Source organism: Bombina bombina, chromosome 5, assembly GCF_027579735.1.
Source record: "Bombina bombina isolate aBomBom1 chromosome 5, aBomBom1.pri, whole genome shotgun sequence".
NCBI lineage: Eukaryota > Metazoa > Chordata > Amphibia > Anura > Bombinatoridae > Bombina > Bombina bombina.
This window is the reverse complement of record NC_069503.1, coordinates 285,325,255-285,397,343: the sequence shown is the minus strand read 5'-3', so window position 1 is coordinate 285,397,343 and position 72,089 is coordinate 285,325,255. Positions and strand designations below refer to the sequence as shown.

Below are 72,089 nucleotides of genomic sequence, written 5' to 3'. Positions count from 1 at the left end.
TAATAATAATATATATTATTAATGCAAATTAGGATATCACTTCAGCAATTGCTGAACGTATGGTTACTAAGGTTGTCATATACAATGATATTTATAAATAATGGGGGGGTGCTCACTGTCCAGTAAGTAACTGAAAAATGTAAGGAGAGAAAATCGGACAGAAGCAGAGCAGTCAGAAAGAAAAGCAAAGAGGGCTGTACAAAGTTGGTATGTGTATTAAAACTTAACATTTAATAATAAAAGTAAAAAGGGGGGACTACTAGTGTAGTAATGAATAATACTTAGATTAAAAGCAGAGTATAAGGAGAGCTAATATATCCTAAAAGAGGAATGACCTCCACACAAATTAAATCTCTCAGTGCAATGCTGGAGCGGTATAAGTCTCTCAAAGTCATGCTAAACACATCATAATAAATCATCCATTTACTAATTCTTTTCCTGATAGTGTCACCTTTATTATGATGTGTTTAGCATGACTTTGACGGACTTATACCGCTCCAGCATTGCACTGAGATAGATTTAATTGGTGTGGAGGTCAATCCTCTTTTATAGTCAGCCTATTGTACAATCCGTGAGCATTTTTTGGTATACTTCTGCCTAAGCCTAGTCTTATTGGTTATTGTGATAAGTTTCTTTGACATTATCGACATTGGGTACATTACATGGATATATTAGCTCTCCTTATACTCTGCTTTTAATCTAAGTATTATTCATTACTACACTAGTAGTCCCCCTGTTTTACTGTTATTATTAAATGTTAAGTTTTAATACACATACCAACTTTGTACAGCCCTCTTTGCTTTTCTTTCTGGGTGCTCTGCTTCTGTCTGATTTTCTCTCCTTACATTTTTTTTTTTTTTGAGGAAACATAACAGATTATTACATACATGGCAAATAAAGGTACAAACAGTATCTCAAAAATTGACAACCAGATAAACACAATACCATACCAATACAATGTACAGTTGTCTTGGCAGCCAATCTTTCCTGTTCCCCATTTTAATTTTTAAAGGTTTGTTGTGCCATCAAGGAATGCTAGCTCCACTGGTGGGAGCAGACTCTTTGAAAACGTGGATGACACCAGAGTCCATCTGTGGTAGTGTCAGTTAACAGCACAGAAAGTAATCTGGTTCAAATGCTATGTCCAGGTAGTCCTCAGAAAACAATGCAAATATAATAGGACAGTAACTCCAAACATTTAATAACAAAAATTACTTAAAATTTTCAGTTCTGGTCAGGTACCCGGAATCAGGATACACTTAGTAAACTTAAAGGGACACTGTACCCAAATTTTTTCTTTTGTAATTCAGAAAGAGCATGCAATTTTAAGCAACTTTCTAATTTACTCCTATTATCAATTTTTCTTTGTTCTCTTGCTATCATTATTTGAAAAAGAAGGCATCTAAACTTTTTTTGGTTTTAGTACTCTGGACAGCACTTTTTTATTGGTGGATGAATTTATCCACCAATCAGCAAGGACAACCCAGGTTGTTCACCAAAAATGGGCCGGCATCTAAACTTACATTCTTGCATTTCAAATAAAGAAACCAAGAGAATGAAGAAAATTTGATAATAGGAGTAAATTAGAAAGTTGCTTAAAATTTCATGCTCAATCTGAAACACAAAATAATTTTTTTGGGTACAGTGTCCCTTTAAGTAGACATCTTGACTATAAATAATAAGGTACAGAAGTATAGACACTTTTTCTGTTGTATTTAGGGCCCGAAGAGTCTTTTATTACATATATAGGAGCAAGTTTTAAACAGGTTCTTCGAACTGAGCAGAGGCTACGAAACTCTGCCAGAGTATAAATGTGGAGGAAAAATTACTCATCCCTTACCGCATAGAAGGGGGGAGGGGGGCGGAGTGGTGAGTAACAAACTAGTGATATTATTCTCCACAACTGCTGACCTGCGCCATGGACAAAACTATTATAGTTATGATGGGCATTAGGCAATATCAAACATAAATACATTTTACCCAGTGAAGTCCAGATGAACATAAATATTCATGTTAATGGCTGCTTTAAAACTACTCAGAAAAATGTATACAAACTTTAGCACATTTGTGCGAGAAGTAATCAATACATACAAGATAAGTAACTTTCTAAGGATTAGTTTATCTAAATAATAAACACTTATAGCACAGGCTAGCAACTGGCACACAGTTAATATGTAAGAACTCCTGGTCTCTAGATCCTTATTCTTATTCTAGAATATAAATAATTAAATAGAACTTCTCAAAGCCCATTGGATTACTAGGGGTATACGATTTACAGTAGATATGCTCGAGTATAAAGGGATTTTACCTTAAAATCACTATTATTTATCTCTAACATATAAGAAAACCTAACAGACTAGTATACCAACAAGGCATAGTCTAAGTGTTAAATATTATAAGTTGCATGAATTTGTACAACCCTGTTCTGTTGAAAAAAAAAGGATTTTAAACATAAACATTTCTTAAGCTAATAAAAACAGTAAAATGTTAAGTTATAACCAGGATACATATGGGAAATATTTCTAGGCAACTAAATAATTACAGTCATTGTCGTTAGGTCTCTATGAGATCCACACATAATATCAACAGCAGGAGGAGTTAATTACACAGTCTGCATAATCACCGATTTTATTCTTCATGAATGCAGATTTAATGTTTTTAACTTTTAATACAGTTGTTTGTCGAGCCTAAACCTTAAACTCGATTAGGAGCACTTAGGGTAGGCAGAACTGAGCAGCAGTCCAAAACATTTGGCATCCATTGCCTCTATCAGATTTTCACCCGACACCGACTTTTATGGTGGCCCAACCAAACCCTCCGGAACCTCGAGAAGGCATCATCCACATAAGGGTAGCAGAGCGGCTGCATTGTAAGACCAGACAGCGGAGAAAGAGAGCCCACGCGGCAAGGCAGAATGTCTCTGTAGTTGTGACCTCTTGGTCGGACATATCCATAGACCCTCGCACAGATATCTCGAGGACCCCGCCTTTAGCATTCCCCACAGCCGCTCCCTCCTGAAGGTACAGAAAGATTCTATGCGAATCGCAAGCACTGACCGCATCTCCCAGGGGAAAGGGATATGGTGAGTGGCCATTGCTCTTGCGGGTTGAGGCAGGTTCTAGAGGATAAGCTGTCTCCGGTAAAGGATGTTGGGTAGAAGACCCCTTGGAAACAATCACGGGTTTACCCGGAGCCACAGCCACTCCTACACAAAATTCAGCGCTACTTTCTTCCTCATCTTGAAGTGTAACGGTTGCAATAAACCGGTCAAATCTGCACCTGAGGTTGCGGTCATACTCTTTAAAAAGTGCTAGAATAGCCATGTGGGGATCTTCCATGTTAGTTCCTCTTCGTGGCTAGGCCGCAATGAGTCTCTCCTCCAGTGGGCTATGAAAAATCTCCTGAGTCTTCTCAAATCTTTTTTGCAAGCTCTTTGGCAGGGCTCAGAGTATATCTGCCATTTGATATGGGTTATCAGGACAAAAAGAACCCCTTAATTATCAATTGAAGCCGGGAGCTACTTGTATGTGCGTCTAGTTGCTTTGGTGGCTAGCTCCGCCCCCTCCTTACATTTTTCAGTTATATATAAGCATACTCTAACAGCACCATGATGACATATTTTTACAAATATCTTCTGTTTTGCATTGCGATCAATATGTGTTGTGTCCTAAAACAGATTACTGTACATTACACAAATGGATCGATGTGCCACATGGCTTAGGTTCAATTTGTCACCAGTTGTTATTCCAAGTGCTGTGTGTGTGTATTATTTTAAAAACATGGATCAATAGTTATATAGTTTATATTTATGTCTAATATAGTAAGAAATCAAACATATGTGAAAGACATCATTTTCTTTACAATCACCTTGATTAACTCATAAATGTATTGTTCATATTAGTGCTCTATTCTTCACATTTCTAAGTATATTATTTGGAATATTCTATACTAATGTGATTTAGTGATGTCCAAACTGTGTTCACTAATATATTTTAATATAATTAATAGATGTAGTTGTTGTGGCGAGCACAGAGGGATAAAGAAGCAATGGTGACCTGCCTTTGCAGGATTCTGGAAGTCCATTGACTCATTCATATGTCATTGAAGGTGTATTTTTAATAAATATTATGATCATGATTCTGATGAAGCATTCCATTTGAATAAAACATATAATTTACTCCTCTGATTATATATATATTTTTATTTTTTAAGATTAAGATCTCAAAGCTTCTTAGTCTACACCTTTGTGCTTCAGAACATGGCTAGCATATGTTGTTTTTTTAGTATAAATTTAGACAACAATCATCAAGTGATACACACATGAAAACTCTTAAATGTTCTATGTACTCAGCTTTTAAGAATATTTTAAAAATGCAGACACTAAAATGTAATTTTTACTTATCAATAATAACAAATCGTATTTCATTTGTATGCTCCATCAAAATGATGTAATTCCTAACTTTGGTTCAGTATCTCTTTAATGCAACATTGATGTGTGTCCTTGAGCAACAGTAACATATGTTAGAATATAGGATTTTAACGTGTACACAACATATTATGTTTTACAGAGATTGATGTAACATGTGAGATGGAGGAGGACGTGGCTCCCTTGGAGTCTGATGGTATGTCAAATATATATAACATGTATCGAACATGTATTATTGTTTAAAAAACATTCTCTTGAAGAAAAAGAAAGTCTACAGCTTTGGCACTTTAAAATGTATTACTCCATTATTTTTACAATACACTACTGCTCCCCTTTCTATATCATGCAGCATGAACATATGTTTGCATTTTAAGTAAATTTATGTATGATTCGTCATTAATGACATCATGATGTCACATGCATATTCCATGCAAAACCACAATAATCATCTTCTGATTGTACAGCTAGTCATTGCTATTCATCTGAGTGCCTAGATGCAGACCATATCCTTATGTCATCATTGTTTATAAATTGTAAACCACTTCTAAGTATACATAAAACATAATCATGTTGAAATTCCTTGATTTCATTTCAAGATGTATGAGATGTAAATATATTTAAAATATATTTATGTGTAGACTGTCCATTTCAATCCAGCAAACATTAATATTCCACAAAATTAAAGCATGCATTGATGAATGTGTCTATTAATATTGGGATGACATACATTTAATCCTAATGTAAAAGAGAGATTTACAACATTAATCGGAAAATTGAATCAGATAGAGATTATATTATTAATCAATAATATGAATGGTAGTATCTACTGTGTATATATTTTCTGAAGAGTAATTGATTGAAGCATCAAGCTTAAAATTAGACCATTAAAGATTACAAAGGCAATCACCAAAATATATATGTAAATCAGTGTTTACCTGGTTTAAAGGCTAGGTGGAGTGGCCATTTCAATTTCATAATATTACACACTCCCATATTATTCAATTGTTGAATATTCTGAAATTAATCCACGGGCATGTGTCTAAAAGAACTCTATTGCATTTCAATCTCAAATACATACATGCATACCGAAATATTATACAAAATATAAATATATTATCAATTCATAAATATTAGCACAATGTTGCCTTTGATAAATTTGTAATCTATTTATGAAATGTTACATGAAAAATAACAGTGAACATTCAGAGTGTAAAGAATCTATTAAATCCTCTAAGTAATTATATTTGATTCCAATCAATCAATAATTTAAAACATAGTCATTATTGTGACTTTGTATCAATATTTTAAAAGAACAAGAATCAAGACATTAACTAGTGTATAATCTTTATTTCTTTCAAGATAATAATATTTATTGATATCATATATGTCTATTTTCTTTATATATTTCAGATGAACTTTCCACTTATGGGCATCAGCCTCCTGCCCCTCTCCAGCAGGGCCGCCATCAGGGGGTGACAGGGGTGACTCCTGTTAGCGGCCCAATGGGTACTACAGCAGAGTGCTAACTTAGCATGGGATATGTTAGTACAAGGAGTAAAGTATTAGCATTTGAGAGGATTGCTGAGTGTGCACTAAAACACTATGCACAGTGTGAGACAGACTTGGCACTTTGTTTGTACAGTGTGTGCGTACCACAGCTTATGGTTCCACCAAGACCATATAGAGTACAGCATTTTCAAAATCCATAAGTACAGCTGACAGATGGGAACATTTGTACACTATATTTGAAGTGGTGCTCTTGGTTGGGGAAAATGGGGAAAAATCAAACAAACATATGTCAACCTTTTAAAAGTACTTTTCTTCATCTAACCAGATCATTAATGTACAATTTTGAATTCACAGAATTATTTTTGTTTGCACATTTACAAATATGATTATTTAAAAAGTGATCTCTTAATTTCTGCAATTTTTTTTATCATACATGTCACACACTGTTGATTTAGGGGATGCACTGTGCATAAATGTTTCCTCCTGTGAGTGTTTCTGTGGGTGTCTGTGTTTATGTCTTTGTGTTTTGGTTTGTGTCTCTATGAGTGTGTATGTATTTTTTTTCTGTGGGTTTCTCTGTGAGGGTGGGTGTGTATGTCTTTGTGCATTTTCTGTGGATGTCTGTGAGGGTGTGTGCATGCATATGTCTTTGAGCTTTTTCTATGGGTGTCTCTGTGAGGGTGTGTGTATGTTTGTCTTTGTGTATTTTCTCTGGATGCCTCTGTGAGGGTGGGTGTATATGCCTGTGTTTTCTGTAGATGTCTCTGTGAGGGTGTGTGTTTTCTGTGGGTGTCTCTGTGAGGGAGTGTGTATGTCTTTGTGTGTTTTCTGTGGATGTCTCAGTGAGGGTGTGTGTATATATGTCTTTATGTGTTTTATGTGGTTGTCTCTCTGTGTGTATATGTCTTTGTGTGTTTTCTGTGGGTGTCTCTGTGTGTGAGTATGTCTTTGTGTGTTTTCTGAGGCTGTCTCTGTCAGTGTTTCCTTGGGTGTATGTGCAAGTTTGAGTTTGTGTGTGTGTGTGTGTCCATTGTCTGTTCCTTTTTAGGACATTTTGACCTTACTACTGATTATTCACATCTTTCTACAGACTTTAAGACTAATTAGACCTTTCTGGAAGTTACCAATATACCATTTAACCTTTAAATTATTGTTTAGGCAGTTCAGGGCCCTTCCTTTCAGCCACTGCATGCTGTTGTCATCATTTAGTTGGCATATTCCTTTACAAAAAGATAATCAGAACTCCATATTTTGTTTTCTAAATCTCCTTTTTTTACAAAATTGTAGTTTACCTCATTACTTGTCAGGTCAATGTAAACAAGTGCTGAGTGTCTGTTTGGGTGTCTGAGTGTGTTTTTTTGCGTGTCTGCTAGAGTGTCTATATGTGAATCCTTATGTATGAGTGTGTGTTTCAGTGTATGAGTGTGTCTGTGTGTTTGTATGTTACTACCTTTACAACATTTCCAAATTTAAAAATACACTTAAGAATAAAGTGCATATACTTTTTAGTCACTTGGTCAAAAATTGCACGTCAACGGAGGGGGTGGGGGGGGCCTGATCAATGGTTAAGTCAGGGGCCCCAAAATTTCTAGTGGCGTCCCTGCTCTCCAGTAAGAAGCCCCTCCCCAGTCAGAAGCCCCACCCCAGCCCGAAACTACTCCTGACCCTTCCCATTCCTCCTGTCCCTCCCAAAAAACTTCCTTTTGCCCCCCCTTGCCGCTCTCCCCATATTGCCACCCGTACAGCTCCCCCACCTGCCCAGCCCCCAACTCACCAGGCCCCTGACTCCCCAGCTGTACGGGCTACTCCAGAGCAGTTGGTTGTTTTACAAAACCCTGTGGGTGGTACTAATGTGTAAAAATGTGTATTTAAGAACAATAAACACATACAATACTCTCAGACACTCCCACACAAAATCATCCCCTCTGCCTGGGATACAATTACCTTACACAATGGTAGATACAATTACCTTACACAATGGTAGATACAATTACCTTACACAATGGATGATACAATTACCTTACACAATGGTTGATGTAATTATCATAGGCAGAGAAATACAGTTTTCCCACATTATTCATAACTTTAAAAGTATACATCACACATAAAACTTATATCATTTTAACCAGTATAACTTGGGGACAAACATATCCAAAATTCACTTGAATAGGTTCAGGGGTTTAAAAGTTAGGTTGAAGTCCTTTGTTACAAAATGAAGCATGGCTGTTCTGCCCAAAACCAGTTCCACAGAGTCTTCTATCCAGGAGATAATTTGGGTGTTTCAACATGGGGCCATAGTCTAAAGGCAGCAGGCCAGCAACCAGGCTCCTCCAATGCAATGTGGCGAGATTGGTCTCGTCACATCTCTCCCCTTTTCCAAACAGACTAACAGGGTATCTGACCTCCTGCCAGTCAGTGCCCTGGTTAGTCCAGCAGTCCACCCACAAAACACAATCAGCAGTACAGCCCACTCACAATAAATGGTTACTACACCTGGGTAGAGGAGAAACTTGTCCATGTCCATTGTCCCACGGCTGTGCGGGGGACTGGCAGGCTGCCTTGGTGGGTTGCTGAGTGGGCAGAGACCAGTGGTACTCTGCCCTGGTGCCAGCGCTACCACAGAAGTAGCCTGGTTGGATCCTGGTTGTGGAAGGGGGAGACCGACTGTCTCCCCTTTAGATACACAGCTCTGTTGCTGGAGGGGAATACCGACTGTCTCCCCTTTGGCTAAACAGCCCTGTTGCTGGAGGACAGGACTGACCTTCCCTACCCCCTGTGCTGTGAGTGCAGAGACCACGGTCCCATCTGCACGGTTGTGGGGCTTACTGTCTCCCATGGGTATGTCAAGCTGCCACTGGGGAATGGAGCCTGGGCTCCTAATTCCCTGTACATTGCTCTGCTGCTGGGGGACAGAACTGACTGTCTCTACCCCCTGTAACTCAGCCTGCCACCGGGGAATGGAGTCTGGGCTCCCAATTCCCTGCAACTCACTCTGCTGCTGGGGGACAGGACCAACTGTCTCTGCCCCCTCTAACTCAGCCTGCCACTGGGGAATGGAGTCTGGGCTCCCAATTCCCTGAAGGACCGGTGGAGAGACCTCGGTCCCATCTCCACCGGCAACCTGGGGTTCTTCCCAGTAAATCGCCACAATATCTTCCCAGCTGAATGGGTCTGGATCTGGGTCTATCACTTTGCTGTCCTGCTGAGCCTTCCCAATGGAGTGGAAGAGATCTCAGTAGTCCTGCTCCAGTTCCCACTCCAGGATAGCTAGGTGAGCCAGGTCTGGCTCTACCTCATGGGGGTCATCCCAGTCATGCCTAGCCTCCCTTTCGTAGAAAATGTCCTGAAGTCTGGTCTGCGCAGGGCTCCCGAAGTCAGGCTCTACAAAGGACTCCCATAACAAGCCATGACCATCAAACTCCTCTCCCTCTGGCTTGTCATGCTCGGCTGTCCAGGGTATATACTGTGCCATATACCACCAGAGCACCTGGTAGGCATCCTCCAGACATAGCTCCTCCCATACCCGGTGCTCTAGTTCCTTCACCCATTCCTCCAGGGGCTGCTCTCCCAGGAAGGGCATCTGCAGGGCGACTTGCTTCTGCAACCGCTGCTCTTCACTGGGGAGACTCTTACCCTGCTGGTATTGTACATTATCCAGGGCCTGGTACCAGATGCCTTTCCTTAATGCATCCCGGCCATCCAGGTTCTCCTCCTCATATAACAGTGCTGGTTCCATTCTGTTGCTTTTAGGGTCACTGTACTGGGACATGCGTTGCCCCCAACTTGTAAATCCACGGAATGGTGTCTCCTGTAGCTGTCCTTCTGGCTGTGGGAATGATCCCGCCGCTTGCCACCAATTGTTACGGTATAACCCGGATATCAAGGGTTAATACCAGATGAAAGATGCCCTTAATACGGGAATAGTAACACACGAACCCAGTTAATACACTGAATGGGGAAAATACACTAAATCCTTCTCTGCTGGAACAGGCAAAAGAATAATCCAAAGTCGCAATTCCCCCCAAACATGAGACCAAGCTCCATCTTGAGGGTAAAACAGGAATCAACAAGAGCTGTGTGTTTATTGTTCTTAAATACACATTTTTACACATTAGTACCACCCACAGGGTTTTGTAAAACAACCAATAAACACATACAATACTCTCAGACACTCCCACACAAAATCATCCCCTCTGCCTGGGATACAATTACCTTACACAATGGTAGATACAATTACCTTACACAATGGATGATACAATTTACACAATGGTAGATACAGTTACCTTACACAATGGTTGATGTAATTATCATAGGCAGAGAAATACAGTTTTCCCACATTATTCATAACTTTAAAATTGGTCTTGTCACACACATTATAACATACTTTCTTAAAGGGACATTATAGTGATATAATTAGACATAAATTGATTTTTTAATTCAAAAAAGTTTTGATAAACCTTTTCTTTATTTGATTAATCTAAATGTTTCCAATCTTTAGTTTTGTGAAATCAACATCCACATTTTCGAATATCTAAATGATATTGCCTAGATGTTGTATATCTATTCTGTATATATGACAATATTTTGTATTTGTTATCACTGCCCTTTTCACAGTGTGTCATAAACCAAAGAAATATATTTTTCAAGATTGAGAGGGTTTTGATTTGTGTTAAGATCTTAAAGGGAAAGTATACTATAAAATAGTTTTTCCCTTAATGTGTTTACAATTAGTTTTTGTACCAGCTGCAGAGTATAAAATGTATGCGATTTGCTTTATAAGGCTTCTTTGTGTATATGAATTAGCTGATTTTGTGTTTTCAAGCCACAACCTAATAAAATGGTTTGAACTTGTAGGTATTATCAGATCTTATTACTTTATCCCATTATGAAAATATACATGCTTCTTTATCTCATATCACTCCATATACCAATCACCAATACTTGGATAGAACAATTGAAAATTAACTTTTTATTACCTTATCTCTTCTATAACCCACTGGGAGTGTAATTTCTTCTGCTTGCTGTGTTTACACAGCTTGGCCTCGAGGCCAAAAGGTTTAAGGATAGGTGTCTATACCACAGGCTAAATAAACTATTTTAGATGCCAATGTAAGGACAATGGAAATACTTATAAACAATTTAATACACTCCAGCAGGTAAAGTGGATCATTGTGAACCAATTAAAGGAGAGAACATTTTTGAGTAAACTGTCCCTTTAATGGTTTACCTATGAAAAACATATTTAATGTGTAAATCTTCTATATAGAATATTTCATTATAATAATGATTTGTCTTTTTATTATTACAATGTCTCGTTGCTCTCTTTTTATTATGTGCTGGAATTAACAATAATTTTCATACTTTATTTTTGTTTAGGTTGTGATTCAGCATGGTTAACGCTAGAGGCTCTAGCACGTATAGAGCAGACCATGCTGAGGAACATTCTGTTGCTGGGAATGATGCACAACACCATACATAAGACAGTGCCTCATAGTGCAGATAACTCCCATACATGATATACACTAATGTTAAAACCAAATTATCTTTTTCTCCCCAATCAGGATGTAACCAATACATTGAAATCTTCCAGAACTTAGTACTGGAAGATTTTGACAAAATGAAAATAAAAAATTCCAAAAAAGAAATTTTACAAGGATTGGAAAAACAAGCCATTTTTAAACGTGATGCTGATAAGGGAGGAGGGATAATTATCCAAAACATCTCGGATTATCTTACAGAAGCAGACAGAATTTTAAAAGACACCAATTACTATAGGGTATTGTCACAAAACCCTACAAACCAATTCCTTAGCACATATCACACTTTGATCAAAAAGGGAGCAGATAATAAATTATTGAATAAGAACGAAAATAATTTTTTTAAAAGTCAGCAACACCAGTATAGCACATTACTACCACTTACCAAAAATCCACAAAAACTTAATAAACCCTCCCGGCCGTCCTATCATCGCTGAAATTGATAATTTGATTTATAATTTATCATATTATGTTGACTTACATCTACAGAAATACGTTCTAGGTCTGCCATCATACATTAAGGATAGCACGGATTTACTAAACAAAATTAAAAATATTAATAATACAGGGGATATGATTTGGATCACGTGCGATGTCAGTGCACTATATTCAAACATCGCACACCATCTTGGAATACAAGCAATATCTATTATTCTTAATCGGGATCACTTCATGCCAGCTATTCAAAAAGATTTTGTTCTGGAGTGTATAGAATATATTCTTAAGCACAATTATTTTATGTACCAGGATGTATATTATTTACAAACAAAGGGAACGGCCATGGGCACCAGATTCACCCATAGCTTTGCCAATTTGTTTATGGGCATTTTTGAGGAAACCTACATCTACAATTCCTCAGCTGGAGCGAATCTGGTGTTCTATGGCAGTTAAAGATGATCTTATCTTTATATGGAAAGGTGATCACACATCAGCTCTCACCTTCGTGAATTATATTAATCAGAATGAAATGGGTCTTACATTTACAGCAAATATACAAGAAAAAAACAATAGATTTTTTGGATCTCACTCTAAGTTGGGATAATGATGGGAACTTCTGTTCCAAAACATTCTTCAAAAAGGTCGACAGTAACAGTTACCTTGACTTCACTAGTAATCATCACAAAAGTTGGCTATCAAATATACCTTATAGCCAATTTGAAAGAATCAGACGTAATTGTACTAATCTGGAAACTTTTGAGAAATGTCTCATAATATACGAGAGATTTTTAGAAAAGGGCTACCCTAAGAGTCTCTTAGACAATTGTCTCAATAAGGTAAGACGTCTTGACCAGAATACACTTCTGGAAAGAAAAAAACAAAATAAAAATCCTGATCAAGAAGAATTTACTGACCCAATGTTCATAACAATTACAGATTTGCTAAATTATTAACAAGCACTGGCATATTGTCCGCAGAGATCCCATTTTAAAACACCTCTTAGGTGAACATCCAAAAATAGTGTACACCAGAGCCCCTACCCTCAGAGGGAAATTAGCACCTAGCAATAGAGTCAAACACCTCAACTCCAATACCAAGTCTAGAATTAAAACAACTATAAAAAAATCAAACACATTTCTAGGACAAATAGGAATTTTTAAATGTGGACAGAAAAGATGTAATACATGCAAATTTATCATGAGGAAACAGTCTGAGACTGAGAAACGTGTCGCAATTATCTTATTTTATTAAAGTGATTTTAATTTTTACTAAAACACTTGCTGCCTGAGAATTGGTTATTCTTTGAGGACCTTACTGACCTATAGATAAGCTAAGAAGACTGCTGTATCCTGTATGCCATAGTACTAAGTCTGTTGGGTGACTGAATTGATCCCATCTTGCCTCTATAGCATCACTGGAGATGCTTCACCAAATGTGAGTTTACACTTTATATCTTATTGGTGTGCTAATACCCTAGGCATACAATACTAGGCCATATAGGCTTTTTGTGCTTCCTATCTCCTATACAGGCTCTGTATCAATTCGGGAGGTCGGTCTGCTGGGTGACTGTTATAGATCCCAGACTGTGTCATTAGCACCAACTGAGGTGCTTTAATACATGTGAGTGTAACAACATATCATATATATCATCTTCTGGAACCAGCAATATTGGGCCATGTGGCGCATCTGTTTTTGTTTGTTGTTCTAGATTGCTGTTTTTGGATCCTGGCCTGGACCATCACAGATTGCTGCCTTTGTATACTACCATCAAGATTATTTACTAAAGGACATTTTTCCTTATCTGTACCTTCAATTGATATCCATCTTCAATGGGTGATATTTAAGTAGTCCTATGACTACTGTTGTTAACTAATAATTTGTACCAACAGGTTCATTCTATAGTGTGACATTATTATTTACATATTTGTATCTATCTTTACACTTAGTATAAGTGGACTGTATACTTAGCTTAAGTAATTTTAACTATAATATTCACTTTGTGTGTTCTCAAGGGCGCCCCCTACTATTCTTTTGGATGCAAATTTATCAGATCAGGTAAAAAAAACTTTCAATCCTTTTCCAGTGGAGAGATTTTTGATATGCCAAAATTTTTTAACTGCAATTCTGCCTTTGTGGTCTACATCCTGGAGTGCATTTGTGGGGTCCAGTATATTGGCTGCACCTCCAGAAAAGCAAAGATACGCTGGGGTGAACACTGGCGCAATTGCAAAAATTGCAAAAAGAGAAAAATAAAACACAGCATTCCAGAACACTGTTTGGCCAAACATGATGGTAACCCAGACATTTTTAAATTCTACCCAATAGATTATATTCCCCCCTCTACTGATTATAACAGACTCATTCAACTTAGACAACGTGAGACCTTCTGGATACATAAACTTAACACCTTGTATCCAGCGGGTCTCAACTCAAACTTAGATCTGGCGGCCTTCAACTAAAATAATAAAAAATTATTTCCCCATTAGGGAATATTTCTTTAATACCATCTATTCCACAATATTATCTAATATTATATTTAGTGTTATTTCATTGTTTCTAAACATTAGTTCCCATTGTTCATTGTCTCATATATACTTTTTTATTTCAACCAACTCTCCCATATATAAAATGGTTTCCGAATATTATCCAGTCCTCATACCATTCACTTCTAGATTTAGCTTCACCACTACTCACTATACTGCGCCAAATATACAGGAGGAAACAATAGATTTGTTTTTTCTTGTATATAAGCACATTATATTATACTAGTCCTAAAGCCCGTTCACACGGGCCATTTTTTGCAGTACAGTGGTCCCACCCCTTGCGTTCTCTCCCTCCCACTCTCTTTTGCTTTCTCTCTCTCCCCCTTTCTTTTGCGCTCTATCTCCCCCTCTCTTTTGAGCTCTCTCTCTCCCCCCTCTCTTTTGCGCTCTCTCTTTCCCCCTCTCTTTTGCACTCTCTCTCCCCCCCTCTTTTGCGCTCTCTCTCTCCCCTCTCTCTCTATCTCCCCTCTCTCTTTCTCTCTCTCCCCTCTCCCTCTCTCTCCCCCCTCTCTCTCTCCCCTCTCTCTCTCTCTCTTCTCTCTCTCTCCCCTCTCTCTCTCTCCCTTCTCTCTCTCTCCCCTCTCTCTCTCCCCTCTCTCTTTCTCTCGACCCTCTCTCTTTCTCTCTCTCCCTCTCTCTTTTTCTTTCTCTCTCCCTCTCTCTTTCTCTCCCCCCCTCTCTCTCCCCTCTCTCTCTCTTTCCCCCCTCTCTCTCCCTTCTCTCAACCTCTCTCTCTCCTCTCTCTCTCTCCCCCCTCTCTCTCTCTCCTCTCTCTATCTCCCCCCTCTGTCTCTCTCTCTCCCCTCTCTCTCTCTCTCCCCTCTCTCTATCTCCCCCTCTGTCTCTCTCTCCCCTCTCTCTCTCCCCCCTCTCTCTCCTCTCTCTCTCTCCCCTCTCTCTCTCCCCTCTCTCTCTCTCCTCTCGCTCTCTCTCCCCTCTCTCTCTCTCTCCCCTCTCTCTCTCCCCTCTCTCTCTCTCTCTCTCTCTCCCCTCTCTCTCTCCCCTCTCTCTCTCCCCTCTCCCTTCTCTCTCTCCCCTCTCTCTCCCTTCTCTCTCCCCTCTCTCTCTTCCCTCTCTATTTCTCTCGACCCTCTCTCTTTCTCTCTCCCTCTCTCTTTCTCTCTCCCTCTCTCTTTCTCTCCCCTCTCTTCCCCCTCTCTCTCTCTTTCCCCCTCTCTCCCTCCCTTCTCTTAACCTCTCTCTCTCCTCTCTCTCCCCCCTCTCTCTCTCCTCTCTCTATCTCCCCCCTCTGTCTCTCTCTCTCTCTCTCTCCCCTCTCTCTATCTCCCCCCTCTGTCTCTCTCCCCTCTCTCTCTCTCTCTCTCTCTCTCTCCCCTTTCTCTCCTCTCTCCCCTCTGTCTCTCTCCCCCCTCTGTCTCTCTCTCTCCCCCTCTCTCTCTTCCCCTCTTTCTCTCTCTCTCCCCACATCTCCCCTCTCTCTCTCTCCCCTCTCTCTCTCTCCCCCCTCTCTCTCTCCACATCTCCCCTCTTTTTCTCTCTATCTCCCCTCTCTCTTTCTCCCCTCTTGATCTCTCTCTCCCCCCTCTCCCCTCTTTTGAGCTGTTTGAGCTCTCTCCACGGCCTTTCACGGCCCTGCCCCCGGCCCCGCCCCCTTCAGGGCCTTCATGCTAGGCCACGCCCCCTTCGCGGGTCTTCAAGCTAGGTCACGCCCTCTTCATGATCGGTCACGCCCCACACATGCTCGGCCACGCCCACTTCTCGCGGCAGTCGGCAGATCAGGTAGGGAATCCAAGGCCAGGTGTGTTTGTCCTCGTGCTGTCTCTACTGCGCATGACAGCTTCGGGCAAACACACTTGGCCTTTTATAATATAGGATTATTTTATTTTATTATATTATTTCACATAATGTCATTCAATTTTTCAAGAATACATTTGCAGCACATCTTCCCTAAGATATCTCAATCATTTAGGTTAGACTTCCACATTCACACACATACACAATGTGTTATACATATTCCGGACATGTACTTTTCTCATTCAACATGCACCAATCACCAGACTCTCTTTCAGAATGATTTGCCGGAATTCTGATTTACACCATTTATAGAGGTCCGTTCAGTGCGGCCTTTATTAAGAAAGAACAGCCATATAGTTGTCCGATCCACGTAGTGATACATTTTTAGTTTTATTTTTAATTTTTATCTTTACCAAATCAAACACTTCTTACAGATATATACATATATGTCTCCCATTAAATCGAGGATACAATTTCATCCATCCGTATTCACTTACCAAAATATTTAAATTTCTTCTATTTGGCGAGAATATTTTAATAACCAGACATTGACATTAAATTCACTAGTTTATCTATCAAAAATAATTACAGTGCATATTGTCATGATACCAAACAGTTCTAAATTATGCTTGTTTCAGGCTCGTCTAATACTTGGGAGTCGGCATCTCATCTGTTTACAATATAACAAACTTAGATAAAATAATATTAGAATAAGTATAACGTTCTCAGTCTGAATTCTCGATCAATAAATATTGGTCTGTATTTTTGACAAATACTTTTAGAAATTCATGATATCTGCAGGTCAGTTTATCTTCATATTTTTTATCTTATAATGCACAGCCCAACTGGCCCTATATAGTTTTATTCATTAAATAAAATATGTGAGTTCATGATTTTAGTTTTGTGTAGAAGTATAGATATTTTTTTCTGCATTGTTTTAAATATAAATACATAGACATCCGAATGTCCTAAATGTTAAACACAATTAATATAGATAGGTGATCCTAGAAAGCACCTTTCAGGTAACCAGCCGATTATAGGAAAATGCACCAATAGCAAGATGTGTTACTTATTACTTTGTATCTGTTTTGTTTCCAATGTGACTATTTGTCTGTGTATAACCCAATAGATGTTGTTACCTGTTTTAAATTGAGCATGACACACTGCTGATGAAACGGCCAGGAGCTTGCGGCCGAGAAACGCGTTTAAGCTCACTAATAACGACTGTATTGTACCCAGAGACTATTTGCACTTTTATTCCTGTCTTCTGGAGGATTTTTGCCATTGTTCTTCACACACGGCTCACTGTTGACAGCTTTCACTGAGCTTTATTGGTCATCTAGAAGCCGCACTTTTTTATCCGCTTACAGAGGGATTTTGGCTAGCGACGGAGGATAATCCATGGCCACATACAAGACACACTGCATCACCTGCACTTCAGCGTACTGACTGCTGAGAATGTCAGCCTGCATATTCGCACTTCTTTTAATAAGAGTGCCAATATACTTGTGAGTATATTTCCACTTGTCTGTAGCCACTGTGCCATTTTCACGTATGGGAGTTATCTGCACTATGAGGCGCTGTCTTTTCTTATCTATTCTGTAGATCTTTTGACTGACCACTTAATATCAAGATGAGCAGCCTCTTCATACAATCTTATCAGAGACGGACCCACACTGTTGGACATTATACATTACGTATCACGGTTATATGGTTTATATATTATTTTGGACTTTTATACACTAATAAGTTTGATCTGAGTATTAGCTTCAGATACATCTTTGCCTTTTTTATGCTGTACATAATTTTTTTTTTTACATAATTTGTATTTAGCAATTGCGCTTTCATATTTATGCTTGTAAAGAATTTTTACTTTATTATTTATCAGCATATTTATATATTATATTTATATACTCTCAACAACATATTTCCATATATATTATAATTTTTGTCTAAACACTTGCCTATCTATTGATTCTATTTCAAACAAAAATATATACAATTTTATATTGTTGAACACTATTCATTTATTACACTGAATCACCGTTGGGCACACTAATTGATCGCTCCTATTTTCATTCCAAAAAAAATAGATGCCCAACTAGAATCTATTTCAGATTTCAGTATCTATTTACATTTCTATTCTGATTTTTTAGCACCAATTTCTGCTGTCATTCTGAGGCGCACTCAATTTCTATACCTCCAGTATAGTTGTATATCACAACACCATACATACCCAGCTGCGGATGCAGTGCTTGACTCTAGAGTGTGTTCTGCCTTTAGAGTCAATGCATGAATCCGCAGCTGTAAATGCACAGGACGATGAGGGTCACCCACAAGAGGAGGATCTGGAGATGCTCCGAGGCCGCAGATATGAATCTTCCGTCCACATGTTACTTTGTTTGCATTTATTGTTGCCATTTGGCCTTTTTTGTTTTTTTGTTATGCCTGTTGCACTATTTCACCTTGTCAGATGGCTCCAATGGGGCTATGTTGGCCCTTGTCAACTCCCTCCAAGGACTGTGATGCACTATTTGAACTTGTCAGATGGCTCCAATGGTGCTGTGTTGGCCCTTTTCAACCCCCTCCAAGGACTGTGATGCACTATTTCACCTTGTCAGATGGCTCCAATGGGGCTGTGTTGGCCCTTTGTAAACTCCCTCCAAGGACTGTGATGCACTCTTTCACTTTGTCAGATGGCTCCAATGGGGCTGTGTTGGCCTTTGTCAACTCCCTCCAAGAACTGTGATGCACTATTTCAACTTGTCAGATGGCTCCAATTTGGCTGTGTTGGCCTTTGTTGGCCCTTGTCAACTCCCTCCAAGGACTGTGATGTACTATTTCACCTTGTCAGGTGGCTCCAATGGGGCTGTGTTGGCCCTTGTCAACTCCCTCCAAGGACTGTGATGCACTCTTTCACCTTGTCAGGTGGCTCCAATGGGGCTGTATTGGCCCTTGTCAACTCCCTCCAAGGACTGTGATGCACTATTTCAACTTGTCAGATGGCTCCAATGGGGCCGTGTTGGCCCTTTGTAAACTCCCTCCAAGGACTGTGATGCACTCTTTCACCTTGTCAGATGGCTCCAATGGGGCTGTGTTGGCCCTTGTCAACTCCCTCCAAGGACTGTGATGCACTATTTCAACTTGTCAGATGGCTCCAATGGGGCTGTGTTGGCCTTTGTCAACTCCCTCCAAGAACTGTGATGCACTATTTCAACTTGTCAGATGGCTCCAATTTGGCTGTGTTGGCCTTTGTTGGCCCTTGTTAACTCCCTCCAAGGACTGTGATGCAATCTTTCACCTTGTCAGATGGCTCCAATGGGGCTGTGTTGGCCCTTGTCAACTCCCTCCAAGGAATGTGATGCACTATTTCACCTTGTCAGATGGCTCCAATGGGGCTGTGTTGGCCCTTGTCAACTCCCTCCAAGGACTGTGATGCACTCTTTCAACTTGTCAGATGGCTCCAATGGGGCTGTGTTGGCCCTTTGTAAACTCCCTCCAAGGACTGTGATGCACTCTTTCACCTTGTCAGATGGCTCCAATGGGGCTGTGTTGGCCCTTGTCTACTCCCTCCAAGGACTGTGATGCACTATTTCAACTTGTGAGATGGCTCCAATTTGGCTGTGTTGGCCCTTGTCAACTCCCTCCAAGGACTGTGCATGCACTCTTTCACCTTGTCAGATGGCTCCAATGGGGCTGTGTTGGCCCTTGTCAACTCCCTCCAATGACTGTGATGCACTCTTTCACCTTGTCAGATGGCTCCAATAGGGCTGTGTTGGCCCTTGTCAACTCCCTCCAAGGACTGTGATGCACTCTTTCACCTTGTCAGATGGCTCCAATGGGGCTGTATTGGCCCTTGTCAACTCCCTCCAAGGACTGTGATGCACTATTTCAACTTGTCAGATGGCTCCAATGGGGCTGTGTTGGCCTTTGTTGGCATTGTCAACTCCCTCCAAGGACTGTGATGGACTATTTCACCTTGTCAGATGGCTCCAATGGGGATGTGTTGGCCCTTGTCAACTCCCTCCAAGGACTGTGATGCACTATTTCAACTTGTCAGATGGCTCCAATGGGGCTGTGTTGGCCTTTGTTGGCCCTTGTCAACTCCCTCCAAGGACTGTGTTGCAATCTTTCACCTTGTCAGATGGCTCCAATGGGGCTGTGTTGGCCCTTGTCAACTCCCTCCAAGGAATGTGATGCACTATTTCACCTTGTCAGATGGCTCCAATGGGGCTGTGTTGGCCCTTGTCAACTCCCTCCAAGGACTGTGATGCACTATTTCAACTTGTCAGATGGCTCCAATGGCGCTGTGTTGGCCCTTTGTAAACTCCCTCCAAGGACTGTGATGCACTCTTTCACCTTGTCAGATGGCTCCAATGGGGCTGTGTTGGCCCTTGTCAACTCCCTCCAAGGACTGTGATGCACTATTTCAACTTGTCATATGGCTCCAATTTGGCTGTGTTGGCCTTTGTCAACTCCCTCCAAGGACTGTGATGTACTATTTCACCTTGTCAGGTGACTCCAATGGGGCTGTGTTGGCCCTTGTCAACTCCCTCCAAGGACTGTGCATGCACTCTTTCACCTTGTCAGATTGCTCCAATGGGGCTGTGTTGGCCTTCGTTGGCCCTTGTCAACTCCCTCCAAGGACTGTGATGCACTCTTTCACCTTGTCAGATGGCTCCAATAGGGCTGTGTTGGCCCTTGTCAACTCCCTCCAAGGACTGTGATGCACTCTTTCACCTTGTCAGATGGCTCCAATGGGGCTGTATTGGCCCTTGTCAACTCCCTCCAAGGACTGTGATGCACTATTTCAACTTGTCAGATGGCTCCAATGGGGCTGTGTTGGCCTTTGTTGGCATTGTCAACTCCCTCCAAGGTTTGTGATGCACTACTTCACCTTGTCAGATGGCTCCAATGGGGATGTGTTGGCCCTTGTCAACTCCCTTCAAGGACTGTGATGCACTATTTCACCTTGATTTATCAATATGACTATCTGTAACGTTATCTTATTTCTTTATGTTTTATGCCATCATAATAAAAAAAATGTCATTAATATATTATTTGTCCTCTTTATTCATGTCATTTATTAAAATCTATATTTTAGGTGGTTAATCCTTAAAGGGACATGAAATAAAAAATGGTCTTTCATGATTCACATATATAATACAATTGTCAAGAAATGTAATATTTACATCTCTTATTTAATTTGCTTCATTTTCTTGATATACTTTGCATAAAGGTTTATCTTTGCAAGATCATGAGCAGCAGAGAACTGAGGTTCTAGATGTTTATTGTTGTTTGTGTGTATATATATATGTATATATATATATGTATATATATATATTGGTTGTTGTTGGCTCATCCATGTGTTCATTTCTGAACTATTTGTGAATTGATGCATCTTTAACAAATGATCCCAAGATTAGTAAACTAAGATAATCGATATAAATTATGAATTTGATGGAAATAGTATCCTCTCTGTGAATCCTGAACTTAATTGTTTGTATTTCATGTCCCTTTAAAGGGACAGTAAAGTCAAAACTAAACATTCATGATTCAGATAGGGCATGCAATTTTAAACAACTTTCCAATTTACTTTTATCATCAAATTTGCTTTGTTCCCTTGGTGGTATTTTTTAAAAGCTAAACCTAGCTAGGCTCAAACTGATTTCTAAACAGTTAAAAACCGCCTCCTAGCTCAGAGCATTTTGAAAGTTTTTCACAGTTAGACTGTGCTAGTTCACATGTGTCATATAGATAACATTGTGTTCACTCCCGTGAAGTTATTTAGGAGTCTTCACTGATTGACTACACTGCATGTCTGTCAAAGGCACTTAGATAAGGAGGCAGTCTGCAAAGGCTTAGATACAAGGTAATCACAGAGGTAAAAATTTTATTAATATAACTGTGTTGGTTGGGTAATAAAGGGATTATCTATCTTTTTAAATAAGAAAATTTTTGGTGTAGATTGTCCCTTTAAGTGATGCTGACCACAATTCTTAAGGAATGGATATTCATTTATAATGTATTTTTGTCCTTTTTACATCAACATAGACATATATTTTTAAAACAGACTATTATTTGATTGTTGACAGCACATGTTTTGAAATTTCACATATATCTTATTGTAGTAGTCTAACAAAAGCAATCACTGTGTTTAATGCGCATATTTTAGCTGATTAATATTTTTTTCTTATTGTTTCTCTTTAATTATCCAACGATATATTGCTATAGGTAGGCTGACCATATTTCAACTTGAATAAGTGACACATCTGATAAATACATGTGTCATTATTCTTTTTCCAAATAAATCTTTAAACATATCTGAAAACATCCCTGACATATGTATTTCTCATGTGTCCCTTTTTAAAACGTAAAGATGGACACCATAGCTATAGGTAACATATAATGTATATAACACAAATGGATAGGGTACAGTGCTACACCAAACCTACTAAGCCTTACTATGGTGATTGTCTCCTCCCTAGACAATTTGAAAAATATAAATCATAAAAAACAATGGATATAGAAGGCGCTAAAAAGCTGTAGGATTTATAGATATAAAATTTCACTTATGTGTATAAGTCTCACTTAAGTGTATATAGTATCAATGTTACCTTTATACAATGTAGGTAAATGAGCCAGTACTAATATGAAAACAAAATTGTTATTTTAATCAATATAAAATTTAATAAAGTTCAATATAAAGTTCAATAAAAATCAAACTCATCGATGGTTGATTAGAAAAAATCGATAAAAATTACAAAAGTCACATATACCGCTAAAACATATATATGTTAAAACCGGTTCAGCATTCACACTATCCATTCAACATTGTAATCTCTCGAATTCAAAGACACAGTATTCAGCTGCTTTATGAATACCAATCTAACATGTGTTCAGCTATCACTGTCTCTTATGGGGATCCCCAAATAAGATCCAAAATGACAATGTGGGCTAGAATAATTTCAAATCCTCCAACACAAGTCACTTGTATACGTGCCCCCAAGTGCCAACAAACTCGTTATACCTTCAGTCACTTCCTTTTCAATGCGGCTATAGAACGCAAGGTGGTATATTTCCTTCCCTTGCCGCTGTGTTAATGGAAAAGACAGTCAGTTATACTGAGCGGAGCCGGGAGGCTCTCTTACCTCCTTCAAGTGTCTACTAGTCGGCCTCCTCACCTGACCCGACACTATGGCTGCTCCTTCGATTCTTGGTATGCGAAATCCCGTGAGTGACGTCACCCGGTTTCCGGATCCTAGGTGACCACTTGCGCAAGTGTTTTTCACGGTTGTATCCAAACAAACCTCTGCACTTCAGTACACCAGGGTACGCAGAGTTCAGCTCAGCTGTAAATGTCAAACAGCCCACAGTGGATGGCAGGTAAGTCCTCTACGCGTTTCAACCCCTTTCTGGGTCTTTTTCAAGATGCCACTTCCTGCAACCTCTTTCCTTAAATCCCCTCTCTATACAGGTGATTTGCTGTTGCTTCAGTACCTTTCCTGCAGGTACGTACTTCTTTTTTTTTTTTTGGCAGTTCCCACCTGATGCTCGTGGTAGAGGGCCACTGCAAACCCCTCTCTGTAGACTGTAAAAACAACAATTTCCACAGCAGCATAAAGCGACGTTTCGGGCTGTTAACCCTTACTCATGAGCATGAGTAAGGGTTAACAGCCCGAAACGTCGCTTTATGCTGCTGTGTGCCAGTGCTTTGTATAACCTGAAATGGATTAATAAAAGACAAGTTTGTTAAACTTTTTTTCCTGATTCATTGGTGCTGTGGAAATTGTTTTTTTACAGTCTACAGAGAGGTGTTTGCAGTGGCCCTCTATTACGAGCATCAGGTGTGTGCTGTCTATCATTTGGGAACTGCCAAAAAAAAAAAAAAGAAGTACGTACCTGCAGGAAAGGTACTGAAGCAACAGCAAATCACCTGTATACAGAGGGGATTTAAGGAAAGAGGTTGCAGGAAGTGGCATCTTGAAAAAGACCCAGAAAGGGGTTAAAACGCGTAGAGGACTTACCTGCCATCCACTGTGGGTTGTTTGACATTTACAGCTGAGCTGAACTCTGCGTACCCTGGTGTACTGAAGTGCAGAGGTTTGTTTGGATACAACCGTGAAAAACACTTGCGCAAGTGGTCACCTAGGATCCGGAAACTGGGTGACGTCACTCACGGGATTTCGCATACCAAGAATCGAAGGAGCAGCCGTAGTGTCGGGTCAGGTGAGGAGGCCGACTAGTAGACACTTGAAGGAGGTAAGAGAGCCTCCCGGCTCCGCTCAGTATAACTGACTGTCTTTTCCATTAACACAGCGGCAAGGGAAGGAAATATACCACCTTGCGTTCTATAGCCGCATTGAAAAGGAAGTGACTGAAGGTATAACGAGTTTGTTGGCACTTGGGGGCACATATACAAGTGACGTGTTGGAGGATTTGAAATTATTCTAGCCGACATTGTCATTTTGGATCTTATTTGGGGATCCCCATAAGAGACAGTGATAGCTGAACACATGTTAGATTGGCATTCATAAAGCAGCTGAATACTGTGTCTTTGAATTCGAGAGATTACAATGTTGAATGGATAGTGTGAATGCTGAACCGGTTTTAACATATATATGTTTTAGCGGTATATGTGACTTTTGTAATTTATATCGATTTTTTCTGATCAACCATCGATGAGTTTGATTTTTATTGAACTTTATATTGAACTTTAATAAATTTTATATTGATTAAAATAACAATTTCGTTTTCATATTAGTACTGGCTCATTTACCTATATTGTATAAAGGTAACATCGATACTATATACACTTAAGTGAGACTTATACACATAAGTGAAATTTTATATCTATAAATCCTACAGCTTTTTAGCGCCTTCTATATCCATTGTTTTTTATAACATATAATGTATAACCAATCCCGATTTTCATAATGTATCTCGTAGCATTATTTCTCATTTAAAGGACATGAAACACAATAATCTATTTTCTCATTTATGTATAACATACGATTTTTAAATAATTTTCTTTCCATAAATTCTCAAATTTGCTTCAGTCTATTTGTATCATTTGTTTAAGGAGCAGCAGGGCAGTACTGGTTTCTAAATGAACACATAGGTGAACCAATGACAATCGGTATATATATGTAGCCACCAATCAGCAGTTAGAACATAATTTTGTTCTGCTCTTGAGATTACCTCTAAACACATTTCATCAAAAGATTAAAATTAAATTTGAAAATGAAGTTCAAATTGCAATGTCGTACATAATCGTGTAACATAAAATGCTTGCTAAATTGTTAATAATCCTCCGATTCTAATGAAATATATCCTTATTACCAACAATGGATTATATTTCATATATCACAGTATTACGTTATCTAGCGTGACATTCATAGATAACAATATAGCACATACTAGTTTTTAAAATATAAATACATTTCTTATTGACATGCAAAGCTATATAATGAGTTCTTGGATTGGATGCCGTTTTTACGCGATCTTGGATGCGCCTTTGATTGGCTGATGTTTTTACGCGATCTCGGATCCGCCATGTTGCTTAAGTCGTCACATGCCAAGCTGTAAAATGAGTTCTTGGATTGGATGCTGTTTTTACGCGATCTCGGATGCGCCATGTTGCTTAAGACATCACATGCCAAGGTGCTAAATCCGTCTCATTGGATTACGTTGTCCCGCAATATTTGATTTTGCACGTAACCCACGTTTGCGAATGAGAAGACAAGTTTAAAACCATGACGATTATGGATTGTGTCAATCATGTACATTGTTGAACCATAGCTGATAAAGAACACAAAAATCTCTTTTGATGGCTGTCTAGTTGAAGAAACGAATGAAGGCAATATGTTTTTAATGCATAATATATTTTGAGGCAAGTGCAAATCCATAAATATACTCCATCTTGTTTAATATGTTTGTCAACAATATTTTCCTTTTTCTAAAGAATTGAAGTTTCTACATATCTAATTCCTAAAGATGCGCTTTTGTATTTGAATTAAGTAATCAAGATGCATTGACCTTTATCATATGATAAATATATGAGATGCCTACTTATTCTAGATGTTATGTCCTGATCTTTTTTCTTAAAGGGACATTATACACTTATTTTTTTCTTAGCATATATGTTTTGTAGATGACCTATTTATATAGCCCATAATCGGTTGTTTTTTTTGTTTTTTTAACCCTTTGAGTGCTAAGCACTTTCCCACCTGGGTGCTAAGATTTTTTAATGTTTTTTTTATTTTTTGAACAATTTTTTTTAACTTTTTTTTTTTCAAGACTTACACTGTTGGAAAGGTTAGGCGATTACCTTTCAAATGGTGGGTCTTGGGAGTCTGTAGCTGCTTAGATGCCTGAGATACAGACTTCTAAGCAGCATGCCCCCTAATCCTATACTTAACATTGTTAATTATAAAGTTGCGCGGTGACGTCATCACGTTATTGCGCGTGATGTCACCACACAAATCGGAAAGCCCCGGCGATGCCTGTCACTCTACAGGCATGATCGCCGGTGTAGGAGCGGGTGGGAGCCCCCAGATCTCCCTCAAGGTGGGAGAGTGCTAGTGACAGCTCTAAGCCGTCATTAGCACTAAAGTGGGAAACTCTGACGGCTCAGAGCCGTCATTAGCTCTCAAAGGGTTAAAATGTATAGTTTTGCTTATTTTTACCATCACCTACCTTCTCCAGCTTGTTCCTGTTTGTGTAAAGGTTCTTTTCATATGCAAAAGAAGGGGAGTGGGGAGTGTCTTATTTCCCACTTGCAATAGGCTTTCCAGCTAACTTTTCAACATAGCTAAACTGAGAGTTTCTAAGTAAGTCTTTAAACCGTTTTATCATGGATTTTTATATCAGTATCTGGGCATCTTGTTCTTTATAGTAGTGTCTATTACATGCAGTTCTATGAAAATGAGTGTATACTGTCCCTTTAATGTAAATGCTCAGTATTGTGTCATGTATGACTTCCACATTGTTAATCTCCAAATATATTACTGTGAGCATATATTTCTAATGTAACTCTTAAAAGGACATGAAACCAGATTCCTTCTAAATGAAATGTCTTTCTTAAATAATTCAAACACTACAATGTATCTTTAATAAAACAGACTTTATTTAACACGTCGAGAGAAATATGGCATACAGGCTTAGTATCCTATTCAAATATTTTCTTGTTTGAACAAGTACGTGTAGATATACCAATAATCCCTAAGGATTTGTATATGTTAGCATATGTTCTTGTTTAAAGGGACAGTCAAGTCAAGCAAAACAGTAATGATTTAAATCTCAAAAAATACAATTTTTAGAAAATATATCTCAAACTTTTATCACCAATTTATCTTAGTTCTCTTGGTGTTCTTAGTTGATAGCTAAACCTAGGAGGTTCATCTGCTCATTTCTTAGACCTTGAAGAGTGCATCTAATCTGAATGCATTTTGACCACTAGAGGGCATTATTTTTTGTGTTTCATATAGAAAACATTGAGCTCATTCAGTATAGTTACCCTGGATTGATCAGTGATTGGCTGAAATGCCGGTCTGTCAAAAGAACAGAAATAAGTGGTCCAGCAGCAGATGGTCCAGCAGCAGCAGATGGGGCAGCAGCAGATGGTGCATTATGCGCCTCCCGGAGGACCTGCAATATATCCTTAAGAGTATTCAACATATCTCTTTGGTCTTGGTAAATCTCTCTTTGGTCTTGGCGAATATCATTTATTGCTTCCGTCAGCTGGACTCTGCTTTCCACCTGCTCCCTATGGGAGGCACGCATCTTTTCTAGAAAATATTTTAAGATCTGCAGCTCTGCTATCTCTGCTGGTATCTCCTCCTGAGTAGCTGCTGGTGCACGGCGGGCTGCTGGTGCAGGAGGGGCTGCTGCAGGGATCTCTTCTGCAACGGGGGCTTCTTCAGAGGATGAGGTTACAGGGATGTCTTCCATGTCTCCCCGAGGTGGCGAGTCATCTGCACCACTCTCATACCTGGGTGAAGGAGGAGCCTGTGGGTGCTGTGCTGCCTCCTCCCCGGGCTCAGATTCTGTATATTGTAAAAAGAAAGAAACCTAGATATTAGCACAGTTCCAAATAAAGATGTAAATGTTGTATTTGAAAGTGTAATGAGGCTGCCTTTGTAATTCTATTGTAAGCAAAAGTAATCAATACGATTTCCGCATTTTCCAAACCGTGTTTCTGATCTCTATCTGGTCAATCTGAATGTGTTTTTGCGTTTGTTTTCAGTCTGTTTAAATGCACACCTAATCTGTAGACTAGATACTAATGTTATGGCTTTTCGTGAAATGCAACTTTGGCAAGGTAATTGTGAATGCATTTACGTAATGTCTAAAAAAAACGTAATTGCGTTAAACATATCCTTAAATACATTATTTATTTTTTATGAAAAGAGATTATTAAATGAGCTTACCGGAAGATGAGAGTGGCAGGTTCCCGGTATCGACTCCTCCGATAGCGAGTATGGTCACCTTGGAGATGCTGGGACGCAGCATTTCTTCCCATCTGGAATATTCAATGATTATTTCAGGACCGCCACCGGTCCCTGTTAGATATTGGTTCTCCCTTGAGAGCTTTCTTTTGCATTCCATTCTGCAGTCCCGGTAGCGATGCTGTGTAGACTTGACATCCCTGTTATGGACCCCCACTGCATTAACGGCATCCCTGATCTCCAGCCATAGTTTCCTCTTCTCCTTAAGGGTGGCCTTCTGAGCCTGCAGCCTCCTAGCCCTCTCCATATAAGCCTCTATGAGGGCCTCCTTCTCATCCATGGTATATCTCGCCTCCCTACTCAGCTTGGCTTTCCCCTGTGATATGAGCCTCTGTTTCCCGGACTGTGAAGCTCTACACTGAACGCCACTGGGCCCAGCCACTTGTTCATCTTGAACAAAGTGGCCGGGTCCACCAACCGCTTCCTCTTCCCCTTCCTGTCCCGTTCCCCTCCCTCACCCCCTCTCCTGCCTAACCTCCTCTACAATCTCTTCTCTAAGTTGCTGCCTAATCAGCTCTAATACCTGCGTGCTAATCTGTCCCCTATCCCCATCCCGACATACTCAAACAAAAAGTGAATGTGCCCAAATGAAAGGGGGTCAAAATAAATAACAAACAGTAAAAAGTGCAAAAAGTGTGAAAGGGATATAAATAAAAGACAAAAATGTAGAAAAAGACTAAAATGAGGATATGTAAACAAAATCTAACTATGGGATGGGTATGGGCTTACAGGGAATGGGGTATGGGATGAAAGGTAATGGGTATGGAGTGTAGTATGAGAGGGGATGGGGTATGGAGTGTATGTAGTGTTAGTGATAAGTGTATGTATGTATTGAATGTGTTTGCCTGTAAATGTGTTTATATAAGTATTCAGAAAAACCACTCGCACACGCACCCAAACAAACTCACTAACGCTCTCTCACTATCTCACACTACCACTAACTAACTCTCACGCTAACACTAACTCACTATCTCTCACTAACACTAACTCTCACACTAACACTAACTCACACTACCACTAAATAACTCTCACAATAACACTAACTCACTCTCTCACACTAACACTAACTCTCACAATAACAGTAACTCACTAAATCCCTATAATCTCACAAAATCCGCCAGCAACACAGTCAAAGAAGCCATGCTTGTAGCGTGCTTATATACCCTATGTAAATGTTTAATGATGTACCGGTTTGCAAAGTAAAGTATGTTCAGGTGTGCTTTGTTTGTAATTAGTATGTGTGCAATGTGTATTAGTTGTGTGAATTTGCGCATGCTCATATTGAGTTAGTATTTGTGGAATGTGTATAATGTGATGATGTCATAGTGATCATTTTGCATAACATTGTCCAAAAGTATTATCTGTAAATGTAAATTGTGATTTGTGATGGTGTCGTATTTGTGAAGTGCACTAATGTTTCCCGTAATCTTGAATGCGAATGTTTTGTTTGTCTATGAGTGTGCAATTCTTTTTTCGTGTTGTTTTGTTCCGTGTTGCAAGATCGTAACGTATTTATGTATTCCTCGTTTAGTGTAAATGTTGTGCATTATTTTTCTTTTCCGATTGTGAATGTGTAATGCGTATGTGCTATGTTGCGTGATTGTTGTTTGTACATTTGAGCTGTGTTTTTGTTGTGCATTATTCCGTATACGTAATATGACAGAGCAGTGCATATTTCTCGCGAGATCGAGTGTTAGCTGAAAAATCTGTGCTTCTTTCATTTATCATTGATCTCTATGGGAGAATATTTAACGCTGACGTGATTACGCATAAAAAATAAACGCGGTAGTCGTGTTACCGCGACGCATTACGAGGTTGTTTGGAGACTCGTAATACCAACATTATGAAAAGTGCGCAATGGAAATAAAGTACACGTAACTAACGCACCCCTCATAACGCACAACTCGTTAGTACTTTTTTGGAAGCAATGATCAACAAATAGATTGTGTGATTTAGGACAGTTTATACACAGGGAGTACAAGGCGAAGCTGTTTTCTGTTTCTTTAGATATTGTGATATTCAAATGTTGATATACAAATTGCTTAGAAACTACTGTTAAACACACAATTATTGCTGAAACGGAACAAATAATATAATTTCTGTTTTATCTACCTAATTGACAATTTGTGTTGCTTTATTTCAGGTATCTATTGCTCAAAACAATAGTGACCAGAAGAGTATAATGACAACCAGATTGGTCAAAGACCTGGTCTAGTAAACAAATGTTCCACTTTGTTGAAAATCTCAAACGTGAGATTAATAAGAAAATAATTAATTAACCCCTTAACGACCAAGGACGTACGCCACACGTCCTCAAAAAAAATACAGTTAATGACCGAGAACGTGTGGCGTACGTCCTTGGTCTGGAAAGCAGCTGGAAGTGATCCTGCTCGCTTCCAGCTGCTTTCCGGTTATTGCAGTGATGCCTCAACATCGAGGCATCCTGCAATAACCCCCCTTGGCCATCCGATGCAGAGAGAGCCACTCTGTGGCCCTCTCTGTACCGGACATCGATGGCCGGTTTCGTTGGTGGGTGGGAGCCAGCCTGGGAGGCGGGTGGGCGGCCATCGATGGGCCGTATGATGTGGAGGGGGGCGGCATCGTGGGCGGGAACGCCGGGTGCGCGCGCGTGCACAAGGGTGCGCGCGTGGGGGTAGGAAGCGGGTGGGAACCGCTACACTACAGAAAAATGATGGGAGAAAAGTGGCAGTGATTGCCAAATATATTTAAATATATGTAGATCTGAGAGATCTGGGAGGGGTGGTGGGTTGGTCTTTTGGGGGGGGGGCAAGCTACACTACAGAAAATTATTTAAAAAAAAAATAATAAAACATGTTTTACTATAAACTGGGTACTGGCAGACAGCTGCCAGTACCAAAGATGGCTACTAATAAGTTAGAGGGGGATGGGTAAAGAGCTGTTTGGGGGGTATCAGGGAGGTTGGGGGCTAAGGGGGGATCCTCCAGAGCAGCATATGTAAATATGCCTTTTTTTTATTATTTATTTTTTATCAAGGATAGCTTTTTTTTTTAGTACTGGCAGACTTTCTGCCAGTACTTAACATGGCGGGGACAATTGTGGGGTGGGGGAGGGAAGAGAGCTGTTTGGGAGGGATCAGGGGGTGTAATGTGTCAGGTGGGAGGCTGATCTCTACACTAAAGCTAAAATTAACCCTGCAAGCTCCCTACATGCTACCTAATTAACCCCTTCACTGCTAGCCATAATACACATGTGATGCGCAGCGGCATTTAGCGGCCTTCTAATTACCAAAAAGCAACGCCAAAGCCATGTATGTCTGCTATTTCTCAACAAAGGGGATCCCAGAGAAGCATTTACAACCATTTGTGCCATAATTGCACAAGCTGTTTGTAAATGATTTCAGTGAGAAACCTAAAATTGTGAAAAAATTTACTTTTTTTTTTATTTAATCGCATTTGGCGTTGAAATGGTGGCATGAAATATACCAAAATGGGCCTAGATCAATACTTAGGGTTGTCTACTACACTACAATAAAGCTAAAATTAACCCTACAAGCTCCCTACATGCTCCCTAATTAACCCCTTCATTGCTGGGCATAATACACGTGTGGTGCGCAGTGGCATTTAGACGCTTCTAATTACCAAAAAGCAACACCAAATCCATATATGTCTGCTATTTATGAAAAAAGGGGATTCCAGAGAAGCATTTACAACCATTTGTGCCATAATTGCACGAGCTGTTTGTAAATAAATTCAGTGAGAAACCTAAAGTTTGTAACAAAATGTGTGAAAAAGTGAACAATTTTTTTTATTTGATCGCATTTGGCGGTGAAATGGTGGCATGAAATATACCAAAATGGGCCTAGATCAATACGTTGGGATGTCTTCTAAAAAAATATATATACATGTCAAGGGATATTCAGGGATTCCTGGAAGATATCAGTGTTCCAATGTAACTAGCGCTAAGTTTGAAAAAAAGTGGTTTGGAAATAGCAAAGTGCTTCTTGTATTTATTGCCCTATAACTTGCAAAAAAAGCAAAGAACATGTAAACATTGGGTATTTCTAAACTCAGGACAAAATTTGGAAACTATTTAGCATGGGTGTTTTTTGGTGGTTGCAGATGTGTAACAGATTTTGGGGGTCAAAGTTAGAAAAAGTGTGTTTTTTTCCATTTTTTCCTCATATTTTATATTTTTTTATAGTAAATTATAAGATATGATGAAAATAATGGTATCTTTAGAAAGTCCATTTAATGGCGAGAAAAACGGTATATAATATGTGTGGGTACAGTAAATGAGTAAGAGTAAAATTACAGCTAAACACAAACACTGCAGAAATGTAAAAATAGCCTTGGTCCCAAACGGTCAGAAAATGGAAAAGTGCTGTGGTCATTAAGGGGTTAAACCCCTTAAAGGGACACTGAACCCAAATTTTTTTTCTTTTGTGATTCATATAGAGCAAGCAATTTTAAGCAACTTTCTAATTTACTCCTATTATCAATTTTTCTTCGTTCTCTTGCTTTCTTTATTTGAAAAAGAATACATCTAAGCTAAGGAGCCAGCCAATTTATGGTTCAGAACTAGGGTTGCACCGATACCATTTTTGTATGACTGAGTACAAGTACCGATACTTGTTTTCAAATACTCGCCGATACCAATTACCGATACTTTTTTTATGTCATGTGACAGTTTACCAAGCACAATACAGACTAATTATTTAAGATTCCTTCTTTATAATTATAAAGGACTGTAATTCAAAAGACATTATGAAATAATAAAAAAAGTTCACTGAACATGTTTATAAATAAAAAATATTACAATAAAATATTAAATTTAAAGGGGTGATGCAATTGGGTTGTAGGGCTGTTATATAACATCAATCTGACATTTGTATGGAGGTTCGACTCTAAGTTGAACAGTCTTTCACTTTCCACACTACTGCATGGGCAGAAAGATATTTTTGGGCCATTTAAGCCAGACCTGGAAATCTGTTTATTAACTGCTCAGTACTTCAGGGGTTTGTCTGAACGAGGTACAGTGATCTCTCCTAAAATAATACAAATAACAGCAATTTGTATTATCAGAACAGTAGTAAACAATTTTTAGTTTAGTCTCCACTCCAGTTTAAAATGAAATGAGAACATGCAGTTTGAAAAAACGCCACAAGATAGCATATGGGTAGGAAGTGGAGGTATCGGTTTAAGTATCGGTGCATTTGCACGAGTACAAGTACTCATGCAAATACTTGGTATCGGTACCGATACCGATACTAGTATCGGTATCGGTGCATCCCTATTCAGAACCATGGACAGCACTTGTTTATTGGTGCTGTCCAATCAGCAAGGACAACCCAGGTTGTTTACCAAAAATGGGCCGGCATCTAAACTTAAATTCTTGCTTTTCAAATATAGATACCAAGAGAATAAAGAAAATTTGACAATAGGAGTAAATTAGAAAGATGCTTAAAATTGCATGCTCTATATGAATCATGAAAGAAAAAATTTGGGTACAGTGTCCCTTTAAGCCAAATGGACATAGGTACTACAGCATGCCGTGGGAGAGAAGAGTTTCCTTAGCTACAGAAAAGATGTTTGGTGAGGGAGGGGCCACTATGCTACAGAAACATGTTATAATAGGGAGGAAGGGTCCATATTAACAATCGCTTGGGGAGATGAGGAATCGCTACACTATAGAATTTTTTTTTTACAACTAAATAAAAAAAAAAGTAATTCTATAAACTGGGAACTGGCAGACAACTGCCAATACCTAATGTGGCGGCTTCTAAAGAGAGGGGGGAGGGTTAGAGAGCTGTTTGGGAGGGATCAGGGAGGTGGGAGGGTTGAGGAGGGATCCCTACAATACAAGAAACACATGAAATATACCAAAACAGGCCTAGATCAATACCATGGGTTGTCTACTAAAAACAATACATATATAATTTAGATAGGTAAATAAAAAAGGGAAAAGGGAGGGGGTGTCTGCCCCTTTCACTGGGTGTCCCAGCCTAACCACATCAACATTGCTAAACTTGGAGCTTCTAAATAAGTTTTTAAAATATTTTATACTAAATTTTTAGATCAGTATCTGTGCATATTCTTTATAATAGTGTCTAGTCTATTACATGCAGTTATATGAAAATTGGTGTATATTGTCCTTTAAGGGGTTAAAAAGGTACACACTGTACTGTACGATTTGCTTTCTATTAATGTTTCAAATGTCTTGTTATACAGGTATACCCCGCTCATACAGCGGGTTAGGGACCGGAGCCCTGCTGTAAAGTGAAAACCGCCTTTAAGTGAAACAAAGCGGTTTTAGCTTTCTTTTCACTTGCCAGTGTATTTAAAAACTTGAAAACATGTTTGAACTTATATATATTAAGTGTACAATAGCACTAAGTTTAGTTTAATACTAGCACAATAAATACTGTACCTGTAAAATAGTGACAATGACTGTAGTAAAATGTGCCAGTTTATTACACTGAGACACAGATTGCACTGTAATGCTGTAAACAGAGTGAACTGTGCATAACAAAATGGTGCCAATCACTTTTCTCGCAATCTCACGATGATTACAGCACTGTTTCAAAATCCTTGTAGGTTGAACTTCAGCTCCACAAAGCGCTGTATTAGCGAATCGCTGTAAAGTGAAGCGCTGTAAAGTGAGGTATACCTGTACCTACTGCAGGGCATTAAATGTATTGCAAATTGTTCCTTAATATTTATTTTTGTATTTGAGATACACGGTTTTGCTCATTAAAGCCATAACTTTTTTTTCTCAAGGATAAAAATGAGCTGAGTCTGTAGGTGAGGCAGACCTGAAGTTAAACACACAGCCTAATAGTTAGGTATTTACATGTTAATTATGGATGGGGCATTCAATAAGCACAACCAGCTATTTCAAATACAAAAATATCACTCACCAACACCGCCCCCCTCCCTTCCCCCACACAGTGTGAAATTAGTAATTGTTTCTTCTGTTTATATAACTTTTCTAAAGAGAATATGTTTGTTATTTATATTTTCAGTACAGGAGGTGGTTTCTACAGGCATAATCAGCTATCAAATAACAAAATAAAGTTAAAGGATATGTTTGCAAACAATGAAATTCCAATCCAGCAGGTAAAATGTACCATTTAACAAATTAAAGGAGTGAAAATGATTGCACAGAAAATCCTTTTAACATGCCACACTTAAATAGAGGCTTCTAATAATCTGAGGCCAAGCTGTAAAGAGTGGAATTGTGGAAACATTTGTGCTAAACTATTCATTAGTTAAAATGAGAATTAGATTAACATGATTTACACTTGCAAAAATATTAGGGATGTGCATTTGTGCTATACGGACCAATCTGAATGCTGAAGATGGCAGCAACAACCCAAATTAGGCAATTTTCAGAGTCAGATTTGTTTTTGTGAAAGTGCGACACACTTAGATCTGGTTTTGCACAGATCTTAGTGAGTTACACTTTCACAAGAATAGATTCAGCTCCAAAAATTTCTGAATGCAGCTTGTGGTCGCCATCTTAAGAATTTAGATCAGCCGGAATGTCACAAATTCACCTCCCTAAAAAATATATTATTTTCATGGTAGTCAGATGCCATTATTTAAAAATATAAAGTATATATTCTTGTGCATGGATGAGTGTCTTTATCTGAATTGTTATAAATGTATTTAAATCATTATAGACACATTACACTGCACATAAAACACTAATTAAATAGCTAGTTTAGGTAATTTGAAGTATTTTGAAGGCCTAGGTAACAGCATTGTCCACACCCAAAAAAATTAGGCAAAAGGCACCCTTTTTACACAAAAGCAAAGCTGTTTATTATCTCTTTAAAGTTAGGCATTTTAAAATGGGAAATACATGTTTGTGCACAAAACATCAGTCTGATAGAAATTCATTACCTGATAAGGAAAATTTCTGCTGCTCTATTAGTGCGCTCTGACAAGCCCCACAATTTTTTACAAAATATATATATTTGTAAAAATAAAGATATTACTTTAAAGGGACATTTAACACCTTCTGCTTTTGTATGTGATGTGTCTCCTTATTCAGAGCAGAAGCAAATCCTGTAATCCAGGTGTTCTTAAAATCACTGCTAAGTGCCTAAACCATCAATAGATTGCAGCATTTGACAGACACGCAATTTGTTTTTTGCTCTCTCAAGAGATTGGCACTATTTTAAACAGAAGCAAGACTTAAAGAAGAAAATTCATGGCAGAGTACTTATAGGAAGCAGTTAAAAACATTAAAGATATCAGTGTCTTTGGCATATTGAAACCGTGCAAAAGAGACATATTGCCAGCTACATTTACATTATGAGATTTATACTAGCCCTTATATTTGATGTGGAGTTTCTTTTGTTCCTTTAAAATCAGTAATGCAGATTACTAGTCTTTTTTCATGGTGGGTTAATAGAAATATAGAAATTAGTATTGTATGTCTATCATCAAATTGTTCCTACTGAATTAAGAATTGTACAGGCTCTGTCTCTGACCTAACTAGTTGCTAGAATCCTTCCATTGGGCATTTGATACTTGACTGTATAACAGTTCTACACCTGTCATTTACGTTTTTGGTAACTGATTGTGCACAGAGATTCACAGATGATTCATCCGATCTTTCTGCTACTTTCATCAAGTGCATTTTTTTTCCAAGTCTTTTGTCCGCTCCTGCACTTACAGCATCTTTTTGCTCCTCGATATATCACGTGGCCTACACACTTCTCTTTAATTCACAGGTATTATTGTTTTTTAAAAGGTTCCCTTTAATAAAAAAAAAATAACATTATACACCAATAATTAACTCATGGAGAAAATAAAAACTAAAAGGTTATTAAAACATAATGCAGTTTAAAGGGGAGTTCGAGCATATAAAAAAAAAAAAGTACTCTATTTTGTTGGAACATTTTGCTTAACAACATGGTCAGGGCCTGGAGCACATGCATGAAAGAAACCACTCAACAATCTATAAAAGGGATGTCATTTTTATCAAACTTGTAACTTTAGCATTCTGAGCTAGATAGAAAGAAAATATGCTTCATCAAAATAATGTTTTCAAAATATGCAGTTCATAGAAACAATAGTATAAAATATATTTATAACGTATCTTCCAGAATTGATATTAAAATTGTTAAAAATATAATTCCTCCCACAGCATTGAGTTCATATGTTATGTACCTAATAAGTATATGAAAAGGTTATATTTTTTTATAGTTTTCTGTATAATTTACCTTTCTGCCCTTTTCTCTTTAGAATGATAGGCTAGGCCTTATTATTTTCTCCTGTGCTTTCAGGCAGTGGCAATATGATGCTATGTTTATAAGTATCTATTATGTACTCTTCCAGGCATTGTCAGTGCTTGTGCTTCACAGAACCAAAACACTTATCAAATCTGCTTGAAAGGACAGTAAAGCTCTTTATTCAGTTTGGGCGGAGGCTGGGGTAGTTGGCAGAAGGGATTATATACACATTATGCAGCCAGATAAAAACTACAAAACAGCATTTTGCTGAAAACAGCTAAAAGCATTTTTTTCTGTTCATCTACAGATAATATAAAATAATGTTAATGATTCTGTTTTCTGAGATTTAGTATTTTCCCTTTAAAAAAATAAAAAAAAAAGACTAAAAATAGATTAAGTGGCAAACCTCAGACCACTATTCACATTTAGAAAGCTACCACACATATAAAAGGTTTTATAGATTTAAAAAAAAAATCTTCCAACAGCAGAATATTTAACCACAAAGACCATGAAGGTTTCATGTGTAAAACAAAAAAGAAAAAAAAGTATTTGAAAGAATGCCACAATCAAATATAAAGTGTTTGGTTTTTGTTTGTTTGTTATTTTTATATATATATATATATATATATATATATATATACACACATATACATATATGCATATACACACACACACACATTTTTGTACTACCTGTCAATATACAATTGAAAATAAACACAATAGTTGCTAAAGCATTTAATAAGTAAATATGCTACAAAATGTTAGAGAAATATAAAAATGAGGTCTGAGGCACTTAATTTTGACCAGTAATAATCATTGCATAGCCCTTAGATTGTTTCTAAGAAACATAAAATAAAACATATTTTTCAATCAAATTATACTAAAAGTACAAGCCAAATGGTTAGCTCTTGTGTCTACACTAATGCAAAAGTCTTTGTGGCAAGACGATGTGTCTTTTCCATGGTGCAGGACAATAACTAGTTTTGTATGTTGCTGACATTTCAACAAAACTTGCTCTTGTAAATATGACAGAAATGCTGGTCTTAGGAAATGCTTGTAGAGCTGACAGAGCCTGCAAAACAATTTCACAACAATATTCTAAAGTCCCCTACAGCATTAGAAGCAGTTTTAACCTGACTGATAAGTTAAAAAAAATGTTGGTTGGAAAAAAAGATAAATACCGTTTTATGTATAGTATGAGAAGAAAAATTAGTTTACTCATTTATATACAGTATGTTGAAGCTCATTAAAAAATATTGCACAATTTCTTTACCATTTCTGAATGAGATTCTAAAAAATAGGTTATGGAATAGGTTGAAATTCTAAGCTTTTTTTCCCCCAAAAAAATAAAATGCCTACCTCTTGGCATGTTAAATATATTTTAAAACAAACATTGAAAAAATGTTATATGAGATTATATATACATATATTATATATATATAAATAAAATAAGAAATCTATCACACAGACACATATGAATGAATGATCACACTATTGTATACACACATACAGAGGTTTATATGCTTGCTAGTTTGCTTCTATACCCTCCTCCCCAAGGAGATAATATTATCATCATATATTTTGTGCATTTGTGCAAACAAAAAGCAATTTAAATCTAGAAACATGTCTGATACTATTAAGAGCACGAGTCTGAATCACTTGAGAGATCACAAATATAAAAAGCCAATTAAAGAATAAAGAATATTTATTAGAAATGGATGATAAACTGCAATTTATCATATATATTTATATATTAAAATATAAATTTGTAGAGTATAAACAAGTACTCGTGACAAAGATAAGATTTCTGTACATGCTTTTCAAAACAAGAACTGGAATCAGGGTACACTAGTTCTGTTTTTTTCTCTCTCTGGTAAGCAATCACCTTCCTGATGTAAATACTCAGGTCACAAAACCATTAGAGGGGAATAAAATATTTTTTTCTAAAAATGTAAATACCTAGAAAGAAAACATATACAATCATGACATTCTTTAAAGATATTTAACTTTAAAAAAAAAGAGGTAAAAGTCACATGAATCATGAAGTAATATTTGCTACAGGACTGTGTCTTTTATTGTATCTACAACAAATGAATAACTGATGCTTGAGGGTGGAAGGTGTGGGAGTAGGAAAAAAAAGAAAGAAAAAAGTACCTTGAATTAGGCCTTGATTTTGTATTTATTGCAAAGGAATTAAAATGATATATATATATAGAATTGTATATATAAAATTATATAAAACTATTTCTCTATAAATATGAAAGATCTTGTGAAAACCAGCAGATAAATGCATACTTATTTGGATAAAACAAAACAATGTTATGCCAATAATGAACTTAATAAAAAAAATAGGTATTGAAATCTGAAGACGACGATATTATGGTGCAATAAACTTTACTTAGCTGTTATTTTTTTTAAAAAAATAGATTGTTGTAGGCCAGGTTTCATTCAAAACAATATTGAGCCATTTAAAGAATATTACCAGAGCAAGGGTTCTACTTGCATCAAACCCCATTTAAAGCTAACTTCAGGGACATTTGCTTGATTTATGTGCTTAGTGTGTACAAGATGTGAGAGGGAAATTCAAACGTCTCTTCCTCTTGGATTCTACATTATATGAAAAGATGGACTAAATGGTTCAGATTTTTTTATTATTATTAAAGCAAATCAGTCATTGTCTGCATCTCTTTATGTGACACTAAATAAGTATATGGATGAACTGAAAAGCTTGACTCATTATTAACCTCTTTCTGTCAAGTGTGACAGTTAAATAGTTAAAAAGACCTGTCCTTGCCCTGCAGCATATTGTCAAATTGATTTATTTAGGGGTCTGGAACCAGGACTCTTGGAAGAATTCTGTAAGCTATCACAGCAAATTTAACAGAAAAGCAAATGTGCGATTCATTCCAGTAAGTCTAGCCACTCAAAAACAAACCTATGCTGAATGTAGGGGGAAAAACAAAACTATAAAAAACAAAAAAAAAACATTCTTTTAGCAGTGTGTCCTATACTTTGGGCATGTTGGAACAAACATTTTTTTTTCTGGAAGAACTGTGCAACTAAATCTGTACATTCAAGATTAAATGAATGAGTCAATACATGGTTAGCAAACCCACTGTGTGCTTCGATAGACAAAAGTATAATAAAGAAGTGCTAAATAGGGTGCAAACTCCTCATGCAGCCCACATTACAAAGAAAAAGAAAAATCAGAAGGCAATCCTATCTTAATTCCAAGTAAATAATGACCTCACTAGTCCTCTGGAAATTATTGATATCAGCAATTGTGCTGCAACTTCAGGGTATCTGTGCTGGTGGGAAAAGGAAGTTTGAGGCATAGCGAGGTATTTTAATAAGCCAATTGTAAGTGCTATAAAATACTTTGTTTTTTAAATTCCCCCCTCAAAAAAAATGATAAAAAAACAAGCAGAATAATTTCTGAATTAAAAGATTTTCTAGATTCAAACTATTTATCGTAACCTACCATAAAAAAGCATGATCTTCTTTTGTCATTTAAATACAAAATATACTTACAAAATGTTACAGTTGTTATATACAACAAAGCATTACAGTTTCTGCAAAGTCTGTACAAATTCCCATTGAGTCCTGAGACTCACACTGTAGTTTCTCCCTGTTTACTGTTAGTGAGTCTTGTATAAAACTTTCTCCAAGAATTGAGAGTTTTGCCAGACCAGATCCAAAATCCTGAGGTTATGCCCACAATTAAGGTCATAAGATATTTAATCATGAAAACAGTAAAATCTGGAGCCATATGAGGGTGGCTGGTACTAGGGCAAGGTATGGCATAGCTCTTGCAACTTTGGCTAACCCAACTCTTCTCCCACTGTTCCCTAAAAGCCTGTTCATAAAAATAGCAAGCGATGACAATGGTGGCTGGAACAGTGTACAGGACACTAAAGATTCCTATTCTCACCATTAACTTCTCCAGTTTTTCAGTCTTGGTACCATCGTGCTTCATAATAGTCCTTATCCTAAAAAGGGACACAAAGCCTGCCAGTAGGAAAGAAGTGCCAATAAAGAGATAGACAAAAAGAGGTGCCAAGACAAAACCACGCAGGGCATCCACATTGTTTATCCCAACAAAACAAACCCCACTGAGAATATCCCCATCCACCTGCCCCACAGCCAAGATGGTTATTGTCTTTATGGCTGGCACTGCCCAGGCTGCCAGGTGGAAGTATTGAGAATTGGCTTCTATGGCTTCATGTCCCCACTTCATACCGGCTGCTAGAAACCAAGTGAGGGAGAGGATAACCCACCAGATAGAGCTAGCCATGCTGAAAAAATACAACATCATGAAAAGGAAGGTGCAACCCTCTTTCTTGGTTCCTTGTGCCACCGTTTTGTAGCCACCCTCCGTGAATTTGTCATTGCACACTACTTTGTCCTCCAACAGGAACCCTGCGATGTAGGCTATGGCCACCATGGTGTAGCAACCAGAAAGGAAAATTATGGGTCTTTCCGGGTAGCTGAACCTCTTCATATCCACCAGGTAAGTGAGCACCGTGAAGAGGGTAGAGGCGCAGCACAGCACGGACCAGATGCCTATCCAGATGCGAGAGAAGCGCAGCTCCTCTGGAGGGAAGTACATGAGGCCATGCGCCCTCCCAGCCTCACACGGGGCACCGCAGTCCTTCTCCCCTAGGAAGTGGTAATTGACATAGGATGGCACCTTGAGAGCCTGTGGGCAGGTGAATTTGTCCCTGTAGTGGCTCTTACTGTTGGGGTTACTGGTCCATATCTCGGGCAAAGCAGGGGTCGGGGTCCCTTTATCCGAAGTGTTCTGCCCTACACACAGCTCCCCGGCTCCGTTCACCGGGAATTTCTCGCAGCGAAGCGTCTCTGGCCACTGGAAGCCGAACTTGTTCATGAGCGCCTCGCAGCCCTGCCTGGCCCGCTCGCACAAGGACCTGCACGGGGGCAGCGCCTGCTCCAGCACCGTGCACACCGGAGCGTACATGGAGCACAGGAAGAACTTGAGCTCGGGGGAACACTGCACCTTCACCAGCGGGTAAAACTGGTGGACCTCCAGCCCCGCATCATCCTGGTTAGAGTGCCCCAGTAAGTTGGGCATGATGGTCTGGTTGTAGGCAATATCCGTGCACAGGGGGATGGAGATCGGCTGGCAGTAGCCGTGGTCCGGTATGGAGATGCCTTTCTCCCCATTGTACTGAGCCTGCACGGCTAGGAAGGTCGCCAGGAGTAGCAGCATGTAAAGTTTATAGCAGCGCCCGGGCTGTGCCATGCTGGCTTCTCTCTCCGAACTTCAGTTTGTGTAGCATGAAGCCTGGCTCAGGCTGCTGCACTTACAAACAACAAACTCAGTCTCACGGCCTCTTCTTATCGTCGCCTCTCTCCCTCCTGCCTTGTCCCCCTCCCCATGTGCAAAGTGACTATGCAGCGACAGGAGGAGAAGACAACAACTCCCAGCAGCTCCCTCAACCCGACCATTTGTGTCAATCCTTCAACTCGTCTCAGGGCCGTTTCTAGGCTCCCCGTTGCCCGCCTATTTACTGAGAGGGAGGAGCCTTGAAACCGATGCAAACTTGTCAGCCAAGGGATCCTCTCGAAACTATTCTATGACAGTTTACCTAAACTTTCAGTTTTTTCAATAATTGCGTCGAATTTAGCACATCCGATAATTAATGCAACGCAGCTTCACAATATTTTATCTTATTGAAAATGAGAATTTAGTACGAGTATATCTGTAAATTGGCAGCTTGTCTTAATCTCTAAACTTTTTGTTTTAACAATTGCGTTACAATTAGCACACGATATATTTCTTGCAATGCAGTTTTACTCTATCATGGTAAAAAATAGCGTGTGTTGCAATTTCTTTGTATTTAAAAAAAATGTTACAGGTATTACATCCATATTTAAATTGAGAATCGGAAACTGATAATCATAGGTTGCAAACAAATTGTCAACTATAGCATGGCTTTTTTATTTACATATTTAAAGAGGAAACAACACACCAATGTGCAATTTGAAGCTAAAAATCACATCAAAGTGTAGTAAAATATAGTTTATCAGCAGTAGTTTCATGTCAGTGGTTGCAAAGTATCACTATAGCCATTAAAAAAAGGGATGTGCTCAGAAGGCAGGAGTAGCTCTGAAATACTTTTGTCACACTGTACTATGAAGGTAATTTGTTGATACAGACAAATCATTACCATTTTAAGTGTGCTATCAACCGCACCTACTTTTCTATACATTGAAAGGTTTTAATAAATGCAAACCGTGACCAAGTGTAATTGGTTTGTGGAATTTGCTTTGTGCATTCTGTGTCGAGGTTTTGAAAAGTCCTATATTTACTTAAAGGGATACTAAACCCATTTTTTTTTTCTTTCATGATTCAGATAGAGCATGCAGTTTTAAGCAACTTTCTAATTTACTCCTACTATCAATTTTTCTTCATTCTCTTGCTATCTTTATTTAAAAAGCAGAAATTTAAAGCTGAGGAGCCAGCCCATTTTAGGTTCAGCACCCTGGATAGTGCTTGCTTATTGGTGGCTTCATTTAGCAAACCAATAAGCATGCGTAACCAGGTGCTGAACCAAAAATGGTCCGACTTTTAAGCTTTACATTAAGATAGCAAGAGAATGAAGAAAAAAATTGATTATGGGAGTAAATTAGAAAGTTGCTTAAAATTGCATGCTCTATCTGAATCATTAAAGAAAAAAATTGGGTTTAGTGTCCCTTTAAGATAACTCTGAACATAAAAAGTGGACAGGGGATCAGTGTGAGCTCTACATTTTGGATTGTCTTCCAAATTTCAGGTCAGCTGGGAAGTACAACTCAACCCTCTGAAATCCATCTGCAACTGGGTAGACAATGCGCATTTTTGGTTCTTATTTACATTTAAATTCTATGTTTTTGTCCCCTCAGCACATTCTGTACTAATTTCAAATTCATTGCAATTGTATACTTTAAAGTGATATTAAACAGTATGAGATTGTAATAAAACATTTTAATTAAGTGTAGTTAAATGAACCTTTGAAATACACTTTTATTATTTATTTTGTCCCCTTTCCTGTAATTTAACTCTTAAAATTATTGGGTTTCTAAATTCCACTGAACTTCCATAAAGTAATGGGTACCGCCATGTTTGAACTTAAGTTTTCTATTTATCTCTCTCGCCTGTTGTAGTAAATAAAAGGCAGATATAAATCAGTCAATAGACTGTGCAAGCATGGATGCGTGGCAACCCTCTTATATAACTACTTTAACAACCATATATTTCATACAGCCATTTTTGTACATTGCCTTTTATTAATTCTTTTTATAGAAAATTTAAAAATGCCATAATGATTGAAAAATGACATGCTGGAATTCATTAGAGCATGCAATTTTGAGACTACAGACCCTGCACTACTGTGTGTTTAACCCCCGCAAATGGGTTAAACACACAGTAGAAGTACTGCTCGTGAGCTGCAGAGCACTGCTGGTCCCAAGCGGAAACCACCACTGATCCAATCAGCAATGCTAGTTGCTCGACTCAGTTGTGGAAGTAGCGCTGCTGATTGAATTACGGGTGATTTCCACTCAGGGCCAGCAGTGCTCTGCGGGTCCTGAGCAGTACTTTTACTGTGTGTTCAAACAGGGCAGCCCCCATTTCTTTATAGAAACAAAAGTACTTTATAGAAACTAAACCTTTACACTTATATCTTCAATATTTTATCAACCAATACAATTGTAAAAAATACATCATATTATTCTAAGGTAAATATTTTCTTTGAATACATAATTATGTTTAGCATATATTGACTTATTAATATCCCTTTCACTCCTGTTCCTGTACATATATACAACATGGAAGAGCTGAATACACGCAGCAACTGTGTATTGGAGGAATAGAGGAGGCCTATCAGGAATGGTACATAAATAGCTTTATTGGCCCTTCAGACAATAAAAGTTCACCTGATTGGTGGTTCCAAAACCTATGACAAATTTATGTTTCCCAAGAAATCCTTAAGATGCATCATTACCTATATTGTGCTTTATGAATAAAAAAGAAAGTTGTGAATTCATGACACGATTCCCATTGTTGTTTAAATTGACATATGAAGCAAGCTCAAGAGTCTAGTCTCTCATTTTTAATGCAATCCATTTCTTAAATTGTTTTATTTGAATTAACTTGGTTCCTTATTTTAAATGGAATAATTTTAGACTCTCTTGTCTAATTAACTGCAATTACATGGCAGATTTAAAAGTTATATGTTTGTTAAAAGTTATGAATTTTGGAAAGAGAACTATTAGGAACTAAGCTACAATTAACTTTTGCAGTGTAACAGTCTGTCTATAACAGTAATTCTGTTTATATAATTTTCTGCAGTGGCCCAATATTAATGAAAAAAGCATGTGGTTTTGTTTGTATTGCAAATAAACTCTGCAAATAACAAATAAAGCCGCTTATTGTTCTTTTTTAGACCTTGTGTTTTACTTAGAAAGATTTAAATGTTTGTGGGGTAAAAGTACGCACATTCCATGACCTAAGAAAAATGAAAACTATTTTAACCGGGTGAACTTACATTTTTTTTCTTCATAACAAAACAGGCTTGTTAAGAACGCACAACTGTGTTTTTTTTTTTTTTTTTTTTTTTAAATTAACAGAACTGACACAAAAATGATTATATTTGAAATGTTAAAATACTGCCCAGTTATGTTTATTATTATCTCATTTTGTTTTTTTTTTTATGCAACAAATGGAGGTGACCGAAAAGCAAAAACAAACCGGGTAGAAGAAGGAATAAATATGATATCAAGTTTTGTTTTTCCAGATTTAAGCAAACAAATCTATTTCCATGGTGATCGACTCAAGTCATATAGTGAAATTCAGTCTTTTGTGGATGTAAAATGCACACGCTCCCTTGGAAGTTTAATCCCTCTCCTGTATATTCAGATATGATTGGTTAAAAAAGGAACTGGGCAGGGAAGCTTGTCTAGGGGCGGGTTTAGTTTTTTTTTGGAAACAAGGAAGACTTGGGACCATTAACTCTATAGTCACCAAAAATACCTGCAACACAAATCTGAAGACTTTTTCATAAGTCAGTGTTTATTTAAATTGCTAGGAAAAGATTGGTGTCTAAGTTTCTTGAATATAATTGCATCCCAGAATTTCTTTATTTTCTCTGTTATTGAAGTAAACTGATTCCCCTTCTTTCTCAGGCACGGCAGGACATTCAGATGAAACTTAAGCTGCTATAAAAAAGTGACTGCAATGGTTTTTGTGTTAATGTTTTGTATATAATTTAACTATATGAAACATCAAATCTTTTTTTTTATTTAAAGAGATAGGAAAGTCAAAATTAAACTTGCATGATTCAGATAGAGCATGTAATTTTAAGACACTTTTAAATTCACTTCTATTTTCAAATGTGCTTTGTTCTTTTGGTATCCCTTGTTGAAAAAGAATACGCACATATCCTACACTAGTGGGAGCTGCTGCTAATTGGTACCTGCACACATTTGTCTTTTGTGATTGGCTAACTAGATGTGTTCATCTTGGTGTCAGTAGTGCAATGCTGTTCCTTAAGCAAAGGATAATAAGAGAACACAGCAAATTTGATAGTGGAAGTACATTGGAAAGTTTTTTAAAACCGTATGTTCTATCCAAATCATAAAATAAAATTTTGGGGCTACCTGTCCCTTTAAGATAAACAAATAAAAATTGAGATTTGTTATTATCAATTTATAAGGTAAAGTTATTATCCCTGGGATCCCCCATGCTAAGACTCCTATTAGCGCAGCCCGGGATTCTGAGAAGGGCCGGGATTATCATGGCTCTCCAGCGCACTAGAGGTAAGTATGTTAACCCCTAAAGGTAATTTAAAGAAAACAAATGAATATGGATTAATGTTGTCAGTACTAATTCGTTTTCTTAAAATTTGTGCATTTATTTGGATATTCGTTTCAAGAAAATTAAACAAATATCCATTTTTTCTTATGATTTTGCATTTGTAATGAATCAAATGCACATGCCTAGTGCTTACTGTCCCTTTAAATGAATTTAGCGCGACCCAAGACTCTAAAAAGAGTCAAGATTAGCTCTGCACTCCAGTGCGCTAGAGGTAAATATAAGACTAAAGGTGAACTTTTTCATCTGTAGCAAAGGAACCTTTATATTAGTTTAATGAAAACAAATGTAAATGTTCTACGAATATTCAGTATTCGTTAAGTTTAAAACACAACAAATACCATATAGTGCAGCAGATGAATATTCAGGGAAATTCATTTGCCTAAATATTTCTTCTGAAAGATTCGGATGAACCAATTTTTTAATGCTGCAGGTGTCTGTCTACTTAGCACTTTGAATTTACAAAACATTTCTGTCTCTCTATTAGAGTATATTAACCAAGTCTAAACATTTTTTTAACAAATTATCATATTGTTTGGAGGAGCCAGACTGGGCTTGAGTATGTGGCAGGGGCGTATTAAGGCATAGGCCAACAAGGCCGGTGCCTAGGGCAGCAGATTTTTAAGGGGCAGCAGAATTTTGAGTCCCTAGGGCCACTCTACTGAACTCAGGGCCGGGTAGCTAAATCAACCAATTACTAATGACTTAAATGGCTGGCCCGGCTATTGCTATCCTATGGGATTGTATGTGGGTGCGCATGACGTGGTGACAGTGGAGGCGGAGCTCGCAGCCTGGCCTGGACTGAGAGGGAATGCGGTATTCTTCCTGGCTCCACCGCGTGATTGAGACTCACACAGACTACACAGTGCAGTGTGCACTACAACGTGACCACTGTGAAACATCATATGCCTTTCTCCCTTCAATACATCTTCATTAGGCATTAAAATACTTAAACGGATTAGTCACTAAATACTTGTACATTTACTGTTTGTCTATCTGTCATACATGCAAAGAATAAGTATTTATTGCTGAATCTATACAACTATGTGACTTAAAACACAACTGAAAATATGTTGTATGCATTTAATACATTCAGAAACAATACAAGTATAAACTTTATTATGATTGTATCATGTGACTGTATCCCCCAGGATACAATTCCTAAACCTATCATAACTACTGTTGTATTTTTAAAGTACTTTTAAAGGCCAGTTTGTATATTCATTACATATTTATCCAAGCAGATATTTTGCTTAAATAACTGTCAATCACCAAAGAAGATGTTTAAGGTTAAACAACTACCTACTGACAAACTATCATACAGTGAAGGATATTTTTTTCTGATATAAACACTTTAATCATCTGACTTGCAAAATAATGTCAATATATATATATTTATGTGTGTGTGTGTGTGTGTGACCGGAGTGAATGCAAGCCCTGGTGAACATCTACTTAAAAATACATTATTTTTTTTAATTTTTTACACCCTGCCCCAAAAATATTATGACAAAAAAAAGGCCTTAAACCTGAGGTGGGGGGCAGCAGAATTTTGAGTGCCTAGGGCAGCACAAAACCTAAATACGCCCCTGGTATGTGGCTTTAATCCTTTTTATAACTTGATTTTTTTGGCTCCTGAGACGTTTTTCAATTTCAAGAGATCACAATGCAAACGCTAACACCTCTTCCATACTTTAGATTCAAGTTAATGGAAAAGTCATCTATATAATGCATGGACACAACTGACTTAGATTATCACAAGCCACCAACCATGAGTTCTGCAATGTATTTCAACAATAAAATGGGCACATCAATTACAGCAGATAGTGTTGATAAAGTGCAAAACTGTCATTTGCTAGTTTGATTCTATTATCTTGTGCATGTGCAATACACCATTTAAGATGCATATACATTTATTCAGCACTACTGTATAGTCCCTCAGTAGTGGGCGCAACAGATGTTTACATATGTATATGTAGTTAACAGACATAGGGCCAATTACGAGTGGTGCACTAACAGTTACGCATGAGCAAAAAGAGGATTTATCGCAGGTGTTTTGGCACGTTTGCTTTAGCGCTTGTGTTGAAAGTAAACGTGAATGCGTGAGCACAATTGCGATTTATGCTAGAATGATTGCTGCATCCTCAGAGCTCTGGTTAACTGTTTCGCGAAACAAAAAAGTTTCTCAAAACACATAAAAAATACATTACAAAGTACAGTTAGACTCATAATAACACTAATAAAAACTATTTTAAAAAAGGACACAAAGATATGTCTCAGATGTTAGAAATAAAAAAGTCTGCAAAGGGATTTAACATAGATATACATACATATAAATGTCTAAATATGAATATGTATGTATATCTATCTTATATATATATATATATATATATATATATATATATATATATATATATATATATATATATATATATATATATATATATATATATATATATATATATTTATATATACAGGTAGCCCTCAGTTTACGCCGGGGTTAGGTTTCAGAAGGAATGGTTGTAAATCGAAACCGTTGTAAATTGAAACCCAGTTTATAATGTAAGTCAATGGGAAGTGAGGGAGTTAGGTTCCAGGCCCCTCTCAAAATTGTCATAAGTACCACCTAATACATTATTTTAAAGCTTTGAAATGAAGACTTTAAATGCTAAACAGCATTTTAAACCCAATAACCTAAATAATCACACAACACAGAATATATAATTAAACTAAGTTAAATGAACAAAAACATTTGCTAAACAACATTATAAACCTAATAAAATAATCAGACAACACAGACTTTACTTGCATTTTTCTGCAAACAGTTCTTTCTATGCATTTCAATCTAGACTGATTTATAGATCGGAAGATCTTGTTCCTTTGAAAACTGCTTGATAGCTCAGGTCTAGTTACACAAATTAATTTGAGCTTGCTTGGCTTGCATATCTTTGCTGCAACACAAACGGACAGCTCCACCTACTGGCTATTTTAATAAATGCACTGCTTCTCAATGCTTTTCAATAGCAGTTACATGACTGAAAAAAAGTTATTCTGAAATGACTTAAATTGAACCGTTGTAAACCGAGGGCCACCTGTATATGTATATATATGAAAGAAGAAGTCCTGACTGACTCATCAACGCCCAGTTTAACCTAGGAACGTGAAATTTTGAAGGTACATTGTTTTTATGACGTTGGCACCCACTAACGAAGTTTTTTTTGAAATTACATCCCTAAGGGGATGAAAATGGGGGTGAATTTTTTTATGAGGATACCTCTATCTCAAAAACCAAAGATGTTACAGACGTGAAAACTGGTATTTAGATTCTCCTTTAAAAATAAAGAAACACATGTTTTACCATTTTCCAAAAATCCACTTAATTTGGGTGAAGCAGGGTGATTTATGATGATACCTATATGTCAAAAACCAAAGCTGTTACAGAAGTGAAAATTTATATTTAGATTCTCCTTTAAAAATACAGAAACATGTTTTACCATTTCCCGAAAATCCACTTAAGGAGGGTGATTTATGAGGATAAGTAAACACGTGTTTTACCATTTCCCAAAAATCCACTTCAGGTGGGTGAAAGGGGGGGGGGTGATTTATGAGCATACCTATATCTCAAAAACCAAAGATGTTATAGATGTGAAAATTGGTATTTACATTTTCCTTTAAAAATAAAGAAACATATGTTTTACCATTTCCCCAAAATCCACTTAAGGGGGGTGAAAAGGGGGGTGAAACCCCAGGAATTAGCAAAAACTCAGCAAGTTCATGTTAGCGAGTGTGCAACCCGAACAGACAAACACGTGAGGGCACACGTCATTGTGAATTGTTGCGTTTTTTGATATTTTTTACAAATCATAAAATCTATGAGAGCGAAGCTGCAGGCAGCAGCTAATATATCTATATCTATCTATCTATCTATCTATCTATCTATCTATCTATCTATCTATCTATCTATCTATATATATATATAAGAAGAAGTCTTGACTGACTGATTGACTCATCAATACCAAGCTCAAACCGTTTAACCTAGGAACGTGAAATTTGGAAGGTACTCTGTTTTTATCACATAGGCATCCACTAAGTAAGTATTTTTGGAAATTACATCCTTAAGGGGGTGAAAAAGGGGGGTGAATTTTTTTATGAGGATACCTCTATCTCAAAAAACCAAAGATGTTACAGACGTGAAAATTAGTATTTATATTCTCCTTTAAAAATAAAGACACGTGTTTTACCATTTCCTGAAAATCCACTTAAAGGGACACTGAGCCCAATTTTTTTCTATTGTGATTCAGATAGAGCATGCAATTTTAAGCAACTTTCAAATTTACTCCTATTATCACATTTTCTTCATTTTCTTGGTATCTTTATTTGAAAAGCAAATGCCGGCCCATTTTTGGTGAACAACCTGAGTTGTTCTTGCTGATTGGTCGATACATTCACCCACCAATAAACAAGTGCTGTCCAGCGTACTGAACCAAAAAAGGCTTAGATGCCATCTTTTTCAAATAAACATAGCAAGATAATAATAATAATAATAATATGAGTAAATTAGAAAGTTGCTTAAAATTGCATGCTCTATCTGAATCACGAAAGAAAAAAATTGGGTTCAGAGTCCCTTTAAGAGGACGGGAAAGGGGGGGTGATTTATCAGGGTACCTATATCTCAAAAATGAAGATGTTAGTAGACATGTGAAAAGCGAAAAAATTTGTTTAGTTTTCATTAGTTACAAATAATTTCCTTTCGGCAAGTTAGTTAAGTAAAATAAATAATTTTGTTTCGGCAAATTAGTTATGTTCAATTCAATCATTTTTCATTATCCATTCATTATTTTGGATCCATTCGTTATTTCGGATCTATTCTTCATTCATATTCATTATTCTATTCTAAAGTTCCAATAGGAATGCAAGGGTACCCCAATAGAAAAGGGGTACCTTGCATTCAATCTTCAGTGTGCAGCAGATGATCGCATGGAGAGGACCTCCATGTCGGACCGATGGACCTCCGCCTCCGCGCATCCACTGATTGCTCGGCCTCCGCCATGAAGATAGATGATGCCGGACCCGTGATGCATGAAGATGGAGCCACCTGGATGAAGATGTTTCACCGCTAGGAAGAAGATGGATGTCCGGACTTCATCAATCGTAAGTACCGGTTTTGCGATTAGTGCTAATTTTTTGGGGGGTGTTTTTTTTTTTTAAGATTAGAGATTTTTTTAGGGGGTATTTGGATACATTTATTGGCAAAAGAGCTGTTAACTTTAGGGCAATGCCCTACAAAAGGACCTTTTAAGGGCTATTGGTAGTTTATTATAGATTAGTTTTATTTATTTTAGGTGGGTTGTTTTTTTTTTTTAAAAGGGGGTATTAGAATAGGAATCATTTTTTATTATTTTGGATAATTTTGTTTTTATTTTTTGTAATGGTAGTTTTTAATTTTTTTTAATTTTAGTGTTTATTATTTTTTGTAATTGTAATTTTTAATTTTTTTGTAATGTTAGATTTTATTATGTTTAGTAATGTTAGGTTTTTAGTTTTTGTAATGTTAGTTGTTTTTATTTTAGTTTCAGCTTTATTTTTATTTCACAGGCAAGTTTGTATTTATTTTAACTAGGTAGTTAGTAAATAGTAATATTGTAACTAGCTTTGGTTTTATTTTTATTTCACAGGTAAGTTTGAATTTATTTTAACTAGGTAGTTACTAATATTGTAGCTTTAATTTAGGTCTATTTTAATTATGTAAACGTTAAGGGGTGTTAGATTTTGGGGTTAATAATTTAATTTAAGTAGTTGCGATGTGAGAGGACGGCGGTTCAGAGGTTAAAAATTGAATTTAGTGTTGGCGATGTGGGGGGAATGCGGTTTAAGGGTTAATAGGTTTATTTAGTGTTGGCGATGTGGGGGAACGGCAGTTTAGGAGTTAATAGCTTTATTTAATGTTGGCGATGTGGGGAGGCAGCGGTTTAGAGGTTAAAAGGTTTAGTTAGTGTTGGCGATATAGGGGGGCGGCAGTTTAGAGGTTAATAGGTTTAGTTAGTGTTGGCGAGGTGGGGGACAGCGGTTTAGAGGTTATAGGTTTAGTTAGTGTTGGTGATGTGGGGGAACAGCAGTTTAGGGGTTAATAGGTTTAGTTAGTGTTGGCAATGTGGGGGGACGGCGGTTTAGAGATTAATAGGTTTAGTTAGTGCTGGCAATGTGGGGGGATGGCGGTTTTCGGGATTTTAGTTATGGTGCCGTTTCGAAAATTCGGATTCATCCGAATCTCCGAATCAGCCAAAATTCGTTGGAATTTCATTTTTGGACGAATTTTGGCTAATTTGGATGAATCAATTTCTGAATCGGCACCATAACTACAATCCCAAAATATTCCGAAAAACAAATAAATCAGTTTCCGTCATCAGTTCATAAGATATGGATATCTCTAAACAGTTAAATTATTGCACCTTATCAAGTCGGATTTTTACTAGCAAATACATTTTTGTGATTGGAATTTAACATCTTCCATCTTGTTAACTGATGACCAAGATCTTTATCAAAGGTTTTTACAGAAAACAGAAGTCCCAAAAATCGTGTTTTGAAAAATTGTGATTAAACAGTATCTAGAACCTCATGTTCTTTTCTTCTGACAGTAACAAAAATTCAACAAAGACGAACCTCATTCTGTACAGTGAGGTCTAGAACAATATTTTACACTCACAAACGATGAAGATAAGCCGGGAGCTCCACGATATAAAACAACATTTATTGAAAATATGCTGACAATAAAAAAGAAGATGCAAAGAGATACGAAGGTGATTTGAAGTCCTTGTGTCAGCTAACAGGCTGATGCATTTATAATCCCATAAAAACATGTTATGCACCTCGAGTTTAAAAAACAACAACCAATTGGTCAGTTCATTTAAAGACACTAGGGCCTGTCAATAATTAAAAGTATATGGAACAAATTCCCAAAAGTGACATCTAAACCAAAGCAAAAATAATAGTTTTGATAGTTAAATAAAAAAAATCAAAACAACAAGACTCTATTGCATATCTAGTGACAGCAAAAATTCTAAAAATTCTCCGGTACGTTGCGCAAGTTTTTCTCTGAAATTCCTGGTAGTGAAAGGGTTAATTAAACATTTTGGGCTAAAATACAAGTGACACACAATTTAGTGATTTTGCTTGATAGTAAACTTCGCTAGAAGTAAGCTTTTTGCGCGCATTGGGTGGCACAAGTATTACAAGCTGAAAGTAAAAAGATTGCAGGCAAGCGAAACCAGATGTGCCATAACCAAATATCACGACCTCGTTAACGCAATTTCGCCATAGAAGTCAATGGAGAGCGCAAAATAAAAGACCTAACAGCTATCGCTCATCGACAGGAATTATTATTTCACATTCTAATGTTTTTCACAAACAACTAGATTACAAGTTGTGCGTTCGTCTTTTAACGCTGAAAATATAGTCATTAAAACAGTCCTGCAGCCATTACGAGTCTTGTCGGTATAGGTGCACCGCAAGCCTTTTAGCCTGTAACGCAACGTCAGTACCACACTCTTAAAAATTAAGTTTTTAATGGGATTCCCATAGCGCTGCCATTACGTGTTTTGCGTTCTGGCTAAAAAAACAGCGTTACAGCCTAAAATGACAAGATCCGTAACGCAATCTAAAAGCAGTAGTTATGAGTTTTACACTACAAATCTGTTACATAAAACTCATAACTAAACTGCTACAAAGTACACTAAACACCCATAAACTACCTATTAACCCCTAAACCAAGGCCCTACCGCATCGCAAACACTGTATTAAACTTATTAAACCCTAATCTGCCGCTCCCGATATTGCCGCCACTAAAAATAATTATTAACTCCTATTCCGCCGCTCTCCAACATCGTCACCACTATCATAAACTTATTAACCCCTAATCTGCCGTCCGTCCACATCGCCCCCACTATACTAAGGTTATTAAGCCCTACTCCGCCGCCACTATAATAAACCTATTAACCCCTAATGGATGATGAATCGTCCAATAGAAGGAGAGCTGCTTAAATCCTATTGGCTGCTCAAATCAGATCGTTCAAAAACTGTAAGTTGATCTTCGGGGGTTAGTGATGGGTTTTTACCTGTAAAATAATAGGATTAGATTGTTCTCCTTTTGGTGGTTCAGTTTTCACTAAAACCAACATTGGTCTGATATACCACTTGAGAACACTTTTCCCGTTTACTACAAATTGCACCTATATGCTACATATGTTATAATGCCTTTTCTACCAGCTTAAACTGTCATAGGGGCCGTTTGGTTTTCATTGTACTATACTGTTTATTTATTTCATTTATACAACTATGGTATGCTTGGTGACTATGTCAGCTGCAGCCTCAGCGTGTTTGCGAGTTTGTCATACTCACTGTCAATCAGCCAAACTTCAGCGTCTCCCTGTAGCGGTGCATGTAGCCAAACCACGTGTCCTGCTTGTCCAATCCTATACGAGGTTGGTGCTGTCAGCTGTAGCTTGTATGTTTGTATGTGAAAGAATCCTCCGTAGTACACCTGGTCTAAGCTGCAAAATTGCTGTGACAAGCTCAGAAGGGGGCAGAGGAGCGATATAAAAAATGAAAGACTTTCCTCTGCAAATCCAGGTAATAATGCAGTAAATAGAAAAACGAGTAGCAAAGATGTTCTTCCAATTTAAAAACATCCAAAATTTATTGAAAGTAAAAGGATAAAAAATCCAACATGCTAAGGTACCATAGACTGTAAATAAGTTATTAGCAATGAAGCAGCAATAACGCTAACATGTTTCGGCTCAAGGCCGTATTCATAGCTAATGGGTACCTGCTGCTGATATCTCATTGGATTAAAAACAAAAAGTGCTGTTCACTGCTAATATACGTAGTAGAAATTTAAAGGCATGTAACCCTCTCTGTTTAAGACAACTGTATCAGTCGTGTTAACCTTAATTGCTAGCTTTATTCCAGCAAAATCCTTGTTAAACATACAAAGGATAGACAGAGAACAAAAAAAAATGTTGAGCAACCACATGATATAAAGTAAGATGTGTACAAATTTATATATATATATATATGTATATATATATATATATATATATATATATATATATATATATATATATATATATATAAAAACAAAAAATACTACAATGGAATCATGTAATAAACATATAGAAAGTTCTGTAAATATGTTACAAAAATATACTGCAAAAAAAAAAAAAAAAAAAAAATATATATATATATATATAAAAGTTGCAAAAATATGCAAAAAAATTAATAATAATAATGCAAAAATAATAATGCGAAAAGTAATAATGAATGATGCAAAAATAATGCAAATGTTAGAGACATTGGTAGATGTTAATGAATAATGGTAGATATAAATTAATAATAAATATTAAATAATAAATATTAGATATTAGAACCCTTGTGCATATGCTCTAGGAGTTAAAGGGACACTAAACCCAACATTTTTCTTTCATGATTCAGGTAGAGAATACAATTTTAAACAACATTACAATTTACTTATATTATCTAATTTCCTTAATTCTTTAGATATCCTTTGTTGAAGAAATAGCAATGCATATGGGTGAGCCAATCACACAAGGCATCTATGTGCAACAACCAATCAGCAGCTACTGAGCCTATCTAGCTATGCTTTTCAGGAAATGATATCAAGAGAATTAAGCAAATTAGATAATAGAAGTGAATTAGAAAGTTGTTTAAAATGACATGCTCTTCCTAAATCACAAAAGAAAAAAATTTGGGTTTCATGTCCCTTTAAGTGTTAAACTAACACATCTCACATTTCATATCTCCAATTTAACTAAAAATACACAGAGCTAGTACAGACATTATGCACATGGGGTAAAAAAGAAAACCAACATTTATATCATACCCACAAAGGAGTAAAGGGGATGAGGAAATATTTAAATATGATTTTTACTTCCAGTAATTTATCAAGTCAAATTCTGAGCTCATTCAATGGGGAACCCTGGTACCCAGGTTAAAAATCCAAAACATCTCCCTCTTGCCCAGCAGTTTGTTTCTATCACCTCCTCTAGGTGGTGTATATATCTTTTGAATGGCCTGCTATCGAAAAGTAGGGTTAGGTTTAGGGGTTAATATATTTATGTAGTGATGTGGGAGGCCAGAGGTTTAGGGGTTAATAGTTTAATTTAGTGTATTTCGTTGTGGGGGACTTGCGGTTTAGTGGTTAATAGGTTTATTATGGCGGTGGTGTGGGCAGACGGCATATTAGGGGTTAATAATATTTAAATAGTGTTTGCAATGCGGGAGGGTGGCAGTTAAGGGGTTAATAGGTTTATTATAGTGGCAACGATGTTGGGGAGCGACGGAATATGGGGTTAATAAATTTTTAAGTGGCGGCAATGTCCGGAGCGGCAGATTAGGGGTTAATAATTTTATTTTAGTGTTTGCGATGCGGGAGGGCCTCGGTTTAGAGGTTAATAGGTAGTTTATAGGTGTTAGTGTACTTTGTAACAGTTTAGTTATGAGTTTTATGGTACAGCTTTGTAACGTAAAACTCATAACTTCTGACTTTAGATGGCGGTACAAATCTTGTCAGTATAAAGTGTACCGCTCACTTTTTGACCTCCCAGGCAAACGCGGAATACCGGCGCTATGGAAGTCCCATTGAAAAAGGACTTTTTTAAAAGTGCGGTACTGACGTTGTGTGATGGCCAAAAAGGTGTGCGGTACACCTATACCTACAAGACTTGTAATAGCGGCGTTAGGGAAAAAGCAGCGTTATGAAGCAAAACTCGTAATCTAGCTGTAAGTCTAGAGCTGCCTCTGAAAGCTATCATTGCCATGTATTATTTTTTTTATTATACACCCTTTATCCAGGTGACAAGAGGCAGCCATCATAGTGGACTAGATTCATAGATGCTTCCTTTAATGCTGAGGGGTCTTGTTGTTCAGGCAAGATCATGTCAGAAATTCATTGGGCCCATTTCAGCTATATTTTCTAGCAGATCGCTAATGGGCATTCCTGTCACTAAAATATGTTGTTTTGTTAAATGGCCCAATACATGATCTCTCACACAACAAATGCTAAGCACTAGAAACTCTTAAACAGAGCAATAAATACATCTAAAGCACATGTGACAAAATGGAATGTGTAAATGTGTGTAATTGTTAAATATTTATGTGTCTGTTTTTGGCTTGTTAAAGGGACAGTATACACCAATTTTCATATAACTGCATGTAATAGACACTACTATAAAGAATAATATGCACAGATACTGATCCAGTATAAAACCGTTTAAAAACGTACTTAGAAGCTTCCAGTTTAGCTCTTTTAAAAGGTTACTGGAACACTCACTGCAAGTGGGAAATATCAAACACTCCCCCTTCCTTTACATATAAAAAGACCCTTGGAAGCAAGCTGGAGTAGGTATACATCAGTATTCTCCTAAAACTTTGGGGCTTGGTTAAAAGTCTGAAACTAAGAGCAATGTTATTTAAAAATAAGCAAAACTATCCATTTAAAAAAAAACAAAAAAAACTTTGGGCTATATAAATAGATCATCTACAAAACTTTTATGCAAAGAAAAAACAAGTGTATAATGTCCCTTTAAGTTAGTCTCACTGGATAGAACAGAATTTGTCTCCGAAATTTTGCAGATAACGATGGATGTTCTGAGGTGCTTGCAAGGCATGATTGTGATTTTTCATCTAAACTGAGACTCGGCAAGTGTGATTACCCATGTGAACTATCTCCTCTCACAGATGTACCTCGCTATATTAAAGCTGACAAGGTTGTCTTGTTTTTATTATTATTTACTTGAACTTTTCTTTTTTTTGTGCATATGTTAAAAGTCAATTCTTTTATAGAGGCTATATTTTCACTTGTATTAATTTGTCTTATAATGTTTTTAAAATAATTTTGGAATGTTATTGTCCTTGATTATCAAATTCTTCTATGCCGCAGAAAGTTAAAGGGACTGTAAAGTCAAAATTAACCCTTCATGATTCAGACTCACTTCTGATCTTGCCCCTCACTGCTCTATTGAGGGACAGTTACAAATCTCTTTGAATTCCATGATTCCATAATTTTGGAGCGGCATTGTTGCAGCAAGGTTTTCAGTGAGATATTAATTTCACATGACAATTTTATTGAATCTAGGCCAATGAGTATCGAAGTAGCCTGCATGAGGAAAACAATAATCTCGGTCAAGTACCAATCTGCAAGGAAGAGACAGCAAGGTTAATAGGGAGGTTAAAGTGACAATAAACTAAATATTTATATACCCATAAAGGGTTAGATTACAACTTTCAATATCATTTTTTCATCATTTTGCATTCAACAGAAATAGCGAGCATTTTACAAGTTGAAAGTGAAAGCGATCACAAGAGCACAATCAGATTTTGCGTCGGATGAGCGCGACTGAAAACCATGCATAAAGATTAGTGCATTAAAAAAAGTTACACTAAACACAACAAAAATATTTTCAAATTTACAGTTACACTCATATAAACTATATCTGATAAAAAGTATTCACATAAATATTTTTTAAAAAAGTTTTAAGGGTTAAAAGGTATATGACATAGTTTGACTGCAAAGGGCTATATTGTATTTATACACGTCTAAGTATGTGGGAAATAGAAAAACGAGTAGCAAAGGTGTTCTTCCAATTTAAAAACATCCAAAATGTATTGAAAGTAAAAGGATAAAAAATCCAACATGCTAAGGTACCATAGACTGTAAATAAGTTATTAGCAATGAAGCAGCAAAGTGAGGATCTGAGGAATAGATTCAAAGAAAGGGGCTACTCTGAATCGGTTTTGGATAAAGCACAAAGTCAGGTGTCTAGAATGGACAGAGAGACGCTTCTGAGAGACAAGGACAGGTATGACCACCATGAGAGCAGGAAGAATAATAAGGGGGTATATTTTGTGACTAATCATAGTTCCCAATACAGGGAAATATGCAGGATTGTAACGAAACATTTTCAACTTTTATCTGCAGATGATGGTTTAGTGACCAGTGTTGAAAATGGACTGAAATGTTCATATAGGAAGAGTAAAACTCTGGGAAATATTCTATCTCCCTTGTGTATCAGTAAACCTAAGAGACATGCTCAAAGTTCATGGTTACAATATAAAGGCATGTTTAAATGTGGCAAGAGGCGATGCAGGCCCTGTGAATATGTTTTAATATCTGATACTATCTGTTCCATGAATACAGGGGAAAGTTTTAAGATAGATTCTTGTTTGAATTGCACTGCCTCTTATGTCATTTATGTCATTACATGCATTGATTGTAAACTACAGTATGTAGGGTTAACGACAAATGAGGTCAATGTACGTATCAGGAATAATTTATCAACAATTGGTATGGGCGAAGCCACTACCCCTCTTGTCCAGCATTTTGCCAAAAGACACAACTAATAGTTATATTGTAGCTATCTTAGGTTTTATTTTTATTTCACAGGTAAGTTTGTATTTATTTTAACTAGGTAGACTAGTTAGTAAATAGTTATTAACTATTTAATAACTACATAGTTAAAATAAATACAAACTTACCTATTAAATAAAACCTAACCTGCCTTACACTAAATCCTAACATTACAATCAAATAAATTAAATTAATAAAATACTATGTACTAAATTACAAAAAAATAAACACTAAATTACACAAAATAAAAAATGAAATTATCAAAAATTATTATTATTATTATTATTATTATTATACTTTATTTATGAAGCGCCATCATATTCCGCAGCGCTGTCCTTGGATACAGTTTATTTAAATAAAACAATAATATAAAACTTCTAAGAGACAGGACAACATTTACAAACACATACAGGAGGAATTGAGGGCCCTATTTCCGTGGTAACTTACAATCTAGAAGGGACGGAGGTTCAGAAACAGGAGGTGAGGACTGCAAGATTGAGAAAGATAATGCAGAGTTAGATGAGGGAAATGTTGTTAGGTAAGATAAATATTATTGAGTTGGGTAGTAGGCTTCTCTGAACAGAAAAATCTTCAGAGAGCATTTAAAGGAAGAAAGATTAGGGCAAATCCTGACAGCATGAGGGAGAGTGTTCCAGAGGGTAGGTGCTGCACGATAGAAGTCCTGCAGTCTAGCATGAAAGGAGGTGATAGTCGCAGATGCAAGGAGCAGGTCATTGTTGGATCTTAGTGAGCGGGCTGGAGTATACTTGTTGATGAGAGAGGATAGGTAGAGGGGAGCGGTGTTGGTGAGCGCTTTGTATGCAAGAGTGAGAATTTTGAATTTTATTCTGCTATGTATGGGGAGCCAATAAAGGGACTCGCAGAGAGGTGTAGCAGATACAGAGTGACGGGTAAGGTGGATCAGCCTGGCAGAGGCATTTAGGATGGATTGAAGGGGGAGAGGCGGGAAAGAGGAAGGCCAGTAAGTAGATTATTGCAGTAGTCAAGTCGGGAAATAACAATGGTGTGGATTATTTGCTTTGTGGTGTCACACAGAAAAGGTTGAATCTTGGAAATGTTGTGTAGATGGTTGTGGCAGGATGTAGAAAGCGATTGGATATGGGGGACGAAGGATATATTTGAGTCAAGTGTAAATCTGAGGCAGCGGACTTGGGGCAATGGGGAAATGATGATGCCGTCAACAGGGATAGAGAAGTCACAAGTCGGCATAGAGCTTGAGGGGGGATAAGAAGGAGCTCGGTCTTGGACATGCTAATCTTTAGGTGGTGAGAGGCCATCCAGGAAGAAATACCAGATAAGCAGTCGTTGACATGAGAAAGGACAGAGAGAGAGAGAGCAGAGTTTGAGAGGTAGATCCGGGTGTCATCAGCATAGAGGTGATATTTGAAGCCATAACTGTTGATAAGTTTACCCAGCAAAGAAGTATAAATGGAGAAGAGTAGAGGACCCAGAACAGATCCTTGAGGTACTCCAACAGACAGAGGCATTGGAGTGGAGGAGTCGCCGGCAAATGACACAAAAAAAGACCTGTGAGAAAGATAAGAGTGAATTCAGGAAAGAGCAGTGTCACAGAGACCAAAAGAGCTAAGGGTCTGTAGGAGGAGGGGGTGGTCAACTGTGTCGAAGGCAGCTGAGAGGTCAAGTAAGATGAGTATAGAGTAGTGGCCAATATTTTTAGAGGAGAGAAGATCGTTAGTAACCTTGGTAAGGGCAGTCTCAGTTGAGAGTTTGGGGCGGAATCCGGATTGCAGGAGGTCAAGCAAGGAGTTGGTGGACAGGAAGTGGGTTAGGCGATTGTAAACTAGTTTTTCAAGGAGTTTTAATGTTAGTGGAAGCAGTGATATGGGGCGGTAGCTTTCAGGAGAATTAGGGTCGAGGGAGGATTTTTTGGGTATGGGAGTGACTTTTGCGTGTTTGAAAGAAGATGGGAATGAGCCAGTAGAGAGAGATAGGTTGAAGATGTGGGTAAGAGCAGGAGTGAGGGTGGAAGATAGGGAGGGTATTAGATGGGAAGGGATAGGGTCAAGCGGGCAGGTAGTGAGGCATGAGGTAGATAGTTAGGAGGAAACTTCATTCTCAGTGGTTGGATGGAAGATGCAGAGGATGGCTGGGCTTGTTGATGGAATATTGCAGGTTGGTGTTGGGATGTTGCTTCGGATAGAACGTGTTTTGTTTAAAAGTAGTCTGCCAGGTCTTGAGCACTAAAGACTGATGAGGGGGTGGAGCAAGAGGGTAGAGGAGAGAGTTAAAGGTGGAGAAGAGTCGTTTAGGGTTTGAGGAAAGAGTAGATATAAGAGAAGTAGGTTTGCTTGGCTAAGTGAAGGGCAAAAGTGTATGAACAAAGAATAAACTTATAGTGTATGAAGTCAGGTTCAGAGTGAGTTTTCCTCCACGCTCAGCAGTACGGGAGCAATTTTGCAAATAGCTTGTTTGCTGAGAGTGCCAGGGCTGCAACTGACAGTGTGATCTTTTGCGCAGCTGGGGAGGGGCAAGTGTGTCTAGTGCAGAGGAGAGCGTTTTGTTATAGTGGGCTGTTGCGAGATCAGGGCAGGTTATAGTGGAAGTGTGAGGGAGTAGATCTTGAATGATTTTTGAAAATTGGAGCGGATCCACCGCATGTAGATTTTTACAGGTGCTGGGGCGGGACGGTGGAGTGGGTTTAGCTATTGCATTAATATTATAGATGACCAGGTGATGGTTTGAAATGGGAAAAGGGTGACAGGTGAGGTCAAATATAGAACAGAGATAGGAAAATACGAATTACTCCTAATCTAATAGCCCTATCAAAATAAAAAAGCCCCCCCAAAATAAAAAAAACCCTAGCCTACACTAAGCTGCCAATAGCCCTTAAAAGGTCCTTTTCCGGGGCATTGCCTCAAAGATAACAGCTCTTTTACATAGCTATTAAAAATACAAACATCCCCCCAACAGTAAAAATCACCACCCACACAACCAAACCCCACCAAACCAGTGGTGTCCAAATGACGTAGAGAGCTGGATACTAAGCAGTCTATGTTGGTGTTGATATAGTAAATAAGGTACCTTATTAATGCAGTGTTTCCTTTGGAAAACGTTAGGTTGTACTTACAACAAAAAAACAGAGGTAATATACAGATACCTTGGATTAAGTTGGTGGTTCTTCACTGCTTCCAAGCAGGGATTTTTACGGTCTGTGCACTTCTCTGTTTTTACTGATCTTAGAGGTTAGTACACATCAGTATACTTGTAACCTGTGATGTCTCTTCGCTCTATACAAGCATAAATCATGAATTAGGCCTTCAAGCCATTAAATTCTATTTAGATAAGAACTACACCTTACTAAAGGAACACAAATAATTTTTCCTTAAGAGCATCAGGTTTATTCTGGAACAGAACTATTTTTCATTTGAGAAACATTTTTTTCTGCAATTAAAGGGGATCCGCTATGGGCACAAGATTCGCACCCAGCTATGCTAATTTATTTATGGGACACTGGGAGGATTCCTTTTTCCCCCAACATGAGCTGGGTGCGAATCTTGTGCTCTACAAGAGATATATTGACGATCTGATTATGGTTTGGGAAGGTACAGAAGAAGACCTCCTCACATTACTTACAGATATGAACAAGAACCAAATAGGCTTACAATTCACATATACTCATAGTAGAGCAAAAATCACCTTTTTAGACCTAGACATAGAGATTAAAGAAGAAGAACTAGTAACCTCTACCCATTTTAAAAAAGTAGACGCCAACAACCTGATCCATTACAAAAGTTGCCACTTACAAAAGTGGAAAGATAATATTCCTAAAGGTCAATATTTGAGGATAAAAATAAATTGTTCTAGGTCTATGGATTACAATGAACAAATTAAGCTATTAGAACATATAAATACCCCTAAAGAAAACACACACAACCAAACAGATATAGATGTCCCATTCATAACTGACTACAATTGTGACAACAGAATCACTACTAAAACCCTGAATAAACATTGGCATCTTATTCAAACAGACCCTTTAATTGGCGATAAAGTTAAGGACCGACCAAGAATAATCTATAGAAAAGCTCAAAATTTTAAAAGTTTATTGGCATCTAGTGCATCGAAACCGAAAAAATGTAAGGGATATATACAAAACTTAAAAGGAGATCCTCTACACGGTTTCTTTCCATGTTTTGGATGCAAATCCTGCCAATTCTCAAGTAAAATCAAATCACTCACTTCCACTTCTAATAATTATAAATATGTTATAAAAGAAATCATAAGATGTAAGGATAAAGGGGTTATCTATGCCACTAAATGCACTTGCAATAAAATATACTTAGGAGAAACCACAAGAACCCTCAGAGAACGTATAATAGAACATATCTCCTGTATCAATAAAGGGACCCTTGATACTTATTTATATAGCCATTTTAGAGAAATTCATAAAAACAATTTAAAGGATTTTTAATATTGGGGTATCAAAAAGGCTATCCCTAATTGGCGAGGAGGTAGTCTAGAACTTAAACTGCTTAAATTAGAAGCAGAACTTATCTACAAAATGGATACCCTCCAACCATCAAGATTGAACTCAGAAATAGATATCTCTCCTTTTCTATAAATATTACAAATATTATATACCTTTAAGATGGATCAGTTATAAAGAGCTAACGATATATGATCTTAAGATAACACAGTTACAAAAAATCGAATCTTTATCCTTTGACGCAATTATTAATCTCCATATATGGGGTTATGTGTCTTTAAATATACACTCCTTGGTTATATGCCTTTAAAGGGACACTGAACCCGCATTTTTTTTCTTTTGTGATTCAGATAGAGTATGCAATTTTAAGCAACTTTCTAATTTACTCCTATTATCAATTTTTCTTTGTTCTCTTGCTATCTTTATTTGAAACAGAAAGTCCAGTACCCTGGACAGCACTTGTTTATTGGTGGATGAATTTATCCACCAATCAGCAAGAATAACCCAGGTTGTTCACCAAAATGGGCCGGCATTTAAACTTACATTCTTGCTTTTCAAATAAAGATACCAAGAGAATGAAGAACATTTGCTAATTGGAGTAAATTAGAAAGTTGCTTAAAATTGCATGCTCTATCTGAATCACAAAAGAAAAAAAATTGGGTTCAGTGTCCCTTTAAGTATGGAGATATATTTCTTGAAATATACACTCTTCCTTTACCACTAAAATATTAAATTCCATCAAAAGCATCACAAATACTCCTAAATATTCTATTCTAACCTTCTTTTTATATTTCACTAATATATCCTTCACTTTTTAACATAAAACTTAAAAGTTTGAGTATTTGTCTAAAATACCTATTTTTAACACATTCATAATTTTAGATTGACTAATACATTTCTAAATAGATTTCAGCTTTTATATTTTATTGATGTATGTGATTATAGACTAAATTGTTTGTTTGTTAGTTAGCGAAGTATTACATTTTGACTTTACAGTTTTTATATATTTAATATACACTCAAATGAAAGTACAAATGTCCCACAAATAATGCTTTAAATAAAGTGTTGCCAGTATTCAAAATGGAGAACTTTGCTTCACTTCATTCCCAGCTGAAGCCAATTTGGAAATGACCAATACGAAAGGAATAATCCCTTTATATAGAGCAAAGTTTGGTTTGTTATCATATGTCTTGATAATGCCCCTCTGTGGCAAAATGACCAGGACCAGGACCATTGCTAACTTTGCTTTGTGCTACAGTTTGCATAACAAAGACGGCCTCCAATAACTACGAATTTTGGAACCTAAAACTACAGCTGTATGAGAACAGCCATACTACTACGAACTTTTCATCCAGCTCTCTAAGTATCGTTCAGAAACTGTCGTAAGAACGATCACACCACTATTAGTGGTATTTACTATTGATCAAAAGATATCAGTTCACAGAGCGCTACGTTTGCTCATAAAGTTGCTACAAGTTGTTGCCATTTGTTTCCATTATCAAGGGCCGTGGATCAGGACGCCCAGACGGTGTACCTACGATTGCATCCACCTAAATGATGTACATATTTCTGTGAAGGAAAACCATCCACTACTGCACCACTGGGAGCTAGCTGCCACATGCTCCAAACAGATTGCCACATTTATTGCTGTGACCACACAGACTTAAGAGGTATTTGGGTCACGAACACAGCAGCAATCCGAAAGACAAACATATTCCTGCAAATAATCTACCGGCAATGTGTACTAACCTCTAAGATCAGTAAAAACAGAGAAGTGCACAGACCGTAAAGATCCCTGCTTGGAAGCAGTGAAGAACCACCACCTTAATCCAAGGTATCTGTATATTACCTAAGTTTTTTCGTTGTAAGTAAAACCTAATGTTTTCCAAAGGAAACACTGTATTAATAAGGAACCTTATTTACTATAGCAACACCAACATAGACTGCTTAGTACCCAGCTCTCTACGTCATTTGGACACCACTGGGACTTGAACAAATATCTTATCCATTGTTAATTTAGCAACTTGAGATGAGAGTCCTCTTATAGGTGTGCATTCCTGGCCGCCTTTCCCTAAAGTAGGCATTTTAGCTTTATTGTTTTTTATATTTGTATTTTAAGGAAGACGTCCATTATGTATGTCTTTTAAATATATGCTATTTTTAGTAAAGTTTATTTATTTAACTGCACTAGAGCATCATTTATATTTTTCTATTGCTAGCACACTTATATTTGTTTCCAGATACCATCATAGACTTACATTAACAAAATATCACTTAACATTATAACAAATATATAAAAAATATTTTCGACCTGTGCTCTATAGCGCTGTCAATTACTTACACTTTGCATCAAATAAAAATAAAACCTAAGCTAGCTACAATATAACTAAGGTAAGTTTGTATTTAGTTTTAAATAGGAATTATTTAGGTAATAATTGTAAGTTTAATTTAGATTTATTTTAATTATATTTAAGTTAGGGGGTGTTAGGGTTAGGGTTAGGTTTAGGGGTTAATATATTTATGTAGTGTTATTGATGTGGGAGGCCAGATGTTTAGGGGATAATAACTTTAGTATAGTGGCGGTGACATTGTGGGTAGCAGATTAGGGGCTAATAAGTGTAGGTAGGTGGCAGCAATGTTAGGGCCAGCAGATTAGGGGTTAATAAATATATGTAGGTGGCGGCGAATGTTGGGGGCGGCAGATTAGGGGTTAATAACTGTAATGTAGGTGGCGGCAATGTTAGGGCCAGCAGATTAGGGGTTAATAACATTATGTAGGTTGCGGCGATGTTGTGGGCGGCAGATTAGGGGTGTTTAGATATGGTTTTTATGTTAGGGTATACAAAGAAAAAGATGAACCTTTAAAAGAAGTGTTTTAAGCAGAGGTATAGAAAAACAAACACTGCTTATTTCTGTTATAACGCAGAGAAACACATCGTATGCTCAAATTATCAGGCAAACTCGATAGTCACAGGGGTGAGATTTATGCAAATGCAAACTGTAAAAGTAACATCATAGTTGCAAGTGTCCATTGCCTAGAACGGCTGACAAATACTTCTACACACTCCTGCACCTCGCGCAGCCAAAGTGTGAGGGATAAAGACAGCACAGACTAATGACCACACCGATAATCCGGTGTATATGTGGGCAATGCAGTAAGATATGTATCACAATACCACAACTCTTCACTCACCCCCACGATAATCCAGCCGAAACTCTCAATCTCCCCGAACCTGGGAATATACTTCAGTCCCTTTGTGGCAGGCGTCTCAAAACAGCCCCATGTCCCCAGGGTGTTAGGTTTAAACATAACTTTTTCTTTCCCCATAGACATCAATGGGTCTGCGTTACGGAGCTTTTCATTCCGCAATCGCAGGTGTTAGGCTTTTTTTTTTGCTGGCTCTCCCCATTGATGTCTATGGGGAAACCGTGCATGAGCACGTCAAAGCAGCGCTTGTATTTGGGTGAGGTATGGAGCTCAACACCATCATATCACCCGCGAAAATCGTTTTTTTTTTTAAAACCTGTAATAGCAGCGCTATAGGGAGGTGAAATACCGCCGCTTTTGTGGCGGTCGTTAATTTCCCTATAGCGCTCAAAACTCGTAATCTAGCTGTTAGTAAGGCCTTAGGCAAAACTAAAATATAAGCCCCCTCTAGTAACCTGTATATTTAGTTGTATGAATAATATTTTTCAGGCAAGGGTTGCCAAATACAAGGAGCCTAGAATTTTACTTCTGGCTCATAACTTTTTGCATTATTTTACATATATTTATACACAGACACCATTGTCTGGGTCCTAAGAATTATGTGACTGGCTCAATATTCCTACTGGCTGCTAAATGTAAAATAAATCTGTTATTTCAGAATCTGTACATGATACAGGTGAAGTCATAAAGCAAGGTTGCTTAAAAGAGAATTTTAATGTAACCTATAGCTATAAAATCCTGCATAGTAACATAGTAGATGAGGTTGAAAAAAAGACAGAATTCCATCGAGTTCAACCTATACAAATGTTAATATTCTTTAAAAAAAAAAAAGCTCCAGTTGTGCTTAAATTAATCCCATTAAAAAGGTGACCCATTTAACACAAGTAATCATATCCCTGAATTCTGTTTATAGCCAGAAATGTATCTAAATAATTTCTAAATGTATCTAAGGTATTGGCATTTAGTACCTCCTCAGGTAATGAGGTCCGCACTTTGATTGCTCTTACAGTAAAAAAAAGTTTACGTTTCAGGAAATTAAATCTACTTTCTTCCAGCCTTAAATTGTGACTTTTAAATTGTCACAAATATTTTTCTTGGAATAAACAGAGCCTTGCCATTCCTGTATATGGGAAATCTGAAATACACCTTGCTTTCATTTTCCAGCCATTAATAGTAACAGATGCGTTAGGGTAGACCCCAAGCTAAACACCTGCTCCCTTTATGCATCTGCCATTGCAAACTACAGTGCAGCAGATCAGACCCCAGAACAGATACATAGTCACATAGTCAACTGCCTCCCGTTATGCCAAATCACTGACCAGATGCATTACCGTTCTGTGTACTAAATTACAAGTGGAGTGCTAACTGTTGCACACAAACGATAAGGGGTATTTTTTTGCGGTTCTTTGAATGTCTCAGAAGTAGCAAACTTTTTCCAAAATGAAAAGTAAACAAATAATGCATTTTGTGCATAGTGATTTAGATTTTAAAGCGGCCGGGTTAACGCACATGAAAACATAGTAATCTTAAGGCACATTATTTGCTCATTTGGTTTCAAGGGGGCAGGGGTGCTAGGATGAGCTCCAAAAGTGCCACCCCCAGAGGACGACAGGTGGTCATCATACGTGTTAAATACATTGTGTGAATTATGAGCATGTGCCAATTTAAAGGGTTAATGTTTCCTTTCACAGATACACACACATACATGTTACATTTTAAACATACATTTGTCCTATTCATTACAGATGATGCATTCTATAGATTCTAAATCAATATTGTGGCTAAAAGTTACTGGTCTATACACAAAGAACCAGGGAATCTGAAACACCACATCTAGGCAGAGCATTAATCTACTCATAGGGCACTGAACCAGTTGCACTGCAACAACTGTAAGAAATTAACTTGATCAGAATATGACTCTTTTTTTTTTTTCCACACAATCCAAAGAAACAATTTAAGAAAGGGAAGAAAATTTAAATGTAAGCCATATAACACAGCATAGACCAGTGTGCAGATGACCAAAATACACAGATATTCCACAGTATGTGCATAAGAAAGAAAGAAAGAAAGAAAGAAAGAAAGAAAGAAAGAAAGAAAGAAAGAAAGAAAGAAAGAAAGAAAGAAAGAAAGAAGGAAAGAAGACATAATACCCAAAGTATCATGAGTAGAACATTTAAGATACTAACTGAAAGGATGGAACATAGGTTGGATAATATATCCTCGAAGAACCCTTACTATGTACAAACACAACCAGCTATAAAGCAGAATGATAATACTTCAGACACCTAAAAAATAAATATTCCATATTATATCTCATAAGTATAAAAGTTGTGCATATTTCAAGTATTTTTATACATTTTTCTTAACTTTATGCTATCTGAAACAATGCTTACAGCACACTTTATAGTGCCACCAAGCCACTATCCAAGGACACTCCAATCAATGATCCCTGTTTCTTACACTACTGGCCCCACTATAAATCCTCCATCCAAGGGAACCCCTCATCACAAAACCCCCATCCATACCTGGTTCCCTCCATCAATATTTCTGGACAGAAGTAATAAAATACTCTATTTTAAAAAAGAAATCTCAATCTTTAAAGAAGCCATCCATCTATTCTTTGACCTAAAGGGCTCCTAAATTGTTATCCTCTTAAGTGATGACAAGTCAGGTTGGGTCATTCTCGTCAGGCACATAATAATGATAAATTAGTATATGGGTGATATAGTCAAGTGGACTATTGAAAGTCCGACCGGTGCACCTTGGAGAACGAGAATTGAGCATTTAACAATTATCATGCAACTTTTCAACTAATAAAATGTCGTTATTCATTTTACTCAAGGGAAATGTTAAAATAAATTGAATGATATAATTATCTATTTGTAATGATGAATACAAAGCAGAACCATTTTGATTTTTAACTGTAGATGCCCCAAAGTTGGCAGGAATTGAGGACCAAGGGCTTCAATCAACATTATGAGAAGTACAATAATGTGAAGGGACGGTCTAGTCAAAATTAAACTTTCAAGATTCATATTGGGCATGTCATTTCAACTTTCCAATTTCCTTCTATCATCAAATTTGCATTGTTTTCTTGGTATTCTTAGTTGACAGCTAAAATTTAGTAGGCTCATATGGTATTTTCTAAGCCCTTAAAGGCACTTTACAGTTTTTCACAGCTA

General features: G+C 37.4%; 1 protein-coding gene across 1 annotated transcript; it reads right to left on the bottom strand.

Annotated features, from left to right (window-relative positions):
• Window positions 1–39,627: 39,627 nt before the first annotated feature.
• FZD1 (frizzled class receptor 1) lies at window positions 39,628–43,424 on the bottom strand. Its single transcript, XM_053714026.1, has one exon. It carries the CDS (start codon window positions 43,201–43,203, stop codon window positions 41,551–41,553), a length of 1,653 nt encoding a protein of 550 aa, XP_053570001.1. The 5' UTR covers window positions 43,204–43,424; the 3' UTR covers window positions 39,628–41,550.
• Between the last annotated feature and the right edge of the window lie 28,665 nt (window positions 43,425–72,089).

Excerpts from the sequence above, each read along its gene's own strand:
- FZD1 (XM_053714026.1), bottom strand. The coding sequence starts at position 43,203 with ATGGCACAGCCCGGGCGCTGCTATAAACTTTACATGCTGCTACTCCTG.